The 72089-nt window shown below is 34.2% G+C and overlaps 5 protein-coding genes and 1 pseudogene across 9 annotated transcripts in view; 3 read left to right on the forward strand and 3 right to left on the reverse strand.

Annotated features, from left to right (window-relative positions):
* Positions 1-348, reverse strand: part of LOC145631927 (cysteine protease ATG4-like) — an 8745-nt gene extending 8397 nt beyond the window's left edge. For both annotated transcript variants that reach the window (XM_081684159.1, XM_081684158.1), the window contains exons 1-2: positions 206-348; positions 1-71 (exon numbers count right to left, since the gene is read on the reverse strand). The exon at positions 1-71 is cut by the window's left edge and continues 639 nt beyond it. The gene's annotated coding sequence lies outside the window, so the exon portion shown is untranslated. The remainder of the gene's footprint in view (positions 72-205) is intronic.
* A 2324-nt stretch (positions 349-2672) lies between these two features.
* On the forward strand, positions 2673-6327 carry LOC145632611 (putative methylenetetrahydrofolate reductase (NADH); annotated as a pseudogene).
* Positions 6328-25243: 18916 nt separating this feature from the next.
* LOC145631929 (methylenetetrahydrofolate reductase (NADH) 2-like) lies at positions 25244-30631 on the forward strand. The gene is made up of 11 exons (XM_081684160.1): positions 25244-25740; positions 25836-25896; positions 26632-26714; positions 26861-27034; positions 27196-27369; positions 27460-27560; positions 27700-27811; positions 28822-28902; positions 28995-29172; positions 29850-30184; positions 30298-30631. The coding sequence occupies exons 1-11, from the start codon at positions 25339-25341 to the stop codon at positions 30379-30381; spliced, it is 1785 nt and encodes a 594-aa protein (XP_081540286.1). The 5' UTR covers positions 25244-25338; the 3' UTR covers positions 30382-30631.
* A 702-nt stretch (positions 30632-31333) lies between these two features.
* LOC145630469 (uncharacterized) lies at positions 31334-36098 on the reverse strand. 2 transcript variants are annotated; one of them, XM_081682727.1, is made up of 4 exons: positions 36090-36098; positions 34670-35154; positions 33076-33282; positions 31334-31706 (listed from the first exon to the last, which is right to left on the reverse strand). In XM_081682727.1, exons 2-4 carry the CDS (start codon positions 35147-35149, stop codon positions 31563-31565), a joined length of 831 nt encoding a protein of 276 aa, XP_081538853.1. In that variant the 5' UTR covers positions 35150-35154; positions 36090-36098; the 3' UTR covers positions 31334-31562. The 2 variants fall into 2 exon arrangements, with proteins under 2 accessions (XP_081538853.1, XP_081538852.1); XM_081682726.1 differs by lacking the exon at positions 36090-36098 and having other exon boundaries at positions 34670-35241.
* A 1138-nt stretch (positions 36099-37236) lies between these two features.
* LOC145631930 (methionine aminopeptidase 2B-like) lies at positions 37237-45988 on the reverse strand. 2 transcript variants are annotated; one of them, XM_081684163.1, is made up of 12 exons: positions 45835-45988; positions 45457-45639; positions 43995-44028; positions 43805-43921; positions 42195-42294; positions 41950-42095; positions 41776-41867; positions 40807-40901; positions 39826-39922; positions 38840-38983; positions 38513-38730; positions 37237-37535 (listed from the first exon to the last, which is right to left on the reverse strand). In XM_081684163.1, exons 2-12 carry the CDS (start codon positions 45626-45628, stop codon positions 37425-37427), a joined length of 1326 nt encoding a protein of 441 aa, XP_081540289.1. In that variant the 5' UTR covers positions 45629-45639; positions 45835-45988; the 3' UTR covers positions 37237-37424. The 2 variants fall into 2 exon arrangements, with proteins under 2 accessions (XP_081540289.1, XP_081540287.1); XM_081684161.1 differs by having other exon boundaries at positions 43995-44031.
* Positions 45989-50499: 4511 nt separating this feature from the next.
* On the forward strand, positions 50500-57343 carry LOC145630470 (ultraviolet-B receptor UVR8-like). 2 transcript variants are annotated; one of them, XM_081682728.1, is made up of 5 exons: positions 50500-50621; positions 51382-51857; positions 55182-55398; positions 55652-55970; positions 56053-57343. In XM_081682728.1, the coding sequence occupies exons 2-5, from the start codon at positions 51502-51504 to the stop codon at positions 56538-56540; spliced, it is 1380 nt and encodes a 459-aa protein (XP_081538854.1). In that variant the 5' UTR covers positions 50500-50621; positions 51382-51501; the 3' UTR covers positions 56541-57343. The 2 variants fall into 2 exon arrangements, with proteins under 2 accessions (XP_081538854.1, XP_081538855.1); XM_081682729.1 differs by lacking the exon at positions 50500-50621 and adding an exon at positions 50653-51301.
* The last annotated feature ends 14746 nt before the right edge of the window (positions 57344-72089 follow it).

Raw genomic sequence — 72089 nt, forward strand, 5'->3', positions numbered from 1 at the left:
CAATTCAAAACCTAATTATCCAATTTAAACCCGTTTCCGAAACAATAATATCAATAACAGCGGAAAATCACCTGAAAATTTGAAAATTGCAAAGAACAACAGCAAATTCTTAGGAATTGAAATCGCAAATCATAATCAGAGTGAAATCAATTGAAGAAATTTTGATGGAGGAATCGATAGAGAGAGGAGAGAGAAAGTAGATTACCTTGATTTCGCCGGCGACGAGAAGAAATTAGGGAGGAAGGAGGAGAGAGAATGGCGTGAAGGAGTTAGGCGTTGATTTCCCCTTGGAAGGGAGAAGTGGTATAATTATACGCAACGCAATGTGCGCTCCGTTAAAATTATTGCGGTGATGACAATATGAGTTACTAGTATATGACATTCATCAAATACTTGTACTTGTAGGTGTTGTGTTCCCGGGTACAAGTCTCCCATACCCGATACAATCATACGGAATAAGATACGAGGTTGGAGTGGTTGGCTAGTTTTCTAAGAGTAACTTTCACACGTGTTGAATTTTACTAAGGTCAGTAGTTTAGGAGAGATTTTTCATAATCACCCCCTCTAAGGATGGTGGCTTAGCTCTATTAATTAATCAATTCCAACCTGACCCACTTAAGCGATTCACATACTTCAACTTAAAAGTATTGGACCCTGCCCATAATTGGCTCGAATTGATATTGTAAGGACTTATTTTAAGATTCGATATCAAATTATTACTTCATTTTGCTCTTTGAGACTCTCATTTTAAAAAAATTCCCTCCATTATTGGCACAATGAGAGTGAAGGAATATGTGAATGATGGAAGAAGGCTGAATGGGCAGATATCTTACTTTTTTGTTTCATAATAGCTGACACATTTTATTTATTTTTTTTCACACATTTGCCAATGCATATTTCAAAAATTGTTACTTTCGATTGTCAATAAGAAAATCAACGTATTATAATTGAAAATTTTTACATTAAGACCCTACATGCCTATATTTTCTCTTTATAAATATAAATCAAACATAAAAGTTAAAGTAACTTATGTCAGAACAAGTCAACTTATATGAAACGAATGAAATATTGAAAAATTACTCTGTATTTTTCTTTCCCTCTCCATCCCTTTCTTATTTATTATTTTTCCCTCTCCATTCCTTTTGATAGATATTATCACCAACGCACCAAGCATGTAGAGATGAATATTCATTTTGTTCGAAAAAAGGTTAATTTGGGGCAGGTACGAGTTCTCCATGTTCCTTCTATATATCAATTTGCAGACATTTTCACGAAAGGCTTGTCACGAGAATAATATTTGTCGCAGATTAGGATAATTTTTAGATCCAGTCTTAGCGTACTCTTGTAAACCTCTATAAATATTTTTTTTTGAAAGAGTAAACCTCTATAAATATTAATCAATGGTACACACTCCAACTTGAGGAGTTTTCCAGAAACCTAACACCTTTCTTATTCAATTTTCTTCACCTAGTGTGAACAAAACACCCCCTCTAAAAGATTAGTACTTATGCTGCTCTAAGTACAACGTAACAATAAGGTGATGTGACGGATCTTGGTCAAAATTATAAGAGGGGTCGGGATTTGAATATTTTATCTCTCACTACAAAATAATCACTGTATTTTAATATTTTATATGTAAAATAAGGTTATTTAAGTTCATTAGCTAATCTATACTTAGTATTTTAAAAACCAAACCAAAAAAAACATATGTCATCATTCTATTACACTTCACTATCATTTTCTTCAACTCAATGTGCCACATGTCATTTTATATTTTTTATTTTTAATTATACAATTCTTCTTAACTCTTTCATTAAATACTTTATCTTCATCTCCCCTCTTTAATTCAACCTTTTTATTTTCTCTCTTTGATTTTAGTCCCTCCATCTTCTTTCTATTAAGTCTTATTTTAAATTAAAGTCCCAAAATTTTATTTCTTTAATTATGTTTTCAGTTACATATTACACTCATAATTATTTATTGGTATTTCCTCACTCATCTCTCAATGCAATTTTCTATGAACAAGCCGTGCATTGCACGGGCCGAAAGGCTAGTTTATTTTAACAATTTACCGGAGGCTGGCCCCCTAATAGCCCAGATGGAAGGTCCCCTCTGATAAGGTGGCAAAGTAACATAGAGGCTTAGCATCCAATATGGCAATATGGTAGCTTGGTTGACAACTAAGTTTCATCAATGACTAACATTGGCCCTTCACTTTTTTGTATTGGGCCGGGCAAAAGTAAAGCCATCAATTATAAAAATCAAGTGTTTTGTTTTAGCTTGTTGCTTGCAATATTTAGCTTACTATTATTGCTTGTTTGTTGTTTCCGTAATTAAAGTCATGGTAATGGAACTAGTTGATTAAATTACTTAATAAACACATCAAGTAAGCTTGCAAGAGCACGAAAGCTGGAATTCGAGTTGTTTAAGTTCGTTTAATGACTCAATCTACTTCTACTCATACTAGCTGTTTATCCGTAAACTACCTTGAGTTTTTGCTAAGATTCTTTTCAATAATTCAAATAATAAATACTTGACTTTGTATTATTATTTATTACGAAGTATAGATTAACAAATTACATTATAATCAACACTATCTAACTTATAAATCTTGTACATTGAGTATTTAGCATATGCCTTTACCCCCTCTTCGTTGACTAAGGAAACAAAAAATGAAGGTGATAGACAAGATCAAATCCGCCGAAGCAGGGAACAAACCCCTGTTCTCCTTCGAATACTTTGCTCCAAAAACCGATAATGGAATAAAAAATTTCTTCCATACAATGGAGAGAATGGTGGTTCATAACCCCTTTTTTTGTGACATTACATGGAATACTACGACGAGTAATGTAACAATAGACATTGCTAATCGTATGCAAAATAGTGTACGTGTTGACACGATGATGCACATTACTTGTGCTAACATGACCATCGAGAAGATTGATGAGGCTCTTGATACTATTAAGGCTAATGGTTTGCGAAATGTGCTTGCTCTTCGTGGTGATCCGGTTCCTGGTCAGGATACGTTTGTTCCTGTTCAAGGCGGGTTTGCTTGTGCCCTTGACCTCGTAATTTTTTTTAATCTCTTATCGATGTTTTTGTTTTTGTTTTTGTTTTTGTTTTTTCGATGTTAGATTTGGTTTGATTAAGGGTTAGATGATCTCAGGTTAGTCATACGAGGTGCAAGTATGGTGATTACTTTGGAATTGCTGTATCAGGTTATCCTGGTGAGAACATAATACATATATATCAAGTACTAGTAGTATAATTTTGCACATTTTTGTATAAATTTATGCAGTTTGTGTTTAATAATTACTTCGTATTTTACAATTTATTTGACATTGTATTATGTTTTGGAATAATATAGAGGCACATCCTAGTGTTTTTGGACCTGATGGTGTAGCAAGTCCAGAAGCTTATGCTAGTGATTTGGCTTACTTGAAGAGAAAGGTAAACTATCTACTACCATAACCATTGTTCAATGTGCTACAAGTATTTAATACTCTATATCAATCAATTTTTTTTTTTTTTTTTTTTTTTTTTTTTAATTTATAGTATGGTGTTCGGATTATCATATTTTCATACAAACAAATAAGGTAAAAGTTCGATTTTTGGTTTGAATTTAACTATATTCTAATCTAGCTAGAAGTAAGATCAGATTGGTTGATCTGATTTATTTTAAAAATTCAAAAAGTCAAAATTATTTAGAATTTGATTGTTTGGTCTTTAGATCTAATTTGAAATCTAAGTTAATAATGTCAACCTTTTTTACTGGCCCATGGACCTTATGTTATGAAACATTGACCCTTAAAGGCCCAAATACAAGACTTAAATCCACAAGTTTTAGAAATCTACATAACCATCTTAAAATGTAACATTGGCACTTCACAACTCTCTAGCAATATTAATTGTCCATAAAATTTCATTTTGTTCATTTTCCAAACATACTCATAGAAATTCAATTTTGCAAAAATATGTGTGATCAAATCCAACATAAAATAAATTCAAACCATTTTAGTAATTTAGTTAAGAATTGATTGTATTTTGAATTTAATCCCAAAACTTTCACCCCTTTAATTAACGATGTCAAAATAGTTTAGACAAGTCAGACAATTGCAATTCATTAAGTTTATGATGACTTACTTTTTCTTTTCTTTTCTTTTTTCGTGCATGCACAAAATGACTTAGGTTGATGCTGGTGCCGATCTTATCATCACACAACTATTTTTCGATACGAATATATTTCTCAAGTTTGTTAAAGATTGCCGCGAAATTGGAATCACTTGTCCAATTGTTCCTGGCATTTATCCCATCGTAGATTACAAGGGATTCATAAGAATGACCAGTTTATGTAAAACAAAGGTACATCTAATTAATTTATGAGTTATATCCGTATTTTTCATACGTTATCTAAGAGTATATTCTCAAATCTCAACTTTTGAGGCTTAGCTTTGAAAGTAGCTAATATGCATGCTTTTTGGCTGGAAAAATGTTGTATGTAGATCCCTCAAGAGATCAGTGATGCATTGGAGCCAATTAAGGACGACGACGAAGCAGTGAAAGCCTATGGTATTCGTCTAGGAACCAAAATGTGCAAGAAGATTTTTGCCCATGGAATCAAACACCTGCATCTCTATACTTTGAATAAGGAGGAGTCTTCACTTAAAATATTGCTGGTTAGTTGCTTCTTATTTTTACTACTTTTTATATAGCTATATTCCTAACAACTACTTATAACTAGAGGTGTCAAAACCGAACCGAACCGACCCGAAAAAAATTATCCGTTTCGAACTGTAACCGATCCGATTTGATCCGAGAAATTCAAGACCCAAATCCGATATGTAACCGAACTGAACTCAACCCGAATCCGAACTTGACCCGATCTGAACTTAACCCGGCACCGATTTGATCCAACCTGAACTTAACCCGAATCCGATTTGACCCAACCTGAACTCAAACCGAACCGTTTGACCCGACCCGAGCTCAACCCGATCCGAAATTGACCCGAAAAATAACCGATCTAATCCGATATGTTTTGACCCGAACTGATATTCACCCGATCCGATTTAACTCGATTTGATTTTTACCCGATCCGAATTTAACCCGATCATAATTAATTATTTACTTTTTTATTCAAGTTCTTATACTATATATTTACTAATTATTAATAAGTTAACTTTTTTACTACAAAGAAATAATATGGAGTCTTAAGTTTACTTCATGTACATATCAATTATATTAATTTACTCTCTAAGCTTTAATAAATGCCACAAGATCTAATAAACCTAAACATTAAGCTGGAGTTAATTGATTTGCTTGTAAAGCTCTAGTTAAATGCTGCCTAAAAACTAAACAATATCTCTAGTTTAAAAATAACCTTATTTAAATATGAATTTGGTCAACTCGACCAAAATCCAGCCAAACACAAAAAGGAAATGAACCGAAATTGACCGAACCGAAATCAACCCGACCCAAATTCATCCGACCCGAAGTTACCCGGCTAAACCCGTTTAAACCCGATCCAAATATATCCGAACCGAAAGTGAATCGATCTGAAGTTGACTCGACCCGTATCCGACCCGGACTCGATAGACCATGACCCGAATTTGACCCGACTCGAATTTGACCCGATCCGAGTTAAAAGGATAATTTTGATCCGAACTTATCCGACCCGAACAGACCCAACCCGAATAGACCCGACCCAAACTCCATCCGGTTATCCGAATTGACACCTCTACTTATAACACTTTTTATGTATAAAAGGTAACTATGTTGCCCTTACAATAATCTACATACCTCACCTTTGTTAATTTTGGTTAATGTTACCTAATATAGGATATGATGTTTATTGTACACAAAACAAAAAAAAAAACAAAAAAAAATGAGGAAATTCAAGTTAATATCGGTGATAAACTTGGATTGTTTATCACATGGCAAAAGTGTAATACACCTGCTTTGGGTTCCGCAAAAAGACAATAAAAAAATAAAATAAAAAATAACAAATCTTTATATATATATATATATATATATATATATATATATATATATATATATATATATATATATATATATATGTGTGTGTGTGTGTGTGTATGTGTATATATATATATATAGTTAAAAAACATAATGTCAACTTTTAAGTGGTGTTTTTAGTTTCTCATTCTCATTCTAGCAACTCCCTATATATATAGACTGCTTGGTGATGAACTAGTGATATCACTTATATGTATTGATATAATTTTTGTACAACAATTGTTATAGAATCTTGGATTGATTGAAGAGTCTACAAATTAAAGGCCATTACCGCAGCTAACACACCTCGGGTAGAATCTGTGAGCTCTTCCTCTTACTCTTCCATGGAGCTAAAGTCTAAGGATTTCGAGGTCTAGACAACTTCATCGCGTGATGTTGCATTCATTCATCTCCATAAGATGATCCATCCTTATTCAATTTACCAGCATAAATCCAGGGGCGGACCTATTAAGCCCTTATGGTGAGCAACTGCAGCCCCATTTAAAAAAAATAAATAAATAAAATAAAATAAAATCAGGTCCATAAGCTCAATTAAGTTTAAAAAATAAATAAGCCCAAAAAATTGGACCCCCATTCTAAATGTGTCTGTTACATTAACTACAAACAAGTAGTGACTCCTTATTTCTCCTAAATGTTCACAATATAAAAAGCAATATTTAATTTTTTTTAAAAAAGGTTCTTGTACAGTCACCCTTTTCACAAAACCCTTACCTAATTTTCTCTCTCCAACTCAAATGCCTCAACACTTGCTTAAATGCCCAATTGCCCAGGTCTACTGAGTACTGACTAGTACTACTGCCGCCCAACCCAACCCCACCGCAACTGCATTTGCCGACTTAATTTTGCTAATTTGCTGCCGAAAAAGTTCGTCACCGCTTCTGAAATCCGACTTCGTTCAACTTCTCCAAGTCTACTGTCTACACTTAGAGAATTTTTCCTTATTGTACAAATTTAGATATTTCTTGCCTTTACTTTAGATGTGTGATTTTTACAACATTATTATTTAATTTATTGTGTGTTTAATCAAGATTCAAGATTCTATTTTTACTTTGTTGAATTAATTTGTGTATTTGGTTGATTCATATTGTAGATTTTTAACTTTAGAGTACTAATTAGACTACTAAAGTGACTATGTGAGTGATTAACTTAGGTAATTGATTGACTTTGGATTAAATTTACATAAAATTGAATGATTGTCTTATTCTAAATTCTAATACTGTGCAATTGCCAATTGTGCAAATGTGACTGATTTTTTTTCATCAGTTTGTTTCTGATAATGTGTAATTTTCGGTTATGTATCTTTTATATTTCTTTACTTTGTTGTTCGTACATTGGTATGATTAAGTTGAAAGTTTATTTTGGACTTCCATTTATAAATTCCTGGATCCGCCACTGCATAAATCCATCTTATTTTCTAGTTTTCTTCCCTTAGGGCTTGTTTGGCATTGTTTTTTGTTTTCAGTTTTCTGTATTTTTGAAAACAAAAAATCAAAAACAGAAAACAAGAAAAAGGTGTTTCCACTTTTCTGTTGTCAGTTTTCAAATATATCATGATTTTAATAAGTTTATCTAATTTTTGTTTTATTATATGACATATATCATATGAGTTTGAAATCTAAAAAACCAAAAAACAGAAAACCACAGCGATGCCAAACGAATCCTTAGCTTGCAGTTTTTATTTCTTCAGTGATCAACTATGTATTACAAATTGATATTTTATAATTATTTTTGGGAATTACATATAATATAACCTTTTTTTTTTTTTTGTTTTTTGGACAACAGCATATAATGTAACCTTAAGGGCTTAAACTGAAGGTGCATTCCCAAAATTATACCTATATTGTTGGAAATTCGAGCAATTTACTCATATATGTTGAAATCTCTCTTAAGGTTGAGACTATGATTATCATTTATTATGAGTAGTATTTTTGTTAAACATTTTTAATTTCATTATCAACATTTTCATTGCAAACGTTAGAAAATGTTAAACATGTGACTTTTTAAAATGAAAAGTGTGAACTCCTCCATCAGTCCAACACTATATCATCATTTAGAATTTTTTTATTTTAGAATAAAATTTAAATAGCAATGCTAGAACTAATCTTAGAACACTTCGATAATCTAATATATATAAATAAAGTAGGCATTTTTGGAGAGCATTGGGAGCGCCACATAAGAAAAAAAATATATTTTCGACCAATTAAAAATTAGATTTCTATTTTATTTTAGAATTAAAAAAATCACTCGCCACCTAAACAAAAGTAGCGAATGAAATTTTAAAATTTTGCCTAGGTAAAAACGACGAATAGTAATTTATTAGGATTTTAATTATTTAAGAACACTAAATTTTATCATTTTTATTTGTTACAAAACTAAAAATTATCTTTAGATATTAGGATTTATATTATTTAAAAAACTAAAAATTATATTTTGATATTTAAAAAATATAAATTATCATTTGATGTTAATGGTTTTATGTAAATATCTGATGATATGATATTTTCATACAAAATTTCAAAACTTATAATGCAAGAAAAAAATTAAGAGATCACCAAAAAAATATTTATATACAAAATGTATATAAAAATTCGTGCATCGCACGCCACATAAGCAAAAGTAATATTTTGACCAATGAAAAATTAGATTTATATATTAATTTAGAATTTAAATTTTCAGTTGCCATTTAAGAAAAAATTAACAAATGAAATTTGAGAATTGAAAACAAAAAAATAGTAATTTAAGATTTAAATTATAAAAAAAAAATTATCTTTTACATTAGGATTTATATTATTTTAACAAATAATTAGAAATTAAAAAATATATTTTGATTTAATGATTTTATCTAACTATCCGATGAATGAGATAATATTTATTTTAATTTATAAATTCAAGTTCTATATACGTAAAATTTGAATAAGAATAATTTAAAACTTAACAAAATATTTTACCTTAAATTAATGTTAAAATAATAGAATAGAAAATAAAAACAAAAAATATTAAGAAATTACAAAAAAAAAAAATATACAAAATGAAATATTTAAAAACCGTGCATCGCACAAGCTTACATCTAGTATATACTATGTAAACTCTTCTCATGATCCAAACTCCTAGTCTAAATTATATTCGACTTTAATCCATAAAATACAACATTTTTATTTTATTTTTTTGTTTCTAACAACTCTTTAATTTTTTTGTTCATCTTGAAGGCGTGTAAAAGGAAAATGAGACTTTTACTTGAAAACGAAGGAAATAATTTTTTTATTCATTTGATTTATTGATAAAAATTCACATTTAATTTCCCTCAAATAAATAAATATATACGGAAATTTGCGTGCGGACTTCTCTACTCTCTAGTAGTTATGTGTATGTGGAATTGTGGATAGATGTTAACCACTTGAAAGTAGAGGTTAGACACATAGTTTTTTAAAAACGAGTAAATGACATGAAAATGAGTTAAGACTATCAGCAACACTTTAATGCGATTTAGTAGACATAATATTTGATCTTACTACTCCATATTAAGTAATGTTATTACGTAGACATTATATTGAAAACTAAGTACCACATTATATTTAGAATGAAGTAAAGCATTATATCAAAAATTGTGGAGTACGAATTCTCCACATTGATTGCTAGCTTGTCACATTGTAATATGGATCTAAGAATATAAATTCGCAAAAAATTAAAATATCTTTACAATAACTATTTTTTGTGGTTCCTCTTACTCTTTGAAAGGGGCCTTTGCATAATTTCTTGTCAAAAAGGGCCATTTGTACAGTGTGTTTGGTGATTGGTAACACCAAAGCAAGTATTATATATATTTTTTTTTTAACTTCAATTAGTTCAATTCTCCATTGTGTTAATGTGTTACCCTAAAAAGTACTCTGTAACAACCATACAACGAAGGAATAATCAAGTTTTTTTTTATTTTTTATTATTTAGTTTAATTTTAATGGATGGGTTACATGGAGTTATATTACTTTAATAAGTGGTCATCATTATATATTCCATTATTTATCTAACAATATTTCAGTTGTAGGAGAGCAATACCCAGTCAATTCCCCAGATAAACAAAATTTGTGTATCTGGGGGTATAATTGTCTTTTCAAATACCAGTGAAGGGATATATGCGTCTTTTTATGTACTAGTTGAGGAGTACATGTGTAATTTCCTCACCAAACAGTAAAAGCAAAAAACAAACGGTAATTGGACAGCTCACCAAAAATATTGAATAAACGACCCTGCTTTTTCAATATATTTACAAAAATGCCATCAAATTAACAAAAATTCGTTTATCTGGCAGATTAACTTGTATTTTCCCGTAGGATAATATCTAGTATATAATTGTAGAGTCATTTTTGCAACACTTAACTACATCACTCCAAAACCCCAATCCTACAATTTGGTGCAATCTTCTTTTTTTCTTTTTTCTTTTTTTTTTTTTTTCATTTTTTTTCATTTTTTTTTGTGGAAAATAATTACCCTATCTTTTCTGTATCATTTCTTTTTTGTTTTTTTTTTGTTGTCAATAACTTCCACTTCTCTAAGTTTAAGATAAAAAAAAAATAATAATAAATAAATCACTTTCACTTTCACTTTTACTATTTTACATTACAACATATATCTCCCTATATAATTGCACATTTTTTAACAACATTCAACTACAAGCATATTTATTATGTTTTTTCATCTTATAAAAAAGTTAATATATAAACTACCTACTTTACTTTTTAATTTTGAAGGAACTACCCACTTTACTTAATATTATAAATATACACACTAATTTTTTACAACACGATATTGGAAGGAATTTATATAATAATTGCACGTTTCATTTTTTAATTTTGTATTATCCCAACTCTTGAAAACTTCAATCTTAAAATTATAGGCATTTTATATATTTTTTAAAATAATATAGCCCCCCTAAGTTTACTAACTTTTAGCTGGTCACTTTATGAAATTGCTCGGTTATTGTTATAATGGTTACTCCCTTACGGATATAGAGCTTACTTAGTTAATAACATAGTGGTTATGTTGTTAGTGTTTTAGGGGTTACATTGTTATTTCAGGGTTACTAAAAAAATATAATAAGGGTTTACCATTTCAATATAATACAACTTACTCCATTTTTCTACCAGTAACCCTACGGTGTTGCAGCGCACAGAAAACACGCTAGCATAAGTTCCACACTTTTCCTTTAAAAAATCTTCCTACATTGTATTTATTTTAATATCTTACTATGTGATATATATCTCGTGCATTTTGCACGGGTACACTCTAGTGCCAACAATTTTCATAGAAAAGGAGTATTTTTCACGATTAAGGTCCTTTTTAGTTTAACTTATTTTTACTGATTTTAGAAGAAATAAGTTTGGATTATTATTATTATTGGTACTTTATAAATTTCTGTTAATAAAAGAATAAACAATTTATGCATGTCTCTTTCTTTTATTTTTCCCTGAGACAGTCCTGCCTTAAATTGTATCTATATGTAGGTCATGTACATAATTTTTTTCTCTTTTGTATTTTATTGTCAAATTATTTTTTTTCCTCAAATTTTGGCAAAAATAAATTGTAAATAGAGTATCATCCTACCACTTGTCACCTCTTTTTCACAAACTCCCAACAAATTAAAAGGTCAATTAGAGAAGTCATTATCACTTTCCTCGACCCTTTATGTCACAACAATTTTATTGGACAAAAAATATTGGGTTGAGACCCAGACGTTTTTTCACGTACATGTTAGTATCTTACCACTACAATACAATCCATTTTTTAAAAAATAAAATAATAATTATAAGATAAAAATCATACTCATAAAGTATAAACACAATATGTTACGAGTACTTTGGGTTGAAGACCCTTACCTTTCATTATATTTCAAGAGGAAAACAAATAGTTGGATAAAAATTGCTCTTTAAATGGATATTAGAATGATATTTGTTTTATTTCTAAAACTTGTTCATGTTTTGAACTTTTTAAGTGAAACAAATCAAATAATCAATGAAACGGAATTTTTTTTAAGAAATGAATCAAGTAATTCTTAATGTGTGTTCAAAGTTTAAAAGTTTCACGGTGTAATTCTCACTATTGCATATTATGAAATTGCTCGGTTATTGTTATAATGGTTACTCCCTTACGGATATAGAGCTTACTTAGTTAATAACATAGTGGTTATGTTGTTAGTGTTTTAGGGGTTACATTGTTATTTCAGGGTTACTAAAAAAATATAATAAGGGTTTACCATTTCAATATAATACAACTTACTCCATTTTTCTACCAGTAACCCTACGGTGTTGCAGCGCACAGAAAACACGCTAGCATAAGTTCCACACTTTTCCTTTAAAAAATCTTCCTACATTGTATTTATTTTAATATCTTACTATGTGATATATATCTCGTGCATTTTGCACGGGTACACTCTAGTGCCAACAATTTTCATAGAAAAGGAGTATTTTTCACGATTAAGGTCCTTTTTAGTTTAACTTATTTTTACTGATTTTAGAAGAAATAAGTTTGGATTATTATTATTATTGGTACTTTATAAATTTCTGTTAATAAAAGAATAAACAATTTATGCATGTCTCTTTCTTTTATTTTTCCCTGAGACAGTCCTGCCTTAAATTGTATCTATATGTAGGTCATGTACATAATTTTTTTCTCTTTTGTATTTTATTGTCAAATTATTTTTTTTCCTCAAATTTTGGCAAAAATAAATTGTAAATAGAGTATCATCCTACCACTTGTCACCTCTTTTTCACAAACTCCCAACAAATTAAAAGGTCAATTAGAGAAGTCATTATCACTTTCCTCGACCCTTTATGTCACAACAATTTTATTGGACAAAAAATATTGGGTTGAGACCCAGACGTTTTTTCACGTACATGTTAGTATCTTACCACTACAATACAATCCATTTTTTAAAAAATAAAATAATAATTATAAGATAAAAATCATACTCATAAAGTATAAACACAATATGTTACGAGTACTTTGGGTTGAAGACCCTTACCTTTCATTATATTTCAAGAGGAAAACAAATAGTTGGATAAAAATTGCTCTTTAAATGGATATTAGAATGATATTTGTTTTATTTCTAAAACTTGTTCATGTTTTGAACTTTTTAAGTGAAACAAATCAAATAATCAATGAAACGGAATTTTTTTTAAGAAATGAATCAAGTAATTCTTAATGTGTGTTCAAAGTTTAAAAGTTTCACGGTGTAATTCTCACTATTGCATATATTAGAATTTAATCATGTGAATGCATTGAAGTAAGTACTCAAGTACACATAAATCTGATCTAATCTAATCTAATATATATAAATAAAGTAGGCATTTTTCGGGAGCATTCGACGCGCCACATAAGAAAATGTATGACCAATGAAATTTTAGATTATTAATTTATTATAGAATTAAAAAATTCACTCGCCACCTAAAAAGTGACGAATAAGATTTAAGAATTTTGCCACATAGGTAAAAATAACGAATAGTGAACAATTAAAATTTAAATTATTTAAAAAACTAATAATTATCTTTTTTACATATATGGATGTAAATCTTTGATCGTAAAAGCCCATGCAATACACGGATTGTTTGAATTATAAATAAAGTAGACATTTTTCGGGAGCATTCGACGCGCCACATAAGAAAATGTATTATTTTGACCAATGAAATTTTAGATTAATAATTTATTTTAGAATTAAAAAATTCACTCGCCACCTAAAAAGTGACGAATAAGATTTAAGAATTTTGCCACCTAGGTAAAAATAACGAATAGTGAACAATTAAAATTTAAATTATTTAAAAAACTAATAATTATCTTTTTTACATATATGGATGTAAATCTTTGATCGTAAAAGCCCATGCAATACACGGATTGTTTGAATTTCTTAAAATATTTTTTTATATACATATATATTTATGTGTTGAAATTTATTATATATTTAGATAAAATTTCTATTATTAAAAGATAATATTTTATATTTAATTAATTTAAACTGGGAAATCTCATTCGCTAATTTTGCTTACGTGTCATTTAAATTATTTAATTTTAAAAGAAATTAATAATCTCATATTTAATTGGCTACTACTAAATTTATTATCCATTGCGCGCTGAAAAAATTAAATCCTACGTGGCTCTCTAAAAACTCGGGAAAAAACTCCTATATATATATATATTAAAAACGTACTCATCGAAACGAATAAAACTAAATCTCATATCACTATGTTTTTCCTTATATACAAAGAGAAATTTAGAAGATTCCCCCTAATTTTTTTAATAGTTAAAAGATTTTAGATGAGACTAACATTTTGAAAAAGAACGAGTATATAAAAAAACGCATTTGCAAAGGACTTATTTTAATCAATAAATAAAATGATTTGTCATTTATTTTTTATTATTCAAAATTAAAGAATAAAGTTAGGAATTTTATTCAAATTAAAGAACCGTGCATCGCACGGGCTTATATCTAGTATATATATATATATATATAAAGGGGAGTTTTCCCCCGAGTTGTTAGAGAGCCACGTAGGATTTAATTTTCTAAGCGCGCCATGTAGGATTATAAATTTAAGTAATAGCCAATTAAATAAGAGATTATTAATTTCTTTTACAATTAAATAATTCAAATGTCATGTAAGCAAAATTGGCGAATGAGATTTTAAAGTTTAAATTAATTAAATACAAAATATTATCTTTTGAGATTAGAAATTTTATCTAATATTTTAAAACTAATATAATAACAATTTTAATCACATAAATATGAAAAATATTTTTTAAGAAAATACTAACAAACCGTACATCGCACGGGATTTATCAAGTATCAACTGTAAAGGACTTTCATGGATGAATGTAGTGCATCAATTTTGTCTTACTTATTTTATCGTGTTTATGGACCATTATTCTTACCAAAATCTACAAAAATTAGACTCTTTTCTATTCACTTTATTTTCACTTGACTCATGTTCAAACACTATTAGGAAAAATATAAATTTGGATAATAAGGGTTACTCACTTCCAATTTACATGTAAGATAAGTTCTTACAAACTAACGCACATTGAATACTCTACATATTCATTAATCTCCAGATAATTAAGTTAAAACAAGTGTATTCACCCGACATTCATTACATTTCATTTTATTGAACAAATGATCCCTTAAACTTATTATTCCTTATGATCTTAAATGTTTTTCTCATTTTGACTTTATCAATGCATTACTTTGACTATAAAAATCTTTAGTTTCATAATCGTTAAAACTACGTAACAATTGAATATTAATAAATTACTCATTGAGCCAACTAATTAAATAAGACCCAACATGACTATTGTTATTGAAAAAGATATAAGGTTCCTAATCCATTACATTCCATTTTATTGAACAAATGATCCCTTAAAAGATTTATCGGATTATTTATTTGTATTCCTCTATACGAAGTATTAATAAAACCCCCTTTCTTTATAGCATGCCAAAGTAGTCTTTGCAAGTTTTTATGTGTCACATTTGGTTCATACATTTGTTGTAACACTTTTTTTTTTGTTTCACCTGGTTCACCCTTTAGGTTAATCCGGTTTTAAGGATCAGTTATGAGTGGTTAGGTTCCAATCCCCTCCCAATTATTGTTACGGGGAATCCAACAATCTTTGAAAACAAATGATTTGCACTTGAGGCTTGAGTGCTTACTTGACTATATATTACTTAGTTTGTACTAACTACAAAGTAGATAAGTCGCCAAGTTGGAGATAATAGTTTATGAGAAAAATGTTTGTTGTTAAGTAGGGGTGAGCATGGGACGGGTACCCGTACTATTAGTACTAACGGTTCGGGTACCCGATAACCAATATCACTAAAAGTGATATCCATAACCCAAACCGATAAGTTCGGGTACCCGGAGTTCGGGTACCCGGATTTTCGGAACGGTTATCGGGTACCCAATAAAGTATCCAATAGTGATAATTAAACTTAAAAAATTAGTTATTATGATATTTTTTAACACTAATTAACAACAATACCACATGATCTTGACCAAATTATTAATAACATTACTAATTATTGATATTATATAGTGATTATGAAGTAACGTAAGAGTTTAAATATTGAAAAGATAGATTTAAGTAGGAAAAAAAACAAAATAATTTAATTGCTTATCGGAACAGAACGGGTAACCGTTAATTTTAAAATGATACCCAAAAACCATACCCGATAACAAATTATCGGAACGGGTACCCGAACCGTTATAGTTATCGGATCGGGTACCCTAATTTTCGGAATGGTAACGGAACGGGTTTTTGGTTTTTCGGGTAGTTTTGCTCAACCCTATTGTTACGTCCCTTTGACTTGATTCTTAATGAAGTAAATTTTTACTTTAAACTCCCATTAGCAAAAAATATTCGATCTGTAAGTATATATACCAAAAGTTTGATTGGATTATTCCTCTAATGTGGCAACTCAGGCCTGTTCTGATTGACTGAACTAAACTGAATTTATTAGAGCTGAACTGAACTGAACTTATTAGAGCTGAATTGAATTGAACTGAACTGAATATTTTATAAGAGAAGGAAATTAGGAGCTGAACTGAACTGAATTTATTAGAGCTGAACTGAACCAGAACAGGCCTTCACTATCTCTTTATACTCGCCTCAGTTCTTTTATTTGGTTGTCTACTTATCTTATAGTATTATCTTCATTCATTATATGGTAAGTTACATTTTTTTTCTTCACTTTACCTGTTTTTTTTTTAATATAAATGGTGTCAACGATATACAATCTCATAAACGTTATTAATTAGGTCACTATTTTAGTGCTAGTCTGCTACATGGTAGACCTTAGGGTATCAGAGTGAAGCCCGATCCTTCTAGATTTTTTGTAAAATAGGATGTTTGAAAGTAGTACTCAAAAGAGCCCATAGAGGTGCATATAACTCAAGATTGCACGAGCGTTATTGTATATATCGAGTTGTGTGAAGCCTTTAGGTTAAAGAAACATGACCATGCACGAAACAACAAAATATGATTAAGTTAACGAAATTTGACTTAGGCATGTAAGCACAACACATGTCAATATAATGACACACGGGTTTGGGCCGTGCATGGACCGACCCTTCGAAAATTCCAGCATGGTACGGTCATGCTAACCCCAAAACATATGGATCAGGCACTGGCCGGACATAGCTCATTGTCTTTATGCATTGGCAGCATAGCATTAGCATACTATATCTCAGCTCACAAGCAATACAACTAAAGATGAGAAACCACTCAAACTAGCAAGGGAATTACAATGGTTGGTGAGGATGTGTGGACCCCGTCTCACCAACTTAGATTTTCAGTCTTGAGTTTCATATGACTTTGGTTAATTTTTTAATATATCCTTCTTTCATTTTCTGTTTGGGTATATGTCATTTTGTAGGCTTATTTAGTTAGGAATTTGGATTTTAGAATACGGGAGTACTTTGTATTTTGGTAGTTGGTGCCCTTAGTAGTTGTTGAGTTATCGATCTACTCAAGCATGAATAGAAGATTTAAGCTCATCTTGATTTGGAAAAAATATTAATTCAAATAGTTAGGTACCCCAAGTCATGTATCATGAAATTATTACTCCTTTTTTTCCTTGTATCAATTGATGTTGAATATGATATGAGGCAAATTAATGTTACAATTTTAGCTCTCTAATAAATACGGAGTATGTTAATCACAAACAAAAATAGTATGCCAATAAAAGCAGGAAAATAAAATACTAACTTATTATGTCAATGTACAGTTGTACATGTCTATACAACGTTACCCATTGACTTGTATCCTCATCTAGATACATTTTACGTAGTACGGATTAGTATTATTATAACTAGGTGTACGATGATTAAAAGATGATACATTATTGTATAATTTGTATGGACTATGGAGTATATAGTACCTTATATAGTACCTGGTAAGTCTTTTAATTTTCAACTAAAACTCTTTGAGTTGAAATCTTAATTAACTCACTTTTTATGTGAGGATGAACATTTGAACTAAAGATTAGTTATGGAGAAGGAAATGACACATGGTTAGATAGCATCCACTGAGATAATTGTCAAACTAATCACTAGCTATGACACTATCAAGAGCCTTTGTTTGATTCGATTTTAAATTTTGAATATCATCTCCGAATATATTTATCAATTAAGTTAAATAACATGTATGAAAAGAGATAGGATTAGAAGTAGAATTGAGACCCACTCTCAAATAAATCAAACTACAAGTACTATATATATATACTTCCTCTATTCGTTTTTTTAATTGCATTCCTTTGTAAATTGCAAACTCCTAGATAATTTGATGCAAAAAGAAATGGAAGAGAAATCCCTAAACCTAACTTTTCAAATTTACGTTTATTTTTTTGAAGAAAAGGTACACATAAGTTAGGAAAGTCTTCTCCCAAGACTAAACCCTAACTTATCAGAAGTAATAAAAAAGAAAATTTACTATGTAAAAAGGAATCTATATCTTGGTAAGTAATGACCCAAGGAAGCAACATAATTTGCTACTCAATTGCCTTCTCTTTAAATGTGCTTAGAGTCCACATAGGAAATATGACGAAAAAGCTTGTTGATGTCATCCATCATTCCAGGGACATTGAGCATTACCATGCAAAATGTGAATTATGATTAATCAATTATACGAGGAAAATGTGAATTAAGATTAATCAATTATACAAGGAATTTCCTCTATCTGACTTTGAAGTCTGAATTAACTGGTCTGGTACGTGAATTAAGCTAGTAAACTCACTGACTTTCGATACTTGAAATAGAAAGAGTCGGTCCAATGCCCACATAGGCACATAATGTCATCATATATGGAGTCTAATGCCACATCACATGTGCGCACTCCTTTATTTACTACTATTACCAACTTTTAGTTCTTTTCAATTATTAGATGGGATATTACTAAACATGGGCACGGGCCGTGCCCGTGCCGCCGCGGGCCGTGCCTGGCCGTGCCGGGGTGGCGGCCGTGCCGTGCCGTGCCGTGCCGGCTCCGCGGCGGGCCGTGCCGTGCCGTGCCTGAAATTGGCACACCCCAGCCCACGGCACGGCACGGCCCACGTGCCTAGCGGGCCGTGCCGTGCCGGGCCGCGGGCCAAACCGTGCCGACCTTAATTTATTTTTTATTTTTTTTTTTTAAAAAAAAAAAATAAATGTTAAAAAAAAACGAATTAAAAACAAAAATGCATATAATAAAAAAAAAAAATACTAGTGCGATAATCCGAAAACACAAAAAATTGAAGAATAACTTATTTTATTATATGACGGTAGCCGGTACGACCGTACGAATGTACGATAATTCAATAATACAAAATTACAAAATAAGTAATGATAATTAAAAATCGTACAACAGTGTATGAATATTGAATAACTTCATTTATTATACGGAATACGAAGTTCGATAATACAAAAAGAATACAATAGTGTATAATGTAAATATGTAATCATGTAATTATTATTGGTCGTCTTCGTCTTCGCCTTCGTCTTCGCCTTCGTCTTCATCTTCGTCTTCGTCTCCTAGAGGTTCAAGTTCATCCGCCAATTGAGTGGATTGAGAACTAAAAGAAGTCGACGTTCCTTCATCGTCGTCGTTTTGTGCATAAGTACGATCTTGAGAACGAGTTTCGGCATCCAACCAATCCTTGAAGCAAACACACATTTCAAGTGTTTCGGGTTTTAGTCTTGTTCTTCTATCGTCTAGAACTCTTCCCGACGCACTAAAAGCTCTTTCGGAAGCAACGGAGGAGACTTGGATAGCAAAAATATCACGAGCCATTGCCGACAAAATTGGATGTTTCACGGCTTGTGATTTCCACCAATCGAGGATGTCGAGGCCAAACTTCTCTTCATCGTCCATGCCTTTCATGAAGTCGTAACTTAAGTACATTTGCAACTCCGAAACATCGCTTTGAGTTCTCCTAGATGATGATGATTCTGTACCTGAATACTTAGACATCAAGTTAGCAGCTTGTGCAAATAAACCTTTGGCCCGTTTACTTACATTTTTGGATGTTTGAGAAGGGGCAAATCGAGACACGGTTCCATATTTACTTTCATAAACATTATATAAATTAAAAAACTCATCCGTCACCTTATTCTTAAAAGTTTCAACATCATCTTCAAAATTCATGTTACTATAATAAATATCAATTAATAAAAAGGTGCCATCATATTTTTGTCTAGGATCTAAAATGGAAGCAAAAATATAAATCTTAGGAATATCGGTGTAATATTTACGCCATTTATCCTCCATGGATGGAAGATATCCACGATAAACATGTTCTGATCGGTGTTCCGCAAAAAGTTGTGCAAGTAAACATGCATTGCTAAGAAAAGAATGAGCACAAGGATTATATACAGAAGAAAAACAATGTGTCATACCATATAGTAATTGTAAAAACTGCATATATTTTTCACAATTAGCCCAATCATCTTCAAGTAAAGCATTTTGTGGATATTTCATATTATAAAAAAGTGTTAAATGAACCTTGTACTCGATTGCCCGACTCAACATTTCATAGGTGGAGTTCCACCTAGTTGGACAATCCGGTGCTATTTTTATGGTTTTAATCCGTTGTTGCCTGCAAAAACCTTTCCATTCTTGATATCTCATGTTAGAGCTATTAATAGTGCAAATAGCACTCCGTATTTTGTGATAAAATGGACCAATTGCTTGTGTTCCATCCTTCACACACAAGTTAAGAACATGACAAATGCATCTAACATGAAGTGCTTCTCCATCTAATACTAAATCGGTTAATTGGGGTTTAACCAAATTCGCACTATATGTCATAGAAGTTGCGTTATCGAAAGTCATAGACATGATTTTATCCCTAAGACTATATGCATCAATAGCTTCCATTAAATGATGTGAAATGTTAAGACCGGTATGAGGGTATTCAAGCATTTTGAAATGAATGATGCGTTTTTGTAACATCCACTCATTATCTAACCAATGACAAGTAACACATAAATAGTGAAGTCCGTACCCACCATCCCATGCATCGGCGGTTAAAGAAACTCTACAAGGAAGATTAGCTAATTCATTTACTAATTTCAATTTGTACTCTAGATAAGTCTTCATGGCAGCAGATCGAACGGTTTTTCGGGACATTTTTTTGTGTTTTGGTTGTAGTGCTCGGTTAATATAGTTGTTGAAGGCATCATTTTCGGCGAAAAGAAAAGGTTGTTCTGCATGTACAAGCATTCTCCCAAGTTCATCCCTATCTCTCTCGTAATTGTAAATGAAACCTTGTGGATGGAATTGAGAAATTTTAGGTTGGGTTGGATCACTAGATGGTCCACCACATTTTTTTGTATGCCTAGTAAGGTGTCCCGTCCCTCCCTTGGTATCGGCCGAGAAAATTTTACCACAAGTCCGACACTTGCATTTTTTTCCATCTTTACTTAATTGATAATGTACCCAACATCCACTCTTTCTTTTGGTTTGAGCAAAATCCTCTTCGGTACACCACTCTAATATGTTAGGATTATGGGTGGATGGTTCACTCGACCCGCAAGCTTGTGTTTGGCTACCTTGGGAAGGAGGAGGAGGAGGAAAAGGAAATTCATATTGTTGAAATTGGGTTTGTTGAAATTGGGTCCAAGGAGCCATATCATCCATTTGTTCTTGCCCTCCCGTGTTTTGGGGATGAAAGAAAGGGGTGGAAGTGTTTGGAAAGGGCATGTTAGGAGAGGGAAAGGGCATGTTAGGGGGGGGCATAGACATTGAAGTGTTTGGGTTTGGTGATTCCCTACGTGTTGACTTGGCTTTTCTAGAGGAGGAGGAAACGTTCGGGTTTGATGCCATGATTAATTAATAATAATAACACAACTAACAATAACAAAGTAACAATTAACAACAATGAGATCAATGAGAATTAATTAGTAAGTAGTTTTTATATAAATTAAATTTTCAAAAATAATTATAATAATAGTAGATTACTTGGATCAATGAGATCCCAGGTAGGAGAGGTTAGGAGCGACGTTGTCCAGAGCCCAAATCCCGCCTTAGACAGATTTCAACAATCCAAATAACCCACAATTAAAATAGAAAGTAGTTTTTATATAATTAAGTAGTTCCAATAATAATAATAATAATAATAATAATAATAATAATAATAATAATAATAATAATAATAATAATAATAATAGTAATAATGATAATAAATTAATAATAGTAACAATAACAATAACAATAACAATAACAAATTAAAATAAAGTTGAGTTAGATCTTACAATGACGCTTCAATGCTTTCCCAAATTTATAATTTCCCGAATTTTTAATTTCCCGAATGTAAATATAACAATTTTTTTTTTTTTTTTTTTTTTGGTAGTAGACTAGTACAAGTAATAATAGTAAAAATGTAAAATTTATAAGAGAGTAGGAATTTTTTTTTTCTTTTCACAAAAGAGAGGAAGATTGTATGTTTTTTAGGAATTTGAGAATTGAGAATTTGGGAGTAAGAAAATTAGAGAATAAGAGAGAAGAGATGAGTTGATGAATTGTGAAAATTTTGGAGGAAAATATGAGGTATTTATAGGGGATTTGGGTGGGAAATGGGGTGGAAAATATGGCCGTTTATAGCTGTTGGAAAACGGCCATAAACGGCCATATTCCAACGGCACGGGCCGTGCCGTGCCGTGCCGTGCCTGGCCGTGCCGGGCCGTGCCTGGCCGTGCCGGGCCGTGCCACGTGCCGTGCCGGCGGGTCGTGCCGGCGTGCCGGCCCACGTGCCGGCCACCGTGCCGCCCGCCGTGCCACGGGCCGTGCCCGTGCCGGTCCCAAAAAATTTGTTCACGGCACGGCCCACGGCACGCCGGCGTGCCGCCGTGCCGTGCCGTGCCGGCCACCGTGCCCGTGCCGGGCCGTGCCGGAGTCGTGCCGGGCCCGTGCCGCCCGCGTGCCGGCACGGCCCGTGCCCATCTTTAGATATTACTTTCTTCGTTTTAAAATATTTGCTCCATTTCTAAATGTGTGAAGTTTTAGTGAAAATTGGAGAAAGTAATAAAATAGGAAGACATTGAGATAGGTAGAAGAATAAAAAATAAGTATGAAGTATATAATAATTTTAATACTGAATAAAATATGTAATGAAATGAATCTAATTATGATTACTCCGTATATTATAAGTTTGTTGTACGAAATATATTAATGGACATTCATGGTTATATTTCTTAAAAAAAATTTAACCCTAATATTTATATGAGACAAACAATTAGGGATGAAGGGGAGTAATATGGTGAGATGCCATACATACACGATACACCCAAATAACTTACATAGGCAATTAATACACGTTAAAATATTGATTGGTTCGGGTTGAGGTAGAGATTCAAAGAGAGTCAGCAATGCAAAGAAGAGGAGAATGACACAGTAGTGAAGACAAGGAGATAAAGAGAGAAGCTTAAGATAAGAAAAATTGAAAAAAAAAAAAAAAAACCTAGCGTCTCTCTCCTTTCTCCTTTCTCCTCTCTCTAAAACCTCAGTCTCCATTGTTGAAATTTGAAAATGCTTCCATCGGTTTTTACCAGTAGAAAGCCCTAATTGTGTACTTTTTTTTTTTATTTTTTATTTTTTTTATTATTTTCTCCTTATTTTAGGTTTATAATAACCTTCCTAATATAGGAGGAACATTTCTCCCTCGAAAGACAGGGTTTTTCTTCTGCTTTAGGAGAATTTGGCTCATTTTAAAGACTGGGTTTTTCTTCTGCTTTAGGAGAATTTGGCTCATTTGAAAGACTGAGTTTTTCTTCTTTCTTTTGAGGGAGGATTTTTTATTTCATAGATTGCTATAGAGTTGTTTCATGGGTAAATTTTGTACTGGGTCGAAAAAAAAAGTTAATATTTTGATTACAATCTAACGAATCAAATATAAATTTTCTGCATGGCTACAACAGATCGATTGACCCCTCGCCGAAGAAAGCTATAAATCACATCAATATAATAAATCACATCAATATAAAAGAGGGTGTGAAGTGTACGATTTGCAACAACGATCGTAGTGCTTTGCTGACGGATGTTTTTATTTGATTCAATTATGATGTATTTGTTATATCTAAATCTCTTTGTAAATGTCGTATGACTTTTATTATTAATCAATTTTATTTCAAAAAAAAAAAAGAAAAAAAAAAGAAAGATTCAATATTGTTGTTACAAACAAAATTATCCTTTATAAACACTAATAATTGAATATGAATTTTTAAATAGCTCTCTCAATGGAGAACCACTTAAGGTTGACTCTTAGCCCAGTGTCCCCTTAAGCATGTTTAGAGAGTTAGTTTTATCTTTAATCATGTGACATGTATGTTGAGAGACCATGATTCTTCAGAGAGAGAGAATGATAATTTGGAAAGTCATATACGCAGTACAAAGTTTAAAGAGAACACTTTTTTTCCTTTTCTAATAAGAAGTCCTTTGTAACTAATGTGAGGGCCTATTCTCTTCAATTTAATTTCAGTTCGGTTTAGTTCAATTCAGCTCCAATCAGTTCAATTCTGTTCCTAATTTTCATCTCTCATAAAATATTAAATTATCTTCACTTCAGTTCAGTTCAGCTCCAATCACTTCAGTAAATCAGCTTAGGCCCTAAGTAAGGAGGAAAGTGAGAATTCTACTTATAAGAGATGAAAATCTGAACCTCTTTCATAAAAATGAAAAGAAGATCTCCAATTACTAAGCCAATCTTGAATCTCTAATCTAAATCGAATATGACTAATAGACTACAGGTTTTATTCAAAGCATTGTATAAAAATCATTAAGGCCCCATTCACTTTGCCTTAAAATAATTTAACTTAAGTAAAAATCAGTCCCATGCAATAAAAATAATTTTAGTAACCTACAAAAATTATAATAAAAAATCAGTAAAATTAATTTCAATTTAATAAAAATAAAATTTTACATTCAACAAAAATAATAGTACGAGTTCAATAAAATAACATGAAGTAAACCAATAATTCCTTTTCTTCTCTTTACAAAAAGAGTCGGTCCACCAAAATTGGAGAAGCACAACAAACTAAAATGGTCTAATGGTAGGAGATTTGTAGTAGGTGAAAATATTTAAAAAATAATATAAAAAAAAAATCCATTTTAATTTAAAAATACCAAAAAAAGAAAAAATAAATAAAATAAAAATATCTAATTACCTTTCAACCTCAAGCTCACACACTCACCCACTCTCTCTCTCCTCTTCCTATATTAACCCCTCAATCCCCTCTCCTCTTTCTTTGCCATTCTCCCTCCTTTCCCAGATTCAATCTCTTGATCTTCCCACCAACCTCAAACATGAAGGTTATTGACAAGATCAAAGCTTCAGAATCATCCAATCAAACCCTTTTCTCCTTTGAATTCTTTCCCCCTAAAACCGAAGATGGTGTTGAAAATCTCTTCGAAAGAATGGAGAGAATGGTCTCACATTCCCCTTCTTTCTGCGACATTACTTGGGGTGCTGGTGGATCTACTGCTGATCTCACCTTAGAAATCGCTAATCGTATGCAAAACATCGTTTGTGTTGAGACTATGATGCATCTTACTTGCACTAACATGCCTGTTGAGAAGATTGATCATGCTCTTGATACTATTAAGTCTAATGGGTTGCAAAATGTTCTTGCTCTTCGTGGTGATCCGCCTCATGGCCAGGATAAGTTTGTTCAGGTCGAAGGCGGGTTCGCCTGCGCCCTTGATCTTGTAAGTTGTATACTGTTATTTGTGCATTTCATTTGAATTTAAGGGTTTTTGTTTTTGGGTTAGATCTGATTGTTTGATTGTGTTGTTGGTTTCAGGTTAATCATATGAGGAAGAAATATGGGGATTACTTTGGGATTACTGTTGCTGGGTACCCAGGTGAGCTGAGATTATTCCATTGTTTAGCTTAATTTTGTATTATTTTTATACAATTTTGGATTGTGAGAATGTGTTTTTGATTATTTTAATTTGTGCAAGTGTTTGGTAAACCATTAATGTTATTATTATTATTATTATTATGAATTAGCTCATTTGTTTGGATTTTTGCTTTAAATAGCTGATCAAAAGTGATAATTGTGTGTTTTGTTTATTTATTCTTTTATAGCATATTCAAGATCTTACTATAGTTCAATGATGTGCTATTATCATAATTCCCCTCAAAAAAATAAAATAAAAATGTGCTATTATCATAAAACAAATATTATAATGTGTTACACCTATTAAATTATAGATTGTGTAGTTAATTTTTATATTAGGGGTTTAATCTGTATTTTATCAATCACTCTTATATTCCCTGTTGGAAATATGTGAAAAATATTGAACTATTGTTTAGTAGTGAAATATGATAATATTTCTTTTAGTGTTTAGTAGGATAGTTTAAGATTATAGTAAGAAATTTCACAATTGTAATTGTCCCATGTATTAAAACTGTGGATTGCATATAAATTTAAAGGGTAAAAATTAATCAAGTGATTTCATGGTTTTTGTTGTTTTGTTTTGATGTAGCAAATTCTTTGTGATTATATATTTTTTTTTTTGGTTTTCAAAAGTGGTAGTGTTGGTTTGTCTCATAGTTTAATTTTTTAACTTGATGTCTTTTTTTGAATAATTTAGAGGCACACCCTGATGCTATTAGTGAGAATGGTTTGGCAACTCCAGAAGCATATGCTAGTGATCTGGCTTACTTGAAGAAAAAGGTAATTTCTCCCTTTTTTTTTTTTACCTCAATGATAAGGTCTTAAGTTTGGTTTACGTGGATAAACACAATGCATTAATTTTATTGTGAGTGATCTTGTTCTGCGATTATGCTTGTGCTTACACTGGTTTTCTGCAAATGGTTTAGGTTGATGCTGGTGCTGATCTTATCGTCACACAGTTGTTTTATGACACTGATATCTTTCTGAAGTTTGTTAATGACTGCCGTCAAATTGGAATCAATTGCCCAATTGTTCCTGGCATTATGCCCATTAATAACTACAGAGGATTTATAAGAATGACTGGTTTCTGTAAAACCAAGGTATAGGATTTTTTATTACTCTGTGTTAGATACAGATGATGTAATTTCTATTTGACGTTTTGATATGATTCTGGAAGTTGAAATTTCTATTACTTTTTATTCTGACTGTTACTTCATGCTCTGAACTAATTTGCATGATTTTGGCTGGAATAACATTGTAGATTCCTCAAGAGATCACTGATGCATTGGAGCCCATCAAGGACAACGACGAAGCAGTGAAAGCCTATGGTATTCATCTTGGAACTGAAATGTGCAAGAAGATTTTGGCTAGTGGAATCAAACAGCTGCATCTGTATACCTTGAATATGGACAAGTCTGCTCTAGGAATATTGCTGGTAGCTTCTCACATCCTACTCCTTGTAAATATGTAATGGATTGTTAACTTGTGATATGTTGATTTATATTATATAATACAACTGCTGCAGAATCTTGGATTGATTGAGGAGTCCAAAATTCAAAGGCCATTACCTTGGAAAAGGCCAGCTAATGTTAATCGCACTAAGGAAGATGTCCGGCCCATTTTTTGGTATGTGCAATGCTTTATATTGTGAAATTATCTTGAAAGGGTACCTATTTTTAATGAAAATTAGATTTTCCATCAGTAAATCTATATCTGATGATATTATGATATTGATTTGTTTGGTATTCTTGCTGATTGGATACAGGGCTAACCGTCCAAAAAGCTACATTACCCGTACTAAGGGATGGGATCAATACCCACAAGGGCGATGGGGTGATGCTCGTAATGCTTCTTATGGAGCATTAAGTGACCATCAGGTAGCTTGATAAGCCTTCCTCTGCATTTTTAAATTAGCATACACGAGTATATTTGAATATGTCTCTATTGAGTAAGCTCACATGAGTGGTATAAAATAATCTCATGTTCTAAGCTGGGGGAATACTCCCTCCGCTGACAACTTTATCATTTCCTGGTTACTAAAGTAAAAAGGGGGACTGTAACTATAATTTACTTTTCGTAACTATTATAGAAGTCATGTACTATTATTTGTTGAGGATGGAGTGTGGACAAAATTGTAATACGGGCCTTAACCTATCACTAGCCATATAAAATATCCATTCTGCGGGACACAGAATATGTGTAGCCAGACTAGCCACTATTTTCTTTAAAACACCCTTCCATTGTATGAAAGTGTCAGGAATGAATACGTATCCTCTTACATTAAGGTCTTCCACCAAGAAGCCTTCACTTCGATTTGCCAGATGGCCAAGCTCATCTGTTGAGATGTAATATTAACATATTTTCTGTTCTATGTTCAGATTGCCTTCTGTTTGTCTATGCTTACTCGAATTGTTTACTAGATCATGTTGAATATAAGCACTTTTGCCAATCAAATTCATGATCTTGCTGTGTAAGTTCTAGATAATATTCGCGATGTAACTGAATAGAGTTACACTCATAAGAAAAGTTAATTATTGACTGTTGCTTGAATGCTTGATGCTTGCTGTTTTATCACTGCCTGCATAATTCGTCCTTGGAAGTTGTAGTTATTTTCTGATTCCTTAATTATGTGGTGACCAGATTATATCTGCAGTTAATTCTTCATTTAGTTTTATATTCTTGTATGTGCTTTAGTAACATGTAATAGTTTCTTTGTGATTGCTTCCTCTTGAACTTGTCTTATCATGAAATTGAATATCGGCACCTCCACTTAACTATCATAAAATTTTTGCTGCAGTTGAGACTATGAGATGTCTCTCCAAACATGTCTTTTATGTTTGCTACTTAAATCATTGGCCACATTATGCTTCTCTGATTTCATTGACAGTTTATGAGGCCACGTTCACGTGATAAGAAGCTGCAAGAAGAATGGGCTGTTCCACTCCAAAGCGTTGAAGATATATACGAGGTTAGACTTCTATGACTGCCGACTTACTGAAAAAATAGGTGGAATGCCGATTAACATTTTTATGGGGCCTGATGTTTTCTTTGTTATTTCAGATATTCAAGAACTTTTGCCTTGGTAAGCTGAAAAGCAATCCTTGGTCTGAAATAGATGGTCTTCAGCCAGAAACTAAGATCATAGATGAACAATTGAGCAACATTAATAAGAAGGGCTTCCTCACTATCAACAGCCAACCTGCTGTTAATGGAGAAAGATCAGACTCCCCCACTGTTGGTAAGTTTCTAAATACCTGCAGATGTGCCCTTTTAGTGGGAACCCTTCTGTAATTTTATGCTCAACTCTGTCAAATTCCCAGAAGTAATTTGTCGACTGATGATTTTTTTTTTACTAATTAGCTGTTTGATCAGTATGAATTTCATCTGCAATATTGTTTTGATGGATAGTAAATATTTAAAGAAAATATACTTGCAGCAGTCTATCCGTGTATAGCTTGCTGGCTCATGTCTATTGGTGATTCACTGTTTCTTAATCTAATTTTGTTTTCTTTGATCTGATCTAGACTTGAGGTCAATATTAGCGTATTAGTATTGTAGATTTGTAGCCTTGTCATCTGCTTTTCATGTGCTGCCTTCTCCTGGCATGTTGTTGCTGTTACTGAGGAATGTACCAATAGACTATAATGTCTGTTTCTCGGCTATATAAAGATATTTCCTCGTACTCTTTAGACTACTTTGTTGACCGGAACTAAGATTGAGGATCATAGTGCTTGATTGATATGGCAATATTTTTTATAATTTCCAATTCGACCTTCATTGTTTTCCTCTGTAATTGACTGCCATTTACTACCTATTTTTCCATCATACATGAATCTTTGCTTTGTTTGATTTCTCGCGTTTAATTTGCTACATTGCTAAGATAAAATGCCTAAAATAAACGATCATTTTCTGTAGGATGGGGTGGGCCTGGTGGATATGTATACCAGAAGGCTTACGTGGAATTCTTTTGCTCAAGGGAGAAGTTGAATGCGCTTGTTGAAAAATGCAAAGGCCTCACACATATAACCTACATGTCGGTGAACAAAGGAGGAGATTGGATCTCAAATGTCGGTCAAACTGATGTGAATGCAGTGACATGGGGTGCATTCCCTGCTAAGGAGATTATACAACCAACCGTTGTGGATCCTGCTAGCTTTATGATCTGGAAAGACGAGGCATTTGAAATCTGGTCAAGATCATGGGCTCAATTGTATCCTGAGGGCGACTCATCCAAGAAATTGCTTGAAGAGGTTTGTGCCTTTGGACATTTCTTCCCCTTGTTAAGTTAGCTTCTATTTCTAAATGACTACACTTTGCTGTAGATATTGCATCACTTTGGTCTAACTATTTGTTACTTATACAGGTGCAAAACAGCTACTACTTGGTCAGCTTGGTCGACAATGATTACGTCACTGGTGATCTGTTTTCTGTTTTCGCTACTCTTTGAGATAAGAGTGTTACTTCTACATTATTTCTCTATTTGCTTAATATTGTATCCAATTGGGCATGAACTTTGTCCATCCCCAGTGTTGCCATTAGATTTAGTTGAGCTTGTAATACCATAATCTTGTGGGATTTTGCGATCTCCCAAGCCTCCCAATGCAAATTGCATGGTGAGTTTCATCTACTTATTGCGCCTTTTTTACCATTTGATTTGAAATATGTAAGCATTTGCCTCTGGTTCTGCAATATTAATCGTTTACCTGGGTAATCTCGCAAGAAATTGAATAGGCTGATGTCGTGAGCAATATCGATGAAATGTACTGTACAACCTATTGTACTATAAGTTTAAGCATCAACTATTTAATAGCTTTTCAAGGAAGGTTGCATTTAAGAATTCATCAAGATAGCAAATTTGTTTTTTCCAGTTTCCAGTCTTCAATTCTGCTTTCATGGTTATGCTTGAATTCCAGTATCGAACTCATAAATATAAAATGTGACCAAACTAGTTGATGTATAAGCAGGTATGTCTATTAACTGAATCTATCGTGGATTATAGGATTGGTTGAAGTTGCTCGTTCTCATCAATCGTACAGTGTATTAAGAATACTGATGACTAATATCTTAAACAGATTCCTTCAATGGACTCCTAACCAAATGTGACCTACTTAAGTGAAATGGATGGAGTATTGATAATTAAAACCTATTAAATGGATAAAATTGTCCATAAAATAAGTAAAGATCGATATAGGAGTAACATGTAAGCAATATAATCTTACTCCTAAAGCAACTCAAGAATGCTTTTTCATTGGGGCTTTCTGTGACCACTTGAAAGTTGTCAAATACTTCAGGGCGTTTTTTTTTTTTTTTTTTTCTGTACAAAATCATGCTTAAGAAGCAAACACGGGCAGCGACAATATCATGCACCGCCTTTTGGTTTATAAATACGCAGAATACTCTTGTAGTAAATCTTCATCAAAGAAATGCAAGGATTAAATTTCGCAAACGTATATAAATCTGTACAGTGTACATTACAAATAGAATTAGTGTCCTAAAATGGCACAACTCATTTTGATTTGGAAAGTAATCGCCCAACAGTTACAAGTACTGAATTATGCAAAATTTTGTCACGGTTAATGAACAAAATTGAAAGAATAGGATAAAAACATCAGCCGGGTGTAGCTTTCATTAAGATATATTTGCATCTTTTAGGGATTTGGAAACCACAGGACCTGCAGAAGTCCTCATGTAATGCCCATCAAGCATTGCAATACAAGCAGCATCAGTCTTGAGATGGGGCTGAACTAATTCCCAGATCTTTTTCTTCTGAATCTGAATTTTACCCCCCAAAAAAAAAAAAGACTTAAGGAATACAGCAGCATAGTTTAAATTTCACCCAAATGGGTTTAATTTACTTCATTAATCATTACTCTCTACACCTAAAACATTACATAGCCACCTAAGAAAGCCTACTTCAGGTTCCTCACTTCCTCTCTCTTTTTAATCTTAAAAAGGTGTACATGAGTAACAAAATAAAGTTCACTCCCAGGCCACAAATACAAGGTTACCACACAGACAGACTGAAAGCAGCAAAACAACCAACAAACATACATTTCTTTATGCACATAATATTTTGCACAAAGTACCAACAAGCATACATTTCTTTTCTTTACACACATAATATTTTGCACAAAGTACCAACAAGCATCATTTCTTTACTATACAAACAAAAACACAAATTGAGAGAAGAGACTACGCTTCCCTATATTAAAGATCTACAATGACCCAGTTTGCTACTTTACTGTGCCCGCATTGTCCGGTAAAGATGTCTTTTGGTTAAATTATTAATAAGTTCCTCTGCCAGTAGGCCAGTATTCATTAAATTGTAGGATCAACTAAAGCGATGGTGGCTGTAGTCCTGTAGCCATCAAGACTCTGTTTGACCAAGGATTTCTTACGACAGAGAATGCCTTTCAATGCACGATTTTTTCAGGTAGGAAAAATAAATATTATTAAAATGACATGAAAGAAGTTGTAATCAGAGGACATCAGGACAGGGTGCCCCCTAGGATGAACAAGGTACTATTAGAAAAACAGTTAAGCCATCCAAAAAGCCAGCAGAATTAAGGCAAGGACAATATAAAAAATTGCATTCGACACCAATAATGGTAATTGTAAGACGGACCACAGCCCTTCTGAATATCTTCTTTGTAATATGAAGATGGCAAGTAATGCAATGCAGTGATGGGGGTAGAGCCAAGGTAGGATGGAGATAGAACCACTCTAGAGGATTTTTATAGCTATTAAGATTAATACTTTCAATTATAAGAAGGTCCAAAACTTTTTGTACAGCTACATTCACTGCTTACTTGAAACTGAAATATTAGGTAAAACATGAACCACGGTAGAGTCCCAAATGTAGTCACTACTCACTTCATCTTCAATCCCAGAATTGAAGCACACATACACACACTAGTATTGTATTTCCTTTCTAATTTCTATTTCAAAAGTAACGAATTCAAAAGATACTATTAGTACCAAAATGTCCAGCACTGCTAGGATGTATATAACATACTTCGTATTCCTCTAAAGTTTAAATCTCTAACTCAAGCACCTGGCCTAGCTTTTAATATTGCTAGGATAGGTATTAAACTTCAGTAAAAAAAGATGATTAGCTGAAAATTAAGCAGAAACTTCATACCTGATTAGCAGTGGCAGCAGCAGTTTGATTTTCCTTTTCCTCTTCTGAGCCAAACCAGATTCTTTCACCAGGAACTGAATCCTCGGGAGGTACAAGGAGTTCTACATTCTCATGTGACGCATCAGAAGCAGCCATAAGCATACCATTCGACTTGATGCCACGCATGTTTCTTGGTTTTAGATTGGCAAGTACAAGCACCTTTTTGTCCTGCATTTTTGCAAATATTAAACCTTTGAAGCCTGGGAAGGTTACAGACGCTCAATATACAGTAAAGACCTTAAAACAAGCAGGAAAAGCATGAGAGGCATATCACACTATTCAGAAAACTATAATAGAAAAAAATTAATTAGTCAAGCAGAAAACATTCCAACAGTTGAATAATTTCTTTCTTGGTAAATGCACTAAATAGCATTCAAAAGAAGTATGCTCCTTATGCTGAAGCAAACAAATGCATAGCATGATTAGAAGCCATATAAGCAACGCTGCAAGATCATCCCCATCATTCTCAAAATAATGACATCTCTCTCAACATTGAGGCGATGATAACAAAGGCTGAACTCCTCCCCCCTTGATTTGATAACAAAGGCTGAACTCTTCACCTCCTCACCGCTTGGTAACAATGTTAGCCTCCACCAATGAAGAAGGAAATAATTCAACCCAAACATGAGACATATAACATGTAGGTTATATGTCTCATGTTTTCTTGCAGCTACTGTAACCTCTCAGGAATGTCAACAACTGAATCTTCAATGCATTGCTAGTACATCCAAGAAATCTAAATTGGCTAGTTGTAAATAGTACCAAGTTTTTTGAAATAAATGATCATCTTAAACGTATACTCTTATGGTATGTTTAGATTGAAGGAAATGGAGGGAAAGGTAGGGAAGGGAAATGGAGAGATGTGATATCTTTCATTTGGATAACAAATGAGGAAGGGAATTGGAGGGGAGAGCAATGGAGGGATTAAATTGTAGGAAAATGATCCCTCCAATGGAGAGATTTGGAAGGAAAACTTACCATTCTTCCCTCTCCTCCTCTTCTCCTCCCTCCTCTTCTTTTCTTTCCTCTTTCTTTATCCAAACTCACTGCTGAGGTCTGTTCTGTTCAACAAATTTTTATCTAAACTTATACTTGTACATCCATATTTTGTCTAGAATAAGTCGAAAACTGTCGAGCAGAGAATAACACCTTAAGAACAAAGGCGCAAAGTGAGCCCCTTCATTTCCAATTAAACAATCAACAATGCATCAATAACAGTCATAGCTCTACCTTATCTTCTATTTCATCTCTACTAGAACAATCAAAAACACATAATACTACATTACAACTCACTACTTATAATTCCAACAATAATCCTGATGCCAACAAGCTTAGATACCGGATTAAATCCCGTCTACATCATTTAATCTTTACACCACTCTCTAGTCTCTACACACAAAAACAATCCAACATAATTACAATTAACAACCAACTAAAAGCAATCAACAAAAACAAAACACAAATAATCCACACTACACCACAAATCAATCCATAACCCCAAAACACAAGAAAAAAAACCTCAATTTCAACAATGGCGAAACAAGAAATGATATACCTGAATTTGATCAATAGGAACATATTTAACAAGCCCACTACAAATAGTCCTAGGCTCATCTTCCCCAACATCAACTTCCTCCACATACAATGAATCAGCATCAGGATGCTGCCACGCCTTCACCACCTTCCCAACCCTTATATCCAACAAATTCGCCGCCTCTTTCACGGCCCCCATGTCCGGAACAGGGGGCTCCGATTGAGGGGGAGAACCCGATTCGACAACGGTCGAAGCAGAAGTTGAAGCATCTGATGAAGTGCAAAGGAAGCGGAAATGGTGGGGTGGAGTAGAAGGGGATGGAGTGAAGGGGAGGTGAGAGATTGAGGAGAGAGAAGGGAATGTGGAGGTGGGTTTGGTGTTGAGAGAAGGGAGGAGAGAGAATGGGAGGAAGCGAGGAGGGATGAAGGTATGGTGGTTATGGCGGTAGAAGAGAATTGTTCCTCTTGCTTTCAATAGATGGTTTGCATTTGCTGCTGCCATTTTTTCTTGTTTGATTGATTTGGTTGTGTTTTGGTATTCTGGTAGAGTGTGTAATCTTTTCTTTTGTATGTCTATATTTTTATTTTTATCCGACAAAGAAAGGGGTATGGTGGTTTTGGGGGTTTGTCAACATAAAGCATCCTTGCGGACGATATAGGAAAAGAAAAGGATTAAAGGAGAAAAGCAGAAAACCCATGATGAAAATCTTGAGATCTGTTGTGTTTGGTTCGGAAATGTGTGGAGAATGGCTCAAGGCGAAATCATGTTGGAAAATATGATGTTCGCCCAAGCTTAGAGGAGTATGAGGGATCAAAGTGCTTGTCCTAGAAGTTCGCTCAGATCTAAGTAGAGTTTGTGTGGAAATACAAGTTAATATCTTATAATTCGTATTAACAAAACTTGTTTATATCAAGGGTAATTTTGTAAATTTAGCAATCACACCCCCTTTCTCTCTCCTCTATCGCGATAGCACAACCAATACTTCCACCCGCCGCACCACCAGCCTACCACCGCATGACCACTAGCACCATCAGCTGACCACCTCTAATCATTAGAGCTACCATTCGACCGTTGCACCACCGCGAGCCCCACCTGCACGAGCAAATCTCTTTTCTCTAAGAGATTAGTATAGGCCCACTTTACATGAATTGCCATTAGGGTGTCTTTTGGCTGGGTGGCCGGTTTAGAGCCATGAAGGTGGTTGACTGTGGGTATGGGCGTAGAAGGGAAAGAGAGAGAGGAAATATTGACCATGGGAGTGAAGGATAGAGAAGGAAATAATGTCCATGAGAGGGGAGGAGAGAGATAATTTGGTGATATAAACAATTTTTGTTAATATAGGATATTAATGGGTTTTTCTTGAACGCGGAAGGGATCTCCATGAACTTCTGATCCCTGTTTTGATCGCTTCAATTTGTTAAGTGTCATGGAAGCTTCTTGCTTGTTTGTTTGATTAGTTTATATGGTTTGCATTATACATACTCATGTTAGTCATTGTATTATGGTAAGAAAAAGGAAGAGATACATATTGTTTTAGGGAGAGTGTCTCAAATGTATAGCCCAAACAACTAGGGTGTAATTGTGAGAGAGGGTTTATAATTTTATTAAGTCGGGAGCTTTAATGATGTAATTACTCTATAGTGGATTGGTGGGTTTTTCTCTCAATTTTTCGAGTTTTCCACGGTAAATCTATCATTGTATTCTTCATGCTTGGTTGTTATTTAATTGTCTTCATAAATTAATTCCTTAACACGCTGCTGGATTTGCTTTACGAAAATAGTGACGAAGTAAAAAGCTTGTTCATAAGTTTTGAGATGGCAAAAATTTAGTTAACAACTTTTAGCACCATGAGGTTAATTCCCTCAACAAAGAGAACAACCTTATTTCATTCTCACAACGCCATGATGCATAGTATTCACCACTCTTTATATCTCCCTCAACAATCAAGTTTCTTGCCCCAACAAAGAGAGTGCTCTTAATCCCTTCTCAAAATGTCATGGTTTCTCTCTTTTCCTTCTGTATTTCTATAAGAACTAGATTGCACTCGTACTAATGTTCATGAAATTAGAGCGAATAAACTCCCTCAGTTCACAATTCACATTTAGTGAAACATTACCTGGAATGGCAGGAACAGGGTAGGCATTGAACTTGAACCGAGCATGCTTCCACGTGAGCAACTTCGCTGCATGCCTGCATACTTATGTATCTGAAAAGCTTATGTCATATTCTGAACTAGAGAAAGATCAGGCCAGGTTCATGATTTATCCTTACTTATCAAACAAGGGCACAAGGCAAGAGATCACAGCAATTATCTGGAAGATTAAGATACTAAAGATATCACATAATAATATGATCTGCAGATTTTCCTTCAGTGTACAAGTAAAAGGGGGCAAAGCAAAGAGTGAAGCCCGAGGAAAGCGAAAGCAACTCAGGGAGGAAAAGGAGAGGATTTTTTGCACGTACAAGAAGAGCCAAGTACTCCTTAAAATGAGCTCCTTTTGCCATTTCCTATCAAATAAATATCAACTCTCAAAGTCCAAAGTCATCCAATTTGCAATACAAGCTGATGGAATGGTACTCAAAGAGTCAAAGGTACCCAAAAAACCAGAGGTGGCATACATTTCCACCAGTAAACTATAACATTAAAATGCTTCTTTGGAAACATGTATCAACAAGGAACAAAACAGCTGGGGAGTATGAAAGTCACTAAAAAAAAAAAGTAAATTCTGAAACACTAGTATACAGCCAGCATCCAGCTCCAATTAGTTTTGTGATGTTAATAATCATCACCTCTTGATACAACTTCTTTGCAAGTAGGACGAAGTAAGATTGTATGTTCGAATTGAGACACATAACTTCCCTTCACGTCACACAAAGGGGGGTATGGCTGCAAAAATGTAGGATTCTCATATAAGGTTTTCAACAAGATAGAACAGTACATAAGTATAATGAATGAAATTAAACGAGGAAAATAATATTTGATTAAAAATAGGTTATTTTGACTTTTACCACCTGCAAAAAAGCGAAAAATTTGCTTTTACCACCCCCATTAAAAAAAAGTTTTATTTTACTACCATATAAAATAATGAAAATTGGCTTTTACCACCCATCACCGCCAACTAACGGATTCCGTCCATAAATCCGTTAGTGGAGCCTACCATGTCCACGTGTCACCATATTATTGGGTAAAAAATTCGTTAGTTGGCGCCTTGGCGGTGATTGGTGGTAAAAGTCAATTTTTTTTTTTTTAATTTTTTATGTGGTGGTATAATAAAACCTTTTTTATGGAGGTGGTAAAAGCAATTAAGTGGTTTTTTGGAGGTGGTTAAAATAAATAATTCCTTAAAAATAACCACAAAAGATACAACGGATTTAGAGTAGGAAACAGCCAAAGTAGTTCTCTTCAATGAAGGAAAATCAACATGGTTATGGAAGATAAGACCATAGTGATGGATGGACATAGATTTAAACTTATTTCTGCTCATCGTATTCAATATATTGGTTTAGGTTCATAAATTTACTCAACCAAACCCACAATTGAAATTAGATTGGCTAGGTAAGCTTCAATCAAAACCAAGATACATGCATGATAAGACCATACGATTTAAGGGAAAGAAGTTGAAAATTATTCTACTTCTCAAAGTTGAATTACAGGGTCTTGTATGAATAACTCAACAAAACAAAGTTATATTAAAGTAAACATGAGCAGATTTGATCAAAATTATTTCTCGTGCTAGTTATAAATGTAACTTGAGGCTTCCACAAACTCCAAAGTTAACAGTATAAGTGTATAACACATACAGACTGCCAAACATGACGAGCAATATTTTTCAAAAACAATTGATAGTGTAAGCAGTTTGTTACCTGAACAATGCCAACATCACACAAATTCTTTAGTCCCATCAAGTATTTAGTCTCCCCAAGGCGGTCCAAATATCGCCTGCAGAAAGCTAGTGTAGAGAAGTTTTTATCAATTGTCGCCAATAGTTGCTTTGCTCTAGGTAGCCGTAATGGGACATGCCCAATATCAAAGTTCTTCATGTAGTGGCTGCACTCCAGATCTTCTCGGACATACCCTTTACCTGTATGCATCAGATTAGCAACCATTATGCTACTACCACTGATTATCTAGAATCTAGCCCAATTCCACCTCACAAGCTTATACCAAGTTCTCAAAAGCAAATGAATTACCTGTCGATCCAAATGTTTCAATAGCATAAAATTCACCCTCCTCCATCTTTGTCTGCTCACCACCCTTCACAATAGGGACAGACTTTCCAGCATGGATCTGATACTGGCCAATGCTATGTCCATTTAGGTTTCGAATGCTTTTAACTGCAAGTTAAGACATAACTTTCAAAACTAATGGAAAAAACACAATGTGGAAGGCCCCACAACTATATATACTTCTCAAGATTATTTCATAGAACATCAGAAAATCAAATGGTCACACAAAGGCTTCAGTCCATTTTTAAAAAAAAAAAAAAAAAAACGACTGAGATTACATATGACACAAAAATACAATGCAAAGTACTGTCACAATGTGTGAGCTAATCCAAGACCAGTTAAACTGACAATGGCTGAGCCATGAGACTATGGAGTCAACAACTACAGCAAAGAGTTTATCAACTTATTAAGAAACAAAGCAGCTAGGGAGAAGTAGAAACTAATCCCTCAGGTTTTATATAAATGACACACTAGCTTCCAGTCGGAGTGTTAGGAGATTTATATAGGGTGTATAGGTAGAGTGAATTATTGGAGAATTAAATATTAGAATGTGAGAGGAGAGAAATAATAAAGTATGTAATACTGGGGAGTCGGAATCCAAGAGAGAGATATAATTAGAAGTAGCAGAGTGTTTCCAATGGGAAGTATGTCCCTTGAAAAACAGAGATTTAAGAAAAGTGTTTTCACTTAAAAAAAAATGAAGGGAGCATCTTTTAAGATCCATTGTTGGTCACAGGCTCAAAGCTGTGAGCTGGCCCATTCAAAAAAAATAAAAAAATAATTCAAACTCTATATTGGCCTAAACAGAATGACAACATAAAGAAAAACCCACCTACAATGGGAGGGTAGCCAACTTGCTATTAATAAGAGCATAAGGAAAAAATACGCAGCAAGAGCAATAAAAGCCAAAGATTCACTTCAAACATGTACACCTCAATACTTCATCTCACCTTGATAAACTTTGCCATTAATTTCGACCTCATATGACTCCATTACTTCTTGGATAGCAGCCCCAATATCACAAAGACGTACATCAATTCCAGCTTCCTAGCATATAGCACAAACAATAGTTTGAAATTCCTTTTCATTCTCAAAAATGCTCACAAATATTAACTTTCTGTAAATATCTAATACATACTTCCTTCGTTTTATTAGTTGTTCCGTTTTAACTGTTGACAATATTCATCCACTTCACTTTGACCATCATTTGCTAATTATACATAATGAAAAACAAAGTTATATTTGATTTCTTTAGGTTCTTCTTGATATATATTTTCAAATATATACTTCCTTCATCCCTTTTTAGTTGACATGGTTTGACTGACACAAAGTTTCAGGCATATAAGTCAACTTAAGTCCCTCTGTCTCTCACACATTAGTTTTAGGCATAATTAGTTTTTACACTTTTATTTTTCAAGAGACCCTAGTATTACTTCAATACCTGTCTTTCCACTACCAAAAAGGCAAAATTAATTATGAATTGTTTTTAAACTTTAATGTTAGATTCCATTATTCTTTTTTTTTTTTTTTTTTTTTATGTGATTGATTCCATATGGGACTATCATATGGAAACGGAGGGAGTAATGCAGTTAGTGGGTTAGGGGGATCATTACTTTTGTTGGTGGGAGGGGAATTAATTTTAATTGTTTTCATGGAAGTTGGGAAAAAAGTGGGACCCTTAAAGTGTGAGAGAAATTATATAGAATTGATGGGACCATTCTTTTTTAGGAAAAGAAAAATAAACTAAATAAGGATGGCTATACAAGGAAACGTACCAACCATTTGGGACATAGGGAGTAATTTTTACAAATTTTATGATTAAACAAATAAAGATACTAAGGATCAAATTTGTTTGGTGTAAAATGTGCCAAAGACAAAAATGAAACAACTAAATAAAAATAGAAGTAAATAATATAAGATGTAGCATGTACCTTAATTCCTGTATTGGTTGCTTCACGTGTAGCCTCTAATAGTGGATCATACATGGGATTAAATGCTACGGTGAAAGCACAATCAACAATGTATCCTGTGTTACAAAAGTGAAAGGAGACGTCTTTATCATCCAACAAATATAATAGTCAAACCTGTGTTTCCACATTGACATTATCATATAACTAATATATAAAGCTAAACTTTTAGCTAGGTCACGAGACAGTGACACTTGGCGTTCTAACTTTTCGCCAAGCGCCATGTTTGATAGATTTAGATAGACTTCATAGGATAAAAAAAAATTAGTTTAGAATTTTATTATTTCAATTAAATTTGGATAGAGATTTAGGATAAAATTGTTAATTTACAGTTTTATTTTCGATAAAAGACCAATATTTCAGATGTAAAAATTGAATTATAATCTTATTCAAAAAATATTATAGATTATAATTCTAAAAAATAATTATACAACTTTATTTTAATATCATAATATTTTTTTGGAGCGAAAGAAATAGTTCAAAACATAAAACATCCAATTCTAATATACATACTAATCGGTTAAAATAATATACTTCACAATATAATACAATTTTATTACTATATAGACCTATATCGGACCGGGTCACAAAGGTTACGGCCAAGAAATGTTCAACCCTTACCCAATGTTTTGGGTTCGGTCAACCCAAAGTCCCAAAAAGCTTTGAACATTGTTTTAATTAAATTTATGTTTTTTTTTTTGCTAATTTTTAATTTTTTTTATGTCATTTCATGCCTATTAGATAACAAATCGTTACAAAAGCACATCAATCGCTAACTTATTTTGTATCAATATATTTTAAAATTTGACAAATAGATTTAAAATGTATCTTAAATATTACACAGTAATAAACAACCCGGGTATCGTACGGGGCACAGAACTAGTATGAAATTAAAGATATCCAAGTAGAAATAGGATATTGAATAAGTATTACCATCGATATGAGTTCCAAAATCTAATTTCATCACATCATTCTCCCCTAGCACAGTTTTGTCTCCAGAATTTGGTGTCCAATGGGCAGCAACCCTAATGAGCAACATAATATATCATTATTTCTATAATTAACAATAAATGCTGACAACTGAAACTATGTTGCCTAAAATATTACCAATTCAAGGAGCAACCAGTAGGAAAGGCAATGCCAGCATGCAGTCCATTTTCAGATATTAATCTACGAACTGTATCTTCCAAAGTTTCACAAATGTCTGTCATCAACATCCCTGGCTTCACAATGCTTCTGATATATTTTCGAACCTAAACATATAAGAGTCCATTATAATTCTATAGAATACTCAGCATTTAAAGCCAAAATAATAAACCATATATTTTAGTCCTTAATGTAGGCTGAGAAACCTGGCGATGAACTTCAGCCGCTTGGCGAACTGAATTATAAATGGGCTTTTGAAGACGCTCTAACTCTCTCTTCTCTTCTGATGTTACCCTCCATAAGTTGCTACAACATAAATAAGTTAATTATTTGATATCAACCATGAGGCTGAAAGCAAGTGCAATGGAAATTACAGCATAATAGAGGAACACACTTGAATAATAGAAATCGTAGCAATAAAATAGATAAATAAACAAATTACAGAACAAGGGTAAAATTTACAGGCAACTCCAAAAGATGGCTAAACCATACCACCATCCTATCTCATTAAAGAAACTAATATCATCCTCGTGCTTCCCATGAAATTTCTACCCAGAGTGTCACAATGACAGCTTAGACATAGATAACCTTAGGCTGCAATAATATAGAAACCTTTCCATTACACTCTTAATTGGAAAAGTATAGATTGACACTTGGACTGAACATGGCATGGCCCCTCCCTTCCAAGCAAACAAAGAAAAAAGCAAAATGGAAGTTCTTTTCACACTGTGTTAAAACAATAAGTATCCTAGTCAAATCTTTGAAATTAGCACCTAATGGAAGCCTAAACAAGTGTTTGATACACTACAACAAGCAAGCTGTGCCACTAAAAAAACTACCAAGAAGATGGAGTTCAAAGATTTCTTCTAACACTAGGCTTGCTATTTTTTTTATTTTTTTTTGGTGTTTAGAGAGCCACAAGGGCAGGTGATGAGAAACGATCCCAGTATCACCTGGAATCGGGAGGGGAGCTCTAACCACTTGAGTTCCCCTCACTCTCACACTAGGCTTGATATGATAGTTCACTTTACTTGGTTACTTTCACTTCTAGTAAGTGGGTTCCAACAAGCCTATTTAGACTATAATGTCATTTTTTCCATAATCCTTTCTTTCCATCCCATAAATTTAACTCCTCATCGAGTTATAAAAGAAGAAATAAAGACTTTTCCTTATGTTGGAATGGTAGAGTTTATCTAGACTGCTAGTCATATTAAAGCTGAACAAAACATTATCTTATTGCTTCTCCAGGCTTTCTCAAAAGTCCAACCATCCACAATACTCCATATAGCATCTCAACAACAGTGCTTTTGGATTTCTCTTAGCCAATCTAAAGCACTGAAAGTCTAAAAGCAGAATTTGGTTCAAATTCTCAGTGAAAATTCTTCCTTTAATATGTCTGTGTCACTAATAGTATCTCTTAGCCATACAAAACCATTTCCAGAATATAACTTGCACCATCAAGGCATCAAAAACTTAATATCATCCTTAAGACTTGGCTGATATCAATATCATGCTTAGGTCTTAGCACCCTTTAAACTATGAGGAGCCAAACTATTACAAGTTAATTATGATAAAAATTACAAAATTTAAGCTAAACATATGGAGAATGTAGAATACCACAACACACAACACACAAAACACTGGAACACCAATCCAGCCACGATATATCATAGTATAATGAGGAGAAACTCAGTTTGAAGCAAACAAAATCCAAATGTGCACATTTAAAAGTTCAAGGAATTTATATCATCAAGTTGGTAAATCCCACATATTGCATATTGAATAGTGTACAAGCACTTCCTGGTAAAGTCCTTACTCATCTTTGTACTGCTGAATTTCACCCTCTGGAAACTCCCCGGATGAGAAAAGCTGAAGTACAGGAATGGATGGGGGATCTGTTTGCTGGGGTGCCTGGGCGGCTTCTTTCTTTTTCCTGAACATAATTGATAACAAGTCAGTCCTACAGTTGACATGCAGAAATTAGTAAAACGTTGCTGACCACTCACTTGCTTTTATTTTTCTTCTTCTTCTTCTTCGCAACTTCTGGCCAATGGGTAAATAAATACAGTTAATTTCATTCAAAATTATTTCAGCAAGCAAGTATTTAAACACAATATAACAGATAGAAATTCAGGAATGTTCAATGCCATGCATTCTTTGTTTAGCAAAAATTTAAGAAAGTATAGATTGTAAGCAGGGCAGGACTTAAGTACATTATCCTCCCAAACAAAAACGGAGTATGGAAGCAATGTAACAATACAACAAACCGATTACAAGGGGTACGAGTAGGACAGTAGATGAGACCTTTTGAGAACTGCTTTCAATTTAAACATATTTAAAGAGTTTACTCCCAATCATTGCACCTCAAATGAAACTTAAAACCTTGCGCAATGGCCCAAATCATCCTTCTGACTAATCTCATGATGGTGCAGTGATGCCCCATTGATCCAAACAACCCCCAGCTTAACAAAGGCCCTAAGGTAATTCATCCCACCTCCTTTTTCCTACACCACTCTTCAAAACCAAAATAATCAAAAGTCAATAGTTCACAACACTTCAAGAAAACCAAATTACCAAAACTGAAAATGATCAAATTTGCACAACGTTCTTAACAACTTTCACCACCAAAAATTCAAATTTGCCAGTCCCCTTGGAACATGAATTAAGAGTATGATTGCTTATAAAGTTCTTTACTTTACCCCTAGAAAACGGGTGTGGGCAAATCACTAATGGAACCCAGAGAGGTGTATTATACACAGCCTATATAGTACAGGCGATTGTCAACCACTCCACAACTTCGGAGGTAGCTCAACTAGTCGGCCTAGTCCAATTATTCTGTCATTCCCCTAAACTCTCCAAAACCAACATCCTTAAAATGATACAGCATGCTGCTTTACCCACCCACTCAACCTGTCTTTCATATGACATTACTGTTTAGTTTGATAATAACAAGACCACCCTTTTGATTATAGTAACCAAAAAAAGACCCCAGATTGGGAAAAAAAAAACCATTAACGCGTGAGTACCACATCCAAAGTTTCAATTCCAATGAGTAGGTTCTCAAAGGTCACAAATACAACCAAAGAAAAGCTGATGATGAAGGAATAAACAACTTATCACTAGCACACTTCATAATATATATCCTAATCCTCCCAAACTGGAGTCACCCAACTACAAAACAACATATCGGTAGACTGTAAGACCACCGTTTTGATACTCTTACTCCCTTACAATGTGGTTTCAATTCTTCAAAGCACATCCTCCAATCGTGTCAAAAAAAAACCTCCAATACCACCACTAAAACCCCAATATTTCTTAAAAAGCTGAGAACTTTAATGTGCATCAGTCCAAACTAATGAAACAAGCGACACATTGATATTAATACACAATTAAGGAACCCTAACAAAAGAACATTATAATTACAGCATTAAAAATATCATAATTAACATTGCAATAAATTCCCATTACCTCCTTTTTGTTCACCAGATGGTTCAGCACCATCATCATTATCATCATCTACAGCTTCAGAATTTTCCCCATTAACAATTTTAGGGTTTGAATTAACTTCATTACAATCATCAATAGTGGGTTTTTCCTTTTCTTCCACTGAAATATCCATGCCGGAATTCTCCTTCTCCATTATACAAAAACCTAAATTGGGGTTACAAAAACCCGTTAGAATCAACATTCAAGCAATCATTCAAATGCAAATCATCAAATCATATACTTCAATAATATGACATGGTCCAATTTTGTAATTAAAGTTGACATCTTTTTGGGTTTGTAAAGATATTGAGCTCAATCCAAAATACAGAAGAAATAGTAGAGAAAGAAAGAGAGAGAAACCTGATGAAAGAGAAAAAGGAAGAGTCTTGTTGTTGATGGTGAAGAGTGCAGCAGCGGCGTAGCTCAGAAAAGGGGGAAGATATAGGAGATGGAGTCGACGGGAAGAGAGAAGTGCTTTTTTTTTTTTGTCAAGTTTTTAACTTTCAAGGGTTTATGGTAGGATTGGTAGACAAAGACAAACTAGACTAGTGAAACTAATGTGGGCCGAAGTCGAAAGAGGTTCCGACCTGGTAGGACAACTGTACTTGGAGCTACGATTTGGTTTCTCGCCGATTAGACAAAATAAGTATGTCATCACATCATTCGTATACAAGTTATGATAAAAATTAAAAATAAGTTTAGATGCGCTAAAATTAGATGATACTCATATAAATTCATTTAGTGTATAAAGTAAGTTAACAAAATTATATACAAATCAAATTGAACCTAAGGCTAAATTTCATATAAACTCAAATTGAACCAAACAAAGCCTTAATTAATTGGTTAATTCATTGCCTTATTGTGTTTTGTTTGTGAACAATTTCAAGAATCAACAATATTATCACATTATCATCATTATGTAAGGATGTGTTTTGTTCATCTAAAAAGTGATCAAGTCTAATCAAATATAGATATAAGATGAATCTGGGTTAATTAATAAGTATTAAGTACATATAGGCTTTGTTCACTTCACCTTAAAAATAATTATATTAAGTAACATTTCAATAAAAATAAAAATCAATCATTTTTTAAGCAAATATAAAAAAGAATTAGGCCATGTTCACTTCACCTTAAAAAAAATATATTTAGTAAAAATAATTTAAGTTCTGTAAAAATAATTGTTGTTCAGTAAAAATAATTTTAATTCGGTAAAAATCAGTAACTATATAGAAGAAATATACCAGAGAATCAGTAAAAATAATTTTTATTCAGCAAAAATAAATTCAATTCAATAAAATTAATAATATTTCAGCAAAAATAATTTTAGTTCAGTAAAAATAATTTTAGTTCAGCAAAAATAAGGTGAAATGAATGGGGCCTTAGTATATGTAAGGTTTAGTCAATAAAAATTAATTAAGTTCAGTAAAAATAATTTAAGTTGATGCACAATAATTTTAGTTTAGTAAAAATGATTTCAATTTATCAATAATCTATAATCTATCTATTAACTATTACTAAAATAGAAGATGATGACATCATCACTACTCACGTGTCATTCTCTTAATAAAAATTTTCGCGCCTAAATGCAATGATGATGTCATTTTTTTTGTTTTTTGTTTTTTTTTTTTAGAGTTATCTTATGTAACATTTTTGAAATGTAAATATTAGAAGATTTTATCTTACAACTAAAACCTATCAATTTATTGTAGGAAATTGAAACAATTTTTAATAACACACTAATAATCGATCTCCTATATCGAACTATGAATTAGATGACGTCGAACAGATACTATATCATAGTTTTGATGAAAATAAAATATTTTAAATTACAAAATGTACATAATTCTCATTTATATTCATGTATAATAGCGATTTATTATTAAAATGTACAAATTAAAAATAGGTTTTATACAAACCGTGCATCGCACGGGTTCTAACCTAGTATCTATACTATATATTAAAAGGCGTTCATAAAATTGTTTTTTTTTTTTTAAAGGAAAGGCGTTCATAAAATTGTTTATGTGCACGTGTACCTATTCCCACATCATCATTCAATGAACCTCTACCATTATGCCACATCATCATTCAATGATCCAAATTAAAAAATGCATGCAAAGATATTTGAAACCAAACCTCTTTAATTGAAAACCATATGCATTACCATCTTACCTAGAATTGAATTATAATCTATTAATCCACAATTATGTATACTAAGGTGGCTAACGCACGCGTTGCGCGGCATAGCTAGTCTTGTTCGGAAAGCTTTTTTGTTTTTGGTTACATTAATAACATAATATATGTAAACAAAAATTTTTTAGAGGCAAAAATATCTGCATTAGAAGCAAAATTGTCCGCATATTTTTCTAAATATTTTTTTGTATAAACAACTAACATTAATAAAAGCCAATTTTTTTTAAAAAAAACAATTAACATTAATGGAGGCAAAATAAAAACTTGTACATATTAATAAGGGTAAACATGTAAATGCACATTTTGAAGGATATAATTAGCATACCTTATGCATATCTGCATGGTATTTTATATATCTATTTGCATAGTAATAATTATATATACTTTGTAAAATATGGAGAATGTAAAAAATGGAGAGTCTAAAAAATGCTTTAAACATTGAAATAAACACAATCAATTAATCAATTTTGGTGATTCAAAAGACAATTTTAAGGCTTTTGAATTCAATGGAGGTAAATAAGGAAATTAACATTTTTAAGGATATAAATGTCCATGCACTATTCATAAGAGTATTCTCCCACTTTTTATAGGTAGGGAAATACATACAGAACAAGTATTATAATGTAGAAAAAAAAAAAACAAATAAAAATCCAAAATGAGTCTATTTTTGTCATTGTATTCTAATTTACTACGCAAAAAAACTTATTAAGTCTTTTAAAGCGTCTAAGATAATAAAAAAATTATTCAAAATATCTCCCGGGGCAAAGCCCGGGCCACACACTAGTTACTAAAGTAACAACCGCACACTAGTTACTAAAGTAACAACCGCTGACATCATAACTTTTTTTTTATAAAAAATGTACACGTGTCAGCTTCTCATTCATTTTTTTCCTGCCTAAACTTTTTTTTTCTTTTCATTTTTTTTTAAATACTGATTGCAAAGTAGTTAATACAACACATTAAACTTTTACTTTTCAATACCTTTTCTTTAAAAAAACTTTTAAAAATCTTAACGAAAACTATCAACCTTTATACGTGTGATTACTCCAACTAATTACAAAGTTCGCAAAATCTTTTTGTAGACATGAATTTTCTTTTGTTTATATTATTTTAATTTTTGCAATTTGGTTTATGTTAATAATATCGTATATAATACAAAGATTTTACATATTTCGATTGATATGTCTTTGAAGTTTACATAATTATAAATTCTTTTATTATATCCGTGCATCGCACGGAGTAGGCCCCGTTCTTTAGAGCTGCTCTGCCGAGCCCTGCTCTGCTCAAATCAAATATGCTCTGCTCTGCTCAAAAGAAATCTGCTCTGCTCTGCTCAAAAGAAATCTGCTCTGCTCTGCTCGGCTCTACTTAATTTTCAAATAATAATTAATAATAACAACAATAATAATTAATATTCAATAATAATAATTAATATTGTATTGATGATAATAATTTATTATTTTGAATAATTATAATAATTATTAATATTAAAAATAATTTTAATAATAATAATAATTTTAATAATTAATAATAATAATAATAATTATTATTATTATTGTTTTAATAATTAATAATAACAATAATTAATAATAATAATAATAACAATAATAATTTTAATAATAATAATAATTAGTAATAATAACAACAACAATAACAATTTTAATAATAATTATTATTAATAATAATATTTTAATAATTAATAATTAATATAATAATAATAATTTTAATAATTAATAATAATATTAATTATAATTATTTTAATAATTAATAATAATAATTATTATTATTATTATAATAACAATAATAATTTTAATAATTAATAATAATAATAATTAGTAATAATAACAATAATAATAATAATAATTAATAATAATAATAATATTTTAATAATTAATAATTATTATTAATAATAATAATAATTAATAATAATTTTTTAATTAATAATTAATAATAATAATAATAATTAATAATAATAATAATAATTTTAATAATTATTATTAATAATCAAAATAATTTAATATTAGTATTAATAATAATAGTATTAATAATAATGTTGAAATCTGCTCTGCTCTACTCTACTATCCTGAAATCTGCTCTGCCTATCTAGTAAGCTGAATAGAATCAGGCCGTGAGTTATGTTCTTTTCACTTTATTTATTACTTATTTCAGAAAAAATAAATTCATATCAAATTAAAAAAGATAAAAGTTTGACACACTTTATTGTTTTATGAGCGCGCGATTATTTATAATTAAACATCTTTAATTTCGTAATGAAAAATTATGAAAAATTATATGCGTATATATTAATAAAAACATACCCCACTTGATGTAATATTTTCTGTATAGATTATCGTACAAGATTAAAATTTGATCAAACCAGACAATTAAATCAAATCATAACTGATCAAATAGGCCAAAATAAGGTGAACTAAACAATCTCTTATTAGGCCCCGTTCACTTCACATTATTATTGATGAACTAAATTATTTTTATTGAAGTGAAATTATTTTCGGCGAACTTAAATTATTTTTACTGAAGTGAAATTAAATTTTTTGAATTGAAATTATTTTTATAGAATTTGTATTATATTTCTTTTTTACATTTATCGAGAATTTAAATTAATTTTTTTTAATTGAAATCATTTTTATTGAAGTGAAATTATTTTTGCTAAACTGAACTTATTTTTATTGAAGTGAAATTAATTTTATTTTAAGAAATGAACAAGTTGTCCCTTAAGTGACTAGAAAGTAGAAACGTTAATCGTGTAATTTTGGACGGCAGCAGAGCAAATTGACCATACTAAGCAGCTCTAAAGAACTGGGTCGTGACTAGAAACGTTAATCCACTTAATCGTGTAAGTTTGGACCGCGAGTGTTCCTCTGAAATTGTGGGCAATTTCTGTGACTTGCTCGGCAAACTGGGCATTCCAACTTCTTCGTTCGCATTCCATAGCTCAGGTATTGTATTTTTGTAATCTTATTATCAGAATTTCACCTCTTTGTTTCTTGTTTCATTTTTTTACTTTTGAATACAACATTAGTTTATCAATGAAGAACAACTGCATCACAAATGGCAATAAAAATAAATTAATTTTGGACTTTGAATTTTTAACTCAGATTTTCATATTTTGGGTATTACTATTAACCCAAATCATCAAATGGTTTGACGGATAAAGTAACAAGACTGTAATATTAAATTATTGGTCATTTTTATAGAATTTGCTTGAGATCTTGTAATTGTATTTGATTATTTACACAACTGTTAAGAACAAGCATTTTATACTGATATTAGGGTTCTAAGCCTTAAATGTATGACAATGTGGAAAATTTCATTATTAAACTTACGATATTCAAAGATTGGCATATTATTTTGGGACCCAAAATAGAAATTCAGCCTAAAATTGAGAATTTGGGATGGAGGGCATATCTATAAAAATTGTGATTTGTAGATTATCAAAGTTCTCTAATTTGTTGGTAATGCATGTATTAGAAGCTGTTCTTCAATTTTCACCTTTCTTTTTGGTGGTGTGGGAGTGAAAGTTTGAAACTTTGGCGTGTGAAATTGGATTATACAATAATCAATGCTTGGCAGAATGGATTGTTGTCCATCAGATGCTCATGTAAACAATTACAAAACAGTGAGTGGTGGGGATTGGTTAATGAAGGCACCATTATCTCTAGTTGATGATTAAACTGGCTATTGTTTCATGCGGCACAGGTTGCTTTGTTGCCGAATTTTTAATTTGAGAGGCCTGCTATATGAACACAAATGGATAAACATACTAGATATTGAGACATCAGTATGGTCCTGCTGCTGCTAGTTTAGACTAGCTTAGATATGGCACATAATTTAAAACTTAATGAGATGATGCAGTTTCTTTGGAAGAGAAGTGTGGCTCCTGCTTTTGTTTCAAGATGTAGGAGCTTTAGTAGCGGAGTTACTGGAAATGGTAGCTCATTGTTTTCTGTCATGAGTTTTGGGGATGGCAGTCAGGGAGCTCTGGGCTTGCCGTCTTCCTTGATTGGTGTTGGGGCTGATGCTTATGAACCAACTGTGGTACCTGGGCTCCCAGCTGATGTTGTCAGTGTGAGCGCTGGGCATTATCACTCTCTTGCTGTGACAGCTAAAGGAGAGTTGTGGGCTTGGGGTAGAAATGATGAGGGACAGCTCGGTAGAGGTCTTCTTGAACCCAGGTTAATCACTCCTCTTCCTTTATACATATAATACTTTTTAAATGTATGTATTCATTTATATAAATTAAATGTTGAGCAAAATTTAACATTGCTATTGTGAATGAATTTTGTGAAGCAATTACCCCTTGTTGGACGGCTATGTCATACTCGTCTCATTATGCCTTTTCTACTCAAGTTCATTTAGATGTAAAGTTTATTTTGTGTTTTTGTGTGGTTAGTGATTAACAAATATTTGTGAAAGTAGGGTGGTGGAAGAGAGAAATAATAAGAAAATGTTGCAATTATAAATTTTTAATGCAACAAATGTATAAGGAAAGTGTTGCAATTATTATGAAATGGAGGGAGTATTGGTTTTTTTTTTTTAGTTTATAAAACTACCAAAAAGCTAAAAGCTCTTTAACAAAGCTCCTAACCAAACACCCCAAAGAGCTTTTTGAAATGGTCAAATAGCTCTTTTTGCTCCAAAAAGCACTTTTTACTCCAAAAAGCTCCTAACCAAACACCCCTTAAGTCTTCCATTCTTTGAAGTCCTCTTACAACTTGGACTTAAAGTCCACAACCCCAACCATTCACTTCACTTCTTTCTTTTGCTTTCTTCATAATATTAATATTATTACTAACAATAATATTATTACTTAGCCGATTCCCTCTTTCCTTTTCATTTCTTATAACATTATTATTAACTAACAATAATAATATTACTTAGTTAATTTTGTGATTTATAATCCCAACCAAAAGAAAGAAGTGAACTAGTGAAGCGATGATTGTGCCCTTTAAGTCCAAGTTGTAAGAAGTCTTTAAAAAATGGAAGACTTAAAGTTATTATACCGGTGTCATACCTAGTCTACTTGATGTAGACAATAGGTTCTTGACTTTGGGGTAGTAGCCTTTAGGGGTGATTACGATGCGAGTCGAGCTTGCTTAACTCGAACTCGATAGCTAAAACCTAAGCTCGACTCGAGCTCAAAAATTTGCAAGCTCTAAAAAATAAGCTCGAACTCGACTCGATTGGCTATTGCTTTAACTCGACTCGAGCTCGAACTGGCTCGATTGAAGCTCGAACTCGACTCGATTGGCTATTAGTTAAGCTTGACGTTGGATTCAGAGCTTTGAGAGGGGAGAGAGAAAGAGAAAAGGATAGAGATAGTATAGAGAGTGGCGGCTAAGAGGTATGAGGGTTATGTTTTTATGTTTTTATTTTTTATTGTTCAGTTTTTACAACTTTGAATCTTGATTATAGAAGTGTTAGGATGAAAAGAGATCAACGGTTAAATCTTACGCTGATTACAAAAAATTATATTGTTATTATTTTTTTAGCTTAATGCATTATACTTTGAAGCTAAGACATAAGAAATGAAGAGAATAATTTTAAAAAACTGTTTGAAGTGTATAAATATTTTTTAGAAAAAAATGTTAATCTTATCGAGCTTCTCACGAGCTTTTCGTTCTGTGCTCGAGCTCCAGTCGGGTTGACCTGACCGAGTAGCTTGCGAGCTGTCCCGTCTCATAAGCAGCCCTAGTAGCATTTAATATGCTAGTTGTTGTGCATCTTAAGGATTGAAGAAAAGTGGGAGGTTAGGCATTATAAAAGTGTCGTGAATGTTGAAGGGAAAAGATGTAGAAGAAGTGAGTAAGCAAGAAAAAAAGCAGTGAGTGCATCTCAGAGTTGGAGTGAGCACAAATCTGTTGTAGTAAGGGAGGACATGACGGAGGGACAAATACAATATTAGTGTGAGAGTATTTTTAGGGTTAGGATAAGTACCACTGTTGAGGGTACTAGTGTAGACTTTGTGAGGAGGGGTTTTCACGTAAAATTCTTGTGTGTATTTTGTCATTCCATATATTTTATTATTCTTCCTGATATTTTGTTTTTATGTTGCTCTGTGTTAACATTCTTAGCACTTAATTCTCTAGACTATCAACATTGGGTTTCTGAAGTTTATGAGTATGTCCTGTATGTCCCCTAAGCCAAAATTATCAGATGAATTGGTTGATAGACTGGCCCTATGGTGTATAGAACGATTTGCTTCTCTTGACCTAGACAATGGTCAAAAGGTCAAATCACATTTAAACTGTAGCTCATAATTTGGAAGGCTGGCATGATTAGGTGAAGAGGTTTTGAAGATTGAAACAATGTGATTTCAATCTCTATGGGCATATATGATGATTAGGAATATGTGAGAATCCGTATGTTGCCAATGGTTTTCTGCCATCAATGAAAAGAGCATGCTATCTAATGCTGCAGAAAGAAAAGGAAGTCATTGGTGGTTTGAGCACCTATGTATTTCCTCTAATTACAATTATTCTATGGCTACTCTAGTACTTGTAAGTATTTTTTTTTTTTTCTTTTCTGGCACTAGAATTTTAACATATTATGGACACTGCTTTTAGAAATAAAAAAGACCTAGGTCCTCATACTAGTCATATATGTCCTGGATAATCACTAGGTTGAATGCAGGGACTTTTTGAGTCAAATCAAGGGTAATAAGTATAAAAAGGCTGAGGGTGGCTACATCTTTGAATGAGAAAATAATGCTGATAGCATGTAAGTTAAGTTTTCATCGCTTAAAGGTGTTTAGTGTCTATTGGTAGAGAGCTACTATCTAACCCTACGCCTTATATCTCGATTCATAGAGAGCTACACGATAGGGTGTTCATGAAAACTGGATATTGATCCCAAAAGATCTTGTTTGGAACTAATAGAGGACATGTGATTAGCTGTTTAAGTATCAATGTTTAGTGTATTATGATCCAAAAATTATTATCATTGATAAACCCCAAAGGTATTGGAATTCTCCTACGTAGCGCATAGTGCTTGCTTTCCGTGATTGGAAGTGTAATATGTACTTATTAGATAACCTCGGTCACAAATCACAACTTTAAGAGTCTTCATTGACTATGCCTAGGTGAGCTTAGCTGCTGCAGATGTAAAACATAGATAAAGGATGTAAAAGATACCAATGTAACTTGATGTCCTGAATTAAAGCCAGATGTGGAAAATATTCATTGCTCCACGGCCCTCCACCAGTTAGTCCTGACCAACCTGTGTGCTCTGTAAGTATACGCTAAACATCAAACCTGGTGTCGGTTCACAAATTTTGAGAAACAGATAGGCTGTGCATTGCCTAGTTGCCTGTATCGGCTTGTTTGGACTAATGTGACATCTGACATAGCATCCCTGTGTGAGATTGATGCTAACAAACTACTTAATTTTAAAAGACCTGCCCATAACTTGTGCATTAATTTCACTAATCTCTGAATCTTGCCTTTTTCATAGTTTCTAACATTCTATCATAGTAATAATATTACTTATTTACGTAGCAGATGTTCATGGAACGAACCAAAGCTGGTGAAAGAATTAGACAATGTGAAAGTCCAATCCGCATTTGCATCTGGGGTAATATCTGCTGCCATTAGTGATGATGGCTCTATATGGACATGGGGAAGATCCAAGCGTGGGCAGCTTGGGCATGGGAAAGGAATAACAGAGTCTCTTGTGCCATCCAAAGTCAAAGCACTCACTGGAGAACATGTAACCAAGGTGGTCACTATCTAATGCCTCTAAGGTAGAATTGTAGTCTATAATTCTATATACTGCTAGTTCTGTTCGTTTTTTTCCTTTTGAAAATAATTTCACTCAAACTTTCCATTCCACTTGGTGATTCCTGTATCTGCTGCATTTAAAAAAAAAAAAAAAAAAAAAAAAAAAAAAAAAAAAAAAAAAAAATTGGGTCAATTTGTACCACATTCCAAAACTCCAGGGGACTTAACCTGATTTTGGCACACCCTTTTAGGTATCACTTGGTTGGGGACATGTGCTTGCTCAAACAGTTGATGGAAAGTTGTTTGGCTGGGGTTATTCAGCAGATGGAAGACTAGGAAGATTGGGAGAGACAGTCAAAGCCTCGCCCTTAGATTCAAGTGCAGAATTACCTGGAAGGCACGAGATGACCTCCTCTGAAGCCCTAGATGTTGCTGAAAAACTTGTCTTGGAAAGTATGGAGAAGGAAAAGGACATGCCAATTGTGTGGGAACCACATTTAATAGAAGAACTACATTCCATTCCAGTGACTGATATATCCTGTGGCCTTGATCACTCCTTACTCATCTGCCGTAAGCCATTTATACAAATTTCGTTTCTATTTTTAATGGTTACTTCTTCAGAATTGCCTAAATTAATATAAAATCTTAACAGGTGATAACACCATACTAAGCGGGGGCAGTAACATCTATGGTCAGTTAGGCAGAGAAAATCAAGGCCTAGGGTTTTTTCCAGTTGACATCAGCTTCCGTCCACTGTCAGTCGCATGTGGGCTAGGACATTCCCTTGCAATCTGTGAAATGCCTGCATCAGAGGATGGCAATGATTTCAGGAAAGCTGTATATTCTTGGGGATGGAATGGGAGTTCTCAGCTTGGAAGGCCAGGCCATGAGAGCAAACCATTAGCAGTGGAAAGTTTAGCCGAGGAGATTCCTACAGCTGTTTCTTGTGGCCGTGTGCATTCACTTGCTGTCACTGGCAACGGGCAGTTGTGGGTTTGGGGTTGTGGTAAAAATGGGAGGCTTGGCTTAGGCAGCTCATTTGATGAATCGGAGCCAGCCTTAGTTGATATTGAGCAGTACAATGTTGTTCAAGCTGTAGCAGGTTTTGATCACACTCTGCTCTTGGTTGCTGAATCATGAGCTAATTTGCAGGTTTTGGCATTTTGTTTTTTGATTTCAGGAACTATTCAGAGGCTTGAATCGATTTGCTGCTTGGAGAAATCAATTGGTTATCAATAGCAAGATCAACCTTCCCTTCTCCTGACAGTCTTCCTAAACCGAGCCACACTTATTTTAACTGTTACTGTCCCCTTGTCCTGCTTATAGGGATGCAATAGATGCATCATCATCTGTGCTAAGCATAAATCTTGAAGGTCTTAATCTTGAACACATTTTCTAGGAGAATTTGCATTTAAACAGTGACTAGAAGGATGAAAATAGCCTAGAAAACTCTTCTACAAAGGTTTCTGATGCAAGGTTAAAGTTGATACTTGTTTTGTTTTGTTTTTTTTTTTCTTTCTCATTTAAGGTATTTCTTTTCATTGTCAATGAGAACAAACACTTCTATAAAGTTCCTTTTGATTACCTGAAATAATGCTCAAAGTAGAATCAGTTAGCTGGCCATAAAACACAATTTGAAGTGATGGATTTATGCAAATAGGGATGGCAAAGGGGATGGATATGATATCATATCCCCATATCCACCTAAAATTTCTATACCCCACTATGATAAGTACATACCAAATATCCCCAACCGCCTAAATGAGTGTAAACCTCAATCCGCACCCTCTCTATTCTCCATATTGACTATCGATGACCTCTACGGCTTTACCTATGCCCAGCTATTATTTGCCTATTGGAATCATTATTCATTCATTTCTTATGTTGTATAAGTAAGATCAATGGAATTGCAGGGTGTAAACAAATGTTAGTTTTAATAAACACAAGTATTCGTCACTATTTATTTATTTATTTTGACAAAGGAATATTCATCATTATTAGGACTAGGGATGTCAATAGGGCGGGTCGGGGCGGATGTTGGCCTTCCCATCCCCATCCCCACAGCGGGTCCAACATTCATCCCCATCCCCGCCCCGACAGGTACAATTTTAAAACCATCCCCACCCCACCCTCCACTTGGATATCCATCCCCACCTAAGACCCGTCTAATCCCCACCTAAGACCCACCACCCAATACACAATCCAACATATTTAATACTACGTATAAATTACAACAAATAAAATTATTATTTATATTTCACACTTTTTTTAGTTATAAGATTATGTATTACAAATTATTATATCTACTATTTTATTTTACATATTTTTTTATATATAAAATAGTGTAAACGTATATAATTTTGTTTTATAAAATATATAGATGTGGGTGTGAGGTGGGGATAAGGCGGGTGGAGCGGGGCGAAGATGGAGGCGAGTACAATGTAAAATCCACCCCCGTCCCATCACCCATGGCGAGTATGATTTTTATCCCCATCCCCGCCCCACCACCCACCAAACCAAGACCCATCCCCGCCCCAGGCGAGTCTCCTACTTGACCCGCCCCACTGACATCCCTAATTAGGACCTGTTTCTCATTGACTGAGCTGGGCCGAGCTGGGCCTTACTTCCCATAGATTCAATTAATAGAACTTGTCATAGACAAAGTACATTCTATATACTATTAGATATTATTAATAGAACAATTTTTTTATTTTTGTCCATTCTTTTTTTTTTTTTTTTTTTTTTTTTGACAACGGATACAAACAAATTACACATTAATAATAAAGCTAATTAAGTTAACCGCCACTTCTCCCGCAATTTGATGAGCTCGATGAACGCGCGAGCGATCTGCCTTCTGAATCCTACAATACCGAAAGGAAGAACCCAGAAGCTGAATCTTGCGAATAATCCAGAGATAATCCACATCACCCTTACCATCCCCCCGAAGAAGAGTAACCAGATTATAAGAATCCGTAAACACTGTGAGAGATTGAAACCGACGATCCGATGCCCATTGAAGGCCATGCAAGCATGGCAAGGCTTCAGCATGTAAAGCAGAAGTACACACCCCGAAGTTACTTCCTCCAATTATTCGAGCATCCAGCGGATCGTTATTATCCAAACACCAACCCATCCCAGCACGACGAGACTCTTGGAACCAAGCTCCATCAACTTGTAGTGACAGTAGCGTACCGTCCTGGTTAGACTGCCCTAGCTGAGCAGAGTAAAACCCAGGCGGCGGAGATGTATCCACGTCACCTCCAACCATATTAAGGGAATTAGCCTCAACAGCCGAGACAACAAAGAGTGAGTGAGTGTCCATGACCTCAGCGAACTGTGAATCAAAGGGCCTGGAAGCAGAAGAACTCCTAAAGATTCTAGCATTCTGACATAACCACAAACACCAAAGCGTGCCAACAAAGGAGCCTAAGAGAGCACTAGAAGGGCCATCCTGACTAATCAAAAGTCGGATATAGTCTTGGATCCAATCTGAAAGAGAAAGATGTCCATTAAATTCTGAGCGAATACCTAGGCATCCACCCCTCCAAACTGAGCGTGCATTGAAGCACATTCTAAACAGATGCTGTAAATCCTTGGGCTCTGAATGACAGAGGTCGCATGTCACATCTGGAACTGGAACACCTCTATGAAGAAGTTCCGCCTTAACTGCTAGGGCGCGATGGAGCAATTTCCAAAGAAACAACTTCCATTTTGGTTGTAACCGGAGAGACCAAAGTACCTTCTAGAAAGAATGAGAAGAAGAAAGAGCAGGCTGTACCGGAAATTGTTGTTGAAGCATTGCATAGCCCGTTTTAACCGAATACCTACCCGAACGGGTACCCGCCCAGTAGCGGAAGTCTTCTTGAGTCAACTCAGGTACCTCCAATGCAAGAATTTCCGCAGCATCCGCAGGCACAAAACAGTCTAGCACTTTAGTAGAATCCCACCCCAATGATTGAGGATGGATGAAAAAACTAACGGTCTGAGCTGCAGAAGTGGGCAAATGGATTCCGGGTTTAAACTCTGGAATGCGACCGTTGACCCATTTAGCCGAACCAGCAAGGGTAGACCTGCCGTTACCAATTTTCCAGTTGCACCCCTGTTTTAACAGGGCATCCGCCTTCAGTAACCCCCGAAGACCATACGAAAGACGGCCAGAAGTGGTAGGGCCAGCATGAGGGTTGTTGGAGAGAAAGGTCGTTCGGGCACCAAAAGCTTTGGAAACAAGGAGCTGAGGATTATAAACGAGTCTCCATACCTGTTTCATGAGCAACGCCTTATTTAAGGAAGACAAGCACCGAATGCCCAATCCACCCAGGCCACGAGGCATATGCATGGCTTCCTTATTAACCCAATGCATTCCTTTTGTATCCGAGTGCGCCCAGAAGAAGCGCATTATTAAGGAATCAATTTTCCCAGTCACAGAGACCGGTAACTTATAGCAAGCGAGAATATGGGACGCCATAGCCACCAGAATAGAATTAATGAAAATCAACTTCTGCGATTGAGAGAGTCGGACAACATTTAGGCAATTAATTCTTGCAGTAATTTTGTCGATTATGTATTGGAAGTGGTCCTTCTTTTTCCCAACGAAATCGATTGGTGCCCCCAGGTGATGATCGAACACCTGGACATGCTTCATTTGGAATATAGATTTGAACTCCACCTGAGAAGAGGGCCAAATATTCGGGCTAAACTTTATCAAGGATTTTAACAGGTTAAGCTCTTCACCTGAAATCTTAGTAAACCGCTGAATGATCTGCATGATATTAGAACAAGAAGCAGACGTTGCACGAAAGAAGATAAGAGCGTCATCCGCAAAGAATAAATGCGAGATGGAAGGGCACGCTCTAGACAGTTTGATTCCTTGAAAGAGCTTTAAATCCTGACCCAGATGCAACATTTGAGAGAGAATATCCATGTAGAACAGGAAAAGATACGGAGAGATAGGATCTCCCTGACGCAGTCTACACTGTGGTTTAAAGGTGTCCGAGGTAGTACCATTGATCAGGGATTTGTACGTAATCGTGGCGAGGCATTGTTGAATCATCTGTAGCCAACGAGCCGGGAACCCATAGGCTTTCAAAACCTGCAAAAGAAAACTCCAGTGAACTCTGTCATAGGCTTTGCTCATATCAATTTTGATCGAAGCCAGCCAATTAGTGCCTGTTTTGGAACAATTGATTTTCTCCATTAATTCATGACTCAGTAAAATATTATCCGTCATTACGCGGCCTTGCACAAAGGCATGCTGAGAGTCTGAAATTAGCAGGGGAAGATACTGGCGCAGTCTAGCCACCAAGCATTTCGACGCACATTTGTAAACTGTGTTACACGGGCTGATTGGACGTAAATGCCCCATCTCTGTTGGGTTGCCAATCTTTGGAATCATAACAAGGAGTGACTGATTCCATTCTTTCAAAAGGAACCCCGTTTGAAAGAAACTTTGAATTCCTGCAATCACTGAATTCCCCACTACATCCCAATGAGTCTTGAAAAATTCTACTGTAATTCCGTGTGGCCCCGGAGACTTACAGTTGCCTAAAGAAAACATAGCAATTCGAATCTCAGAGGCAGTGAAGGGGCGTTCCAAATTGGTAATTTGTGAGGAATTGAACCTAGGCAGATCCAACTCCCGCAGGACAGTATCAATTTCCGGATCATAAGGCGGCATGTAATCGGTTTTGAAGGTTTTTTTTAAGAGCTTCCACAATCACATGCTGAATATCTGTCTGCCCATGTTGGGGAACGCCAAGATCATCAAGTAACGAGCTAATTTCATTTTTCTTCTGCCGACATTTGACCTTTGAAAAAAGAAGCTTAGACGGGCAATCACCATTAAGTATCCAGTTTTTCTTGCATCGTTGTTTCCAGAATTAGAGTTGCATAGATATAGTGTCCTTTGAACTCACGACATTTGACATATATAGAGCGGCATCATTAACCGAGCGAATTAACTCTCCCTCACTGGCAAGATCCTTAGAAATTTTTTTCCAATCGACACCCCAAAATTTTTTATTGTTAAGACACCAATTCCTGACAAGTGACTTAACATGAAGCAAATTCTTAGAAAGAACGAACATAGGAGAGCCAGGGACATTCCGTTGCCAAGTAGAGAGAACAAAGCCATGAATTTCTTGGTAATTCAGACACCAGTTGTCTAATTGATAAGGTCTATTGGACTGTCTTTGTACCGGGGAGTCATCGAAGAAAATAGCAGCATGATCCGAAATGAGAATCGGTTGATTGAGCAATCGACTTTCCGGAAATTCCTGAAACCAATCAGAGGTCATGTATGTGCGATCCAGACGTTGTAAAATGAGTTGGTCGGCTTCCCGATTATTCGTCCAAGTATAGGGCAGGCCTTTAAAGGGGGTCGCAAATAAACTTGACTTGAGTCTAAAATCAATAAAGGAGTCCCAACCCTTAATGACATTTGAACCACCCAACCTATCATAATGATGCTCTATTTGATTGATATCTCCAATAATCAAGCAATTAGGAGCGATAACAAGTAAATCTAAAATCAAACCCCAAACTTGAGGTCTATTTTCAACAATCGGAGCACCATAAACAAACATCACACATTTACTATTTCCATTAGTAAGCTTTATATTACAAAGAACAACGACATTTGTACAACAAAAAACACAAGAAACTACTTCCGTACCATAACCAACCACTACTAAACCACCACTAGTTCCTTCCGAATCAACTCCAAAAACCGAGGAAGGATTAGAACTACTAAGCAAACTAGAAACAACAGAAACAGAAACTTTGGTCTCACAAAGAAACAAAAAGTTAGGGGCAAAAGCGTGTAATAACCAAAACACATAGGGGAGTTTAGGAGACGAGAGGTCATTAAGTCCCCGACAATTCCAAGATGTGATTCTCATAAAACCTTGCGGACCTGTACATGGCCAGCCGCCGAACTACAGGAGCCTGAGAAAGCTAAGGACACAGAAGGAGTCGTAGAGTGATTAGCACTATTGTTGACAGTAGAAGAAAACCCGAGGTCTGAAGCTTTGTATTTTTTCTGAGCAGAGGAGCTGCTGCACGCTGCAATCTTTCTTTTATTTCCAGAAATTTTTTTAACTCCAGTAGAGGAGCTGCCTAGAAACCCAAGATGATCAGCCAATGATACATCCGAACAGCATTGAAGAGAGGAGCTCGAAGGAGAAGAGACAGAGGGCATCGAGAAGCCGCCCTTAGATTGCAAATTTAGAGCTCTAATTTTGCGCCTCTTTTGTGACCAGGTGGAACCCTGGTACCCAAAGAACGGATCTTGGTCATAGGGTCTGCAATGATGGAAAGGAAACCGTCGATTCCTTTTTGGAGGCCAAGTCACAGCTTGCGGCATTAATGGCATAGGAGGAGTGACCTCAACGGGCTTATGCTCTTGCATCACAGGGCAATTGAGAGGAGAAGTATTAGCACGGTTAGTCGCGTCATCCTGCAAAGATAAATTTTCAAACAAGGAGGGGAAATTAAGAGCAATTGGCATAGCTTCAGAGTGCGCTATAATTTGAGGAGAAGGAGAAGCCGCATCTGATTCCGAACTATCCGTCAAAAAACTTTCCTCAAGCGCTGCTATCATTCGAAATCCCCCACCAACAGTCGAAGTCGGACGAGAAGTGAAGGACTCATAAGGATCCCCAAAGGGAATTCCAGCTCTACGGGTCTGTGCTTCCCTTTCCTCAGCCAGATTTTCATCCCGAAACCTTGTTGAAGCCGGGTTATGGTAAGATTCTGGAGTTGTAGGGTCAGTTTCACATGAAGTAAAGCTATCTTTGTCCTGAGCAGAGTCGAAAGCAGAGCCATCTGAAGGCGAGGAGGACGAACCTCCAATCAATGGGACATATAACCATTTTGATACACCCCATTAATGGGGATAAATTAAGGTTCAATATTATCATTATCATCTCCCTGAGGGCCAGCAACATTCCCATATCCATTTGGGAGATTATTATCCCCTGCTCCGGGCGAGTCGGAATCAGAATTATCAGAGTTATCAGGTGCGTTATTTGCGTCATCATCATGATTATCCTCTCCATTTTGATCATCATCCGGAGGTTCATCATCCCCTTCCGAATCTGGATTATCATCATCATTATCCGAAGCATCATTATCACCACCCGAATTACCATCATCATTACTAGAGTTGTTGTCATCATCATACACAAAATCTTGCGCTAGAATCAGAAGGTTGACCCTTGTGTTCCGATTTGTAAAAACATCCTGCACTCCCTCAACCATATTAGTGTATAAAGGTCTTGTGTTTGGATTGTAGAGCACCGTGAATCCCTGAGCCTCAAAAGCCTCCAATCGAGATTGAATTCTTCTCGCGGCCACATAATCCGAAGAGTGACAGAATTCTCTAAAATGACCGACAAGACCACATTTTTTTTACAAAACATGAACACACCTTCATATCTAAAATAAATCCAAATAGGATCAAATTCACCCGAGACAAAACACCCAGGGATGAGTGGTTTCGAAAGATCCACCAGAACTTGGGCCCGAAATTCAGGCTCCTCAGGCAAACCATCCCCGTCATATTCAAGGGTTTCGACTAAACCTACAAGTTTAAGGGTTTCTACCGCCCACTCTGGGTCCAACAACCCTAACGGAAGCCCATAAACACGAATCCAAAGTCTAGTCATGTCAAAATTAACATTAGCAGGGACGGTATGCCTATTACACCTCCGAACATTGCAAATTCGACCATCCAAAACGAAAGAGTGTTGTTCAAGTAATGCTTCTACGTCCGACAAGTTTGAGCATGCAAAAAATAATAACAACCAGTACGGTGAACAATAATATTACCTCTTGAAAGCCACTGAGAATCGACCATCTGTTGAACGATTGCACGACATGGAGGATAGGGCCCAAAGAACCGACCAATAACCGCCTTGTTCCAATCGATGTTCGAAATATAGTTCTCTAGAGGCTGATTTAAATAGACCCCTGATTGGTACACAATCCAACGATTGAGATTCGCCATAATGAAGTAGTCAGCAACTGGTAGAATAAAGAAGAGTAGAGTAAAGGTGAAGGAGTAAGAACTGAGTAGCTAAGGAAATTAAATTGGGTGAAAGAAACTGAAAGGGATGAAAGGGACGAGCAGCAGTAATCCCCAATTACAACACAAAGGAATTACTAGAGACACTCGGCCTAGACTTAACCTTGCATGCACTCCACGTGTTGCATCAAGGAGAACACAGGGAGACAAATTTGTAGCGGTAGGGCTTGAAGAACAATGCCTTGATAGCCAAGAGTTCCACTACAAAGTGAAATGGAGTAAAAGAAAACACCCAAGAAATCAGATTGGCTAGGAAAAGGGGCCCCTAGCACCGAATAGCAAAGAAAGGGAGGCAAAAGAATTAATTTAGTGAAGAAATCTGAGGAAAATGAGTCAAAAATATCAAGAACAACAAGAACAAAAGGTGAACCCTAGAAACCTACGTAATTTTTAGAGAGGAAAAAGACCTGTTTGCTTATTGTTTATTTTTGTCCATTCTACTACTATATTGATTGCAATATTCTAATTTGACAATGAATCTCTATATGTGTCGTTTATGTTTTTCCTATTGACCTATCAAAAATTAGTTATTGTTCTCTTTTTCTATCTATCTACAAGACTACAACCAACAACTAAATGACCATGCTCTACATTATATCAAATATATTATTATAAGATTAACAACAACAATTCAACAATTTTGTTTGTCATCGTTTTTTTTTTTTCAAAAACAGGAAACAAGAAAAAAAATATTTTCACTTTTCTATTCATTTTAAGTTTTTAAATCTATCATAATTTATATAAGTTTGATTAATTTTTAATGTATTATAGGACATATCATATGATTTTGAAAAAAGTAAACAACAGCAATACCAAACGAATCCAAAATACAAAGTCTGCACCAAAGTAAAAACCTCTTAATGAGTTAATGGTAGAGCTCAAACTTGACCATACAATGGGTTGAGTTTCTTTGCCTAACCTATAAATAAAACTATAAAAGTGTTGACCTAGAGGTTTACCCTTTTATGTTTTATATCTAGTACAAAACTGCCGAAATGAGAAAAAAAATAAAATTAGGCATGCATAACATATAGCCAATGTATATTTACAATCTAAGTCCATCCATAGAAACAAAAGGTAAAAATTGATAGCAGTTTGCAACTCCAAGTAAGATATTAAATTATGCAATTTAGTGTATTTGGTGAAAATTCAAATTTGAAGCTATAATGATCTTTTATCTTTTACCTCATTCTATTTTACGACATATATATATATATTGTTTTAGAGATTCAATTTATAATACAAAATGTAACACAAGTAGATAAAAAATAAAAGGAAAAGAATAAGAAGATCGAAGGAAAAAAAAAAGTGAGAGAAAAAATATAGGTCCCTTTATATTTTGAAAAGGCGTAACTTTACTGTTCAGTGTTAATTATTGCCTAACAATTTTCCCAAAATACCCCTATTTAAACTGTAACATTTACCACACTCCCCCCCCTCTATTTAAACTCTCATCTTTCTCTCTCTCTAACTCATCACCTACCATCAATAGGACTACGCAGTCGGCTCCATCATCCTTAACAACAACCTCTAATCATCCTTGAACATTTTTGCTGTCAAGTGCCCAACCTCCCTTCAATTAAGTTGCCAATTAATTTGTAAGTAGCATAGTTTTCATTCTTTGTAGGCAGAGGTATCCCCTATCTTAATTTTTTTTTCTTGTTTTTGTTGATTTATTATATTATTTTATTTTACAAAGTTTATTAGAAGAATAAATTTGTTTCAAATAAGTTTTTTTATAAAATATATATTGTTTTATTCATGCCACCTTTTGTCACCCAAATTTCGATTTTTACCACATATATTTTTTTGTGTGTGCTTGTTTTTACCATTCCATGTTTCCCGACTCGTCTGATTTTACTAGCTTAACTCTTAACCCTATTAAATGAAATTTCTTTTGAAATTGATAACAATTTCTCCTACAATGTCCAAAATTAGATTTGAGAAAATCATTTATAAGTATTTTTTATCCAATTGAATTTTATCTAAGGAGAATTCATTAAGTTACATAAAATGTATTAATTTCAATTTATTAGTTACTCCCTACATAGTTACAGTTCTTAGTCTTCTTACAAAGTTAGGGCTTTTGACTATATTCTATTAATTAATTATTAAATTGTCAATGGGAATTACACCTCATGGTTCATAGAATTTAAGATAGTAATTCGAAATTTTGGATAAACTTGAATTCATCTCAAAAATAAAAATTGGTGAAATTTCAATTTGTCTAATGTTGGTTAACATGACCGAATCACGCACTTATGTACTCTTTTCATTTCATAATAAATTCAACACTTTGATTGACAAATATGCTAATGTACAACTTTAACCACTAATAAAGTAATAATATCTTAATTAAATGATCTATTACGTGTATTAATTTATAAAAAGGTGATATTATGAAAATATGCATTGTAACAAAATCTAATAACATCTTACACAATAAAAATTAATAAATTCAAGATGTAAGTAATATGTCCAATGCACTATTTTGATTTAAACGTAAATGAGACTATGAGAGCACAAATATTATGTAAACTAGTATTTTTATGAGCATGCTAGTGGCGTTGGCAATGGTTTGGGAGGCGGCACGGTGGTGGTCGGCTGGACAAGTGAGTCGAAGGAAGAGATAGAGATCAAGTTAGGGTTTAGAGTTTTGATGATCAATTTGCAATTGGGGAAAATAATGAGGTTTGGTGAGCTTTGATTGTGAAACATGCGTATTTATGGCTCCCTAGAAAATCAGATTTTGTATTTATGAAAATGTCATTAATGATGGAAGTTACCTCCTTGCTCTTATTTTTAACGCATTAGAAAACTTTAAATGATTTCTCATTTAAAATTCTTTCCCAAATAACTTAGAGTGTGTTCTATTCACCTGATTTTCACTTATCAGAACTTATCTAAACTTATTACACCTTATTAAAACTTATTTTAATTGTATGTAATTTGTACTTAAGTAACCTTATTAGAACTTATTAAACCTGAACTGAACTTATCTGAACTTATTATACATGAAATAAGTGAAAATAAGGTGAACATACTTGATTAAGCACTCAATAATATAATAATTTTTTTGTGGAAATATTGTCAAGAACTACACGCTTAATAGGGGTATTTGGAAACAATTACCCACAAAAAAATTTTATCAAAAAAACTACCCCATAAATTTAAAAAGTTAGAGTAGCACTACCCATTTGCATTTCCCGGCGAGAAAGTCCGGCGTGTGGGGCCCACTTTTTTAATTTTTCTTCTGAAAATCCCTAATTGAAGAAGTGAAAACAAGTAGGGTATGCAATTCATAGGTAATTCTTCTCTTTTAATCCATTAATTATGAATTTTGATATTAGGGTGTAACGATTAGAAAAATTAGGGTTCTTAGAAATTGGGGATAATTTGAAATTGGTTGAATTTGTTGCTTTTAATTCAAATTGGTTATCCTTGGGATACAAATTAAGGTCCAATTTGTCATTGCATCGTGCCTTTTGACAAGGCAATAATCGTGTCGTTGAGCGACTACACCTAAATCAAATGAATTTATAACGCTCTACTGACCTAATACGTGTATAGGGTAAATAGAGGGGTCGAACCACAGGGAGAAATGCTTAAGCACTGCATTCATTACCTAGGGTCTAAGCTATCTCGGAATAAGAAGTGTGAATAACTAGAAGGTTAAACTAAGAACGAAATGGATTAAAATTAATATAGCTAGACACCAAGGGAAATGGGTAGGTGAAGTTGACGCTTGATCATGCAATAACAAAGTAGCAAATCAATGGTAAACTAAACATGCATGAATACCGAAGTAAAGGGGTCCAATCTAACCGCCTTCCGGGGTTAATTGGTTTCTCCTAACATAGCCTCCATGTTTCCACATTAGAACCATATATTAGAAGGTGCAAACAAAGAATTATCGATAGTAATGAATCTCAACTAAGTCAACTTCCGTTACTTGTTAGTAAAGACTCATCTTTGATCAACTAACAATGTACACTTGCAAGAAAGACCAAAGAATATCAAGCATGCAAAGACTTTAATCACCATTAACATAACCCCAACATTATAAGCATGAACAATTAGCAACTACACCATCCCCACACCCTTGGCTAGGTGACTACTCACAAATCATATTGAAAACAATATCAATCATCAAATCAATAAGCATCAACATGATTAATAAGCAAAGAAGAAAATTCAAAGCAAATAAGCAAAATAAAAAACAAAGGTAAAGAGAAAGAGTAAGAGATTGCTCATTAATTGAAGATGAAGGTCTACAAAGGATTGAACAAAACTCCTTCTTCAAAATCCAAGTTCATCAATGAAGAAAACCACACTTTCTCTCTCTACCAATGAAGACTAATAGTGTTTCTCTCTCTAGATTAAGCTAAAAATGTAGAAAAATTAAAACTAAGTTAATCTCATCTTCAAAACGTTCTAAGGAGAGGTCCGACCGAACAAATGGGAAGGTTCGGCTGGACTACAGGGTAGGTTCGGCCGGACTACAGAGTAGGTTCGACCGAACCATGGGTAGGTTCGGTCGAACCTCCCTGATCCTGGTCTGGTCGAACTCCTGTGGTTCGGCCACTCCTGCAAAACTGCCAATTTTCATCTTGCCCCTGCCTCAACGTTCGGCCGAACCACTGGGCAGGTTCGGCCACACCTTGGTTCGACCACACCTTCAGGAGGTTCGGCCGAACCTCTTCTGAATCATGCTTCCTCCAGCTTCCCTTGAGCTTAGCTTCCTCCTCTTGAAAATCCCGATGGTTCCTACAAAGCATAAGCATGAAAATCACAATAAGAACAAAGCAAGAAGACTAAGAAAAGGGAAGATAAAGGAGAGAGAAAAGAGGAAGCAAAACTAAGTAAAAATGCTTAGAAAAAGGGCCAAACAAGTGCAAATGAGGGGAGAATCCTTAGATAAAAAGGATAAAAGAGTGGCATAAATGCCACTCATCAAAATCCCCCACACTTGCCTTTTGCTTGTCCTCAAGCAAGAAATACTAAAACAAAAAGATAACACACACAACAAGCATAATATGACAAGGGTTAAGAAAATCAATCAAGCTTCACGATGGGAAATGCTCCAAATGGACTCTAACATAGGGACATGAATCAAAGAATGCTTACTTTTCTCAACTCAAAGAGGGGGAACACGTTCTAAGATGCTCATGGTTGAAGGAGACAAACCTAAGCTAAGCGTAGAGAACTAATGATTTCATCCTCTGCCCTAGCTCCAACCAAGAGGGTCCGCGTTCTCTCCACTAGCTTCAAATCATCCCCAAGTTAGCTCCTCAATCTTTCCATAGGGTTGAAATCTATCTCCTTCCACCGTTCTTTGACCGCACTTCTCCAAGTTCAAGGGTCTTAACTTGGGTTGTAATGTCATGGCTAGGGGTTAAGGTTGGGAATTAATTTGAAAATTTTGGTGGCAAATCCTAAGTGAAGCAAAAGAGTGTCCATCTCTCAAGAACAACCTAAGAATTGAACCTAAATTCAAATTACAACCTTCAATACAAAATTTCACAACATTACCTCATTTCTCTCATCATTTTCTCTTTCTTTTCTTTTTTTTTTTCTTCAACTTTTCTTTCTTTTTTTTTTTTTTTTTTTTTTTTTTTATATATTCTCCCTTTTTTTTTTCTTTTGGACTTCATACGTTGCATCCTTCCTCACAAACTTTTTGCAAATATTTTCTTTCATGAACAACTTTCAAAATCTCACTTGAACCAATATTCACAACTTTCTTGCCCTAAAACCAACACTCTCGAATTCGAACCTCAAAAGCCAATGCATCACTAACTACAAGGGTTGGTAGAACATAGGCCGATAGGTTTGTAATATGGCTAGATCAAGAAAGGGGAATAAGGCCCAAATTGGTTAGCAAGTGGGTGGATGTAAAAATGAAAACCAAATTTGTAACAAAACACAAAGAAAACAAAGAAAAATGAGAAGAAATGCCCTCTTCCTCCTTTAAAGTTGTTTGGTCACGATCTCGGGAGCTAAATACCAACACAAAGATTAAGACATGCATAGTTAAGGATCCAAAGCGCCGCTCACAAGAATGATGAAGGCTAGAATAAATGACGCTCACACGGGATAAAAATAAGCAAATACCAACCAAGGGAATCCTATTCACTACGGAGAGCAACACCATCTTACCACTTTCCCGTGAACTAGGGGGTTCAAACGTCATCAAGAGTTTTGAACCGGGCTACCTTAGCTTATAATGTGTCTAATTCAACCTTAAGCATTCTTAAACCGTGTAAACCCTCGTCAACTAGGAAGGTAAGCATTCAAAGTCATGTCATCAAAAAGGCACACAAATTCTCGAATCCAAATGAATGAGCAAATCCACATCAAAAATATTTCAACTTGCCATAGTCATGCTTGTTACACAAAAGAGAACAAGAAAAACACACAAAAAGGAGGAAGAAATTAAAAAGGTCCATAATCGAGGCATGTAAATCAAATAAATCCCAATCGACATACAAGTGATCGTTGATATCAACATCAACGATCCCAGGTTCCTTGGAACCAAAATCAATCAACCTCGAACCATTCAACTCTTCCTAAACTAGACCTAAACTAAGCACTCAAAGAAAAAGAAAAAGAAAGAGAGGAAAGGTCTCACCGAATGCCGCTTGAAATATAAGACAAGGTAATATATCCAATCTCACCAAGGGAGCTAGTGTTGCTCCTTAACATCCTACATCTCCGCTTCAAGCTTCAATAAAGATGAGCCAAACAAAAGAAACTATAACAAAACAAGAAAAGGTTAGAAACCAAAGAAAAAGACTAAAGAAATAAACAAAAAGAAGAAAAAAAATAAATAAAAAGCTATCTACAAAGTTTGGATTAAGGGGATTTGGATTTTCGGGAAATTTGGATTTGTTTTTTCGGGAGCATCTCCACCTACAAAAACTCAGGAATCATCAAAGAAAATCATCAGAAATCATAAAACATCATCATCATCATCACATCACCACATCAATATCATCACAACATCACCATCTCATCACATCACCATCACAACATCACCAACATCATCACCACCGTCACAACGCCACATCAATACCACAAGGCCACTATCCTCACTATCCTCCTTATGTGCAAGCAACTACCCTACCACTCTACCTTCCTATGTGCACTTCAACCAACCAAAAGGACATCCTCCCCCACACTATTCGTTTTCTCGTCCCGAGCAAAAGTGACAAGTGAGAAGATCGGGGGGGGGGGGAGGGAAAAGATCCCTCATCACGGGTTATCATCTCCTCGCCCCCTAGGTTGAGGGGGGTTGTTAGGATCAAACCCGGGAGTGTCCATGAAAGGGTGAAAGGGTTGGTTAAAGTGCTCATAGGGCCACCCTTGGGCACCCCAACCACCATCAAAAGGAGCGGGGGTGGATGTGGATGCCGGGTCATAAGTTGGATCACACCCACCCGGACGATAGGGGTCGTATGGGGGGGGGGGTGCCAACGCGTTGGGTAGGGTCGATGGGACCTTCCCAATAGGCGTAGCAAGGGGGGGTGGGGTTTTGAGGGTCATAGGGTCCCCAATGATTGACCGGACCCTCTTGAGGAGGGTGGTAAGGGTAGTTCACATAGGGC

Source organism: Chenopodium album, chromosome 5, assembly GCF_948465745.1.
Source record: "Chenopodium album chromosome 5, dcCheAlbu1.1, whole genome shotgun sequence".
NCBI lineage: Eukaryota > Viridiplantae > Streptophyta > Magnoliopsida > Caryophyllales > Amaranthaceae > Chenopodium > Chenopodium album.

What these genes read in the sequence shown, in the direction of transcription:
- LOC145631930 (XM_081684161.1), bottom strand. Translation starts at nt 45,628, where the DNA reads ATGGAGAAGGAGAATTCCGGCATGGATATTTCAGTGGAAGAAAAGGAA. An exon ending in ATTCAGCAGTACAAAGATGA is followed by an intron (nt 42,295 to 43,804) that starts GTAAGGACTTTA and finishes TTTATGTTGTAG; the next exon opens with CAACTTATGGAGGGTAACAT. An exon ending in GTGATGTTGGCATTGTTCAG is followed by an intron (nt 37,536 to 38,512) that starts GTAACAAACTGC and finishes ACATTTTTGCAG; the next exon opens with CCATACCCCCCTTTGTGTGA.
- LOC145631929 (XM_081684160.1), top strand. Translation starts at nt 25,339, where the DNA reads ATGAAGGTTATTGACAAGATCAAAGCTTCAGAATCATCCAATCAAACC. An exon ending in CTGGTTTCTGTAAAACCAAG is followed by an intron (nt 27,035 to 27,195) that starts GTATAGGATTTT and finishes ATAACATTGTAG; the next exon opens with ATTCCTCAAGAGATCACTGA. An exon ending in GAGCATTAAGTGACCATCAG is followed by an intron (nt 27,812 to 28,821) that starts GTAGCTTGATAA and finishes TTTCATTGACAG; the next exon opens with TTTATGAGGCCACGTTCACG.
- LOC145630470 (XM_081682728.1), top strand. Translation starts at nt 51,502, where the DNA reads ATGGCACATAATTTAAAACTTAATGAGATGATGCAGTTTCTTTGGAAG. An exon ending in AGAGGTCTTCTTGAACCCAG is followed by an intron (nt 51,858 to 55,181) that starts GTTAATCACTCC and finishes TTTACGTAGCAG; the next exon opens with ATGTTCATGGAACGAACCAA. An exon ending in TCACTCCTTACTCATCTGCC is followed by an intron (nt 55,971 to 56,052) that starts GTAAGCCATTTA and finishes AAATCTTAACAG; the next exon opens with GTGATAACACCATACTAAGC.
- LOC145630469 (XM_081682727.1), bottom strand. Translation starts at nt 35,149, where the DNA reads ATGGCAGCAGCAAATGCAAACCATCTATTGAAAGCAAGAGGAACAATT. An exon ending in TTCCTATTGATCAAATTCAG is followed by an intron (nt 33,283 to 34,669) that starts GTATATCATTTC and finishes GCAAAAATGCAG; the next exon opens with GACAAAAAGGTGCTTGTACT. An exon ending in CTGCTGCCACTGCTAATCAG is followed by an intron (nt 31,707 to 33,075) that starts GTATGAAGTTTC and finishes GGTAAAATTCAG; the next exon opens with ATTCAGAAGAAAAAGATCTG.